This window comes from Gadus chalcogrammus, unplaced genomic scaffold (genome assembly GCF_026213295.1).
Source record: "Gadus chalcogrammus isolate NIFS_2021 unplaced genomic scaffold, NIFS_Gcha_1.0 GACHA073, whole genome shotgun sequence".
NCBI classification, from domain to species: Eukaryota; Metazoa; Chordata; class Actinopteri; order Gadiformes; family Gadidae; genus Gadus; species Gadus chalcogrammus.
The window spans coordinates 15,764-84,397 of NW_026613508.1; the positions used below are offsets into that span (position 1 = coordinate 15,764).

Below are 68,634 nucleotides of genomic sequence, written 5' to 3' on the forward strand. Positions count from 1 at the left end.
GCGTTACCGGACTCAGTAACTGTAATAATATTACCGAAATATAGTTAGTAATGCGTTATATTACTCCATTACTGTCTAAATGTAATATATTACGGTAACGCGTTACTTTTGTAACGCATTACACCCAACACTGACGGGGAATGGGTTAACCTAGCGATGGTTAGTGCTTGGCACTTGGTTCTATGAACATCCTTACTGTACCCACAGAGAAATATTGTTGTTTCTCTTTCTCCTGACTAATGGACTTATTGTAAGTCTCTCTGGATAAAAGCGTTTGATAACCGAGGTGAATGGAGACTCCACTGTTGTGACGAGTTGGAGGAAATGTCTCCAGAGGACTGACTCATGGTCCTCCAGGCCACCATTGAGAGGAACGGACTGAAGACTGGGTCCAGGTCAGGGGGCAGGACCCCTTAGGACCTGGGACTGAAGACTGGGACCAGGTCAGGGGTCAGGACCCCTTAGGACCTGGGACTGAAGACTGGGTCCAGGTCAGGACCCCTCAGAGACCTGGGACTGAAGACTGGGTCCAGGTCAGGACCCCTCAGAGACCTGGGACTGAAGACTGGGACCAGGTCAGGGGTCAGGACCCCTTAGGACCTGGGACTGAAGACTGGGTCCAGGTCAGGGAGCAGGACCCCTCAGAAACCTGGGACTGAAGACTGGGTCCAGTTCAGGGGGCAGGACCCCTTAGAGACCTTGGACTGAAGACTGGGTCCAGGTCAGGACCCCTCAGAGACCTGGGACTGAAGACTGGGTCCAGGTCAGGACCCCTCAGAGACCTGGGACTGAAGACTGGGTCCAGGTCAGGGGTCAGGACCCCTTAGAGACCTGGGACTGAAGACTGGGTCCAGGTCAGGACCCCTCAGAGACCTGGGACTGAAGACTGGGTCCAGGTCAGGGGTCATGACCCCTCAGAGTGCTGCTGGGACCCAAGGGGCTGGAGGGACATTCCAGGTGTGCTGCTAGGACAACCAACAGAAAGATCTGGAGAAACGTCTGGTCAGCTTGAAACTGTCAAACTGAAGAAAGGGGAAGAACCATCGGCTGAACACACGAGAACCATCAGTTGGATCCACTGAGTTGTTTATTGCAATTATTCTTCATTAACAATTATAAAAGAAAAATAGTCCCTTACATGTACACAATAAATGCAAGGACTAAAATCATAGAAGAAGTAGGCATTACAAATGATAAACAGGTGTGAACGTATCTTTAATAACTGAACCTGTTCTGCTGCAGTTTGGTTCCGAAGAGAACACAAGGAACCAAGATTCAGTTTAAAGTCATTTACAACATGCAACAATATCCCATAGACCTCTTGTTCTTTCAATAAGGTTCCTTGTTAGGATTATGACAGAAAGTAGGGTATAATAGACCTGAAGACCTTATGTCTGAAAATATGCAAATATTGTGGCATAAAAAACATGTGATTTACCATCAGTGGTATTTAATATACATTTAAAATAACAAATCTAAATCCTCCTTAGCTAACCCTATGGAAGATCTTAAAATTGTCTTAATTTCATGGTTTATCATGCTAAACAGGAGAGAGGGAGTGAGAGAGAGAGAGAGAGAGAGAGAGAGAGAGAGAGAGAGAGAGAGAGAGAGAGAGAGAGAGAGAGAGAGAGAGAGACAACGAGTGAGACAAAGAGATACTATAACTGTCACAGAGACACTGAGTTATCAGTCCTTTCAAGCCACCTTTCAACAGTATGTTGAGGATTTTGATGATATCCAATATGGCCATGAAGAGTGTTATTTCAAGACCCATGTACTAATAGCCTGTTTTCATGTAGGCTAGGCTTTTCGAACCCTTGGAAACTCTGGAGAATCTGGATGGAATTCCCCTCGACGGAGGGGTGGCGAGCTAGTGAACATACCTCCTTACCCAAAGGAGTGGACCGAGATGTGGCGAGGAAGAGAGCGTTCTTCCTTTACCTTCATCATTTGATGAACTTGGCACCTTAGCATGAATAAATTAAACTAAAAACTTGATATACGGTGAAAGCGCTCTGAACCGCCACAAACGACCCTTGACTTTTTGACTTCTGACTCTGACTTGACATTACTCTTTTTATAAATGCATGCTGAAGTGACCGAGCCAAGGAAACTAAAGGAAACAAAGACTGAACTTAAAGAAAACTAAACATTTCCAAGGAATTTATTTTCTTATTTTTATTCCTTCTTATGGACATTTGTTTGACATTTAATGGTGTTTAAAGAGAGTTGTTTCTTACCTAATGTTATGGTCTAAACTGTGAAAATTGTTGATTATTCTTGATTGCACTGAGAATCTATTTTATTTTTTCTTACAAAGTTGAATACAGTCAAATTAAAAGTAACCTATGGCTGCAGTTAATCATTGTGTTGGCACTTTATTATTACCCTCCATACAAACCTAGTCACTAGTCCATATCTGAGTAAACTACTGCCCTAGAGGGTTACACACACACACACACGCACGCACGCACGCACGCACGCACGCACGCACGCACGCACGCACGCACGCACGCACGCACGCACGCACGCACGCACGCACGCACGCACGCACGCACGCACGCACGCACGCACGCACGCACGCACGCACGCACGCACGCACGCACGCACTCACTCACTCACTCACTCACTCACTCACTCACTCACTCACTGACTCACACACACACACACACACACACACACACACACACACACACACTCTCTCTGAATATAGTGAGTACAAAATAACAATAAGTGCCACATAAGTTCCAGGACGTACAACATACAATAAGTGCATACATTAAGTTCCAGGACGACAACATACAATAAGTGCATACATTAAGTTCCAGGACATACAACGTACAATAAGTGCATACATTAAGTTCCAGGACATACAACGTACAATAAGTGCGTACCACGTACAATAACTGCGTACAACGTACAATAAGTGCGTGGCAGTGTAACAGTATTATATAAGTAGTTTCAGTGTCGATACCGATCAATGAATCTGTTCTTCAATGTACAACATGCTCACAAACGTCCCTCCGAGCCCATCGCCCTCCGTGCGAGTCCACCGCCACCCCGGATGTGGAGATCCACTGGATCCTCCCCGGGCTCCTCGTCAGCCACGCGGCCAACACCTCCAGGGCGTTGGTGTTCTCCCAGGGCTCTCTGGGAGTACCGCAGGGCTGCCGTCGGACTGCGGCGTGGACACGGCGTGGACACGCTCGCCATGGAGGTCAACGTGACCAGACACCCAGGACCGGGACGAGGAGAACGACGCAGAGGAAGTCGGCAAAGTCGCCGCGGTCGGCGTCCGGACTCCGGACGAGGATTAAGGTGCGGACCGAGGAGTCGGTGGACGGATCCGGGGACGATCAAGGCGGGACGTCGACACACAAGTGACCCCGAGGGACTCACGGAGCACACACGTGACCCCGAGCGACTCACGGAGCACACACGTGACCCCGAGCGACACACGGAGCACACACGTGACCCCGAGCGCACCAGTCACACACCAGAGCTGGTGCCGTGCAGCACACGACTCAAAGCCCCCAAGGCTCGGCACAAAGCCCCGAGAGGAGAACCATCCCCCCCCCCCCCCCCGATGACCCCGACTGCAGCAGCAGAGCACCACATCTGGACCACAGAGCCGTCTCACTCGCTGGCAGACGGACACAAAGAGCCAGCAGCCGCCGCGCTGTAACCCACGGCAACGAGACCTGTCACAGACGCAGACGTCGGGATAATCACGACACAAGACGCAGCACACCCGCCGCGAGAGAGGGGGGGAGGGAGGCCCAGAGGGGCGGGGGGAGGGAAGGGGGGAGGGAGGCCCAGAGGGGCGGGGGGAGGGAGGCCCAGAGGGGCGGGGCTAGGGGGGAGGGAGGGGGCGCTGCCGCCACTGAGGTCAACTGGGTCGCCAGGGATACGCCAAGCGGTCGGCCGCTCATCACGGAGACGTCAGTGCTGGTACGAGGGAGAAGGGGAGAGGGAGAGAGGGAGGGGGGGAGAGAGGGAGAGGGGGAGAAAGAGAAAGGAGGGAGAGTGAGAGAGGGGGAGATAGGGAGAGAGGGACGGGAGAGAGGGAGAGAGGGAGGGGGGGGAGAGGGAGCGGGGGAGAGAGGGAGCGGGGGAGAGAGGGAGAGAGGAAGGGGGGAGAGAGGGAGAGGGGGAGAAAGAGAAAGGAGGGAGAGTGAGAGAGGGGGAGATAGGGAGAGAGGGACGGGAGAGAGAGGGAGAGAGGGAGGGGGGGGAGAGAGGGAGAGAGGAAGAGGGGGAGAGAGGGAGCGGGGGAGAGAGGGAGAGAGGGAGCGGGGGAGAGAGGGAGAGAGGGAGCGGGGGAGAGAGGGAGCGGGGGAGAGAGGGAGCGGGGGAGAGAGGGAGCGGGGGAGGGAGAGAGGGAGAGAGGAAGAGGGGGAGAGAGGGAGAGAGGGAGGGGGGGAGCAAAGGAAAGAGAGATGGGGGGAGAGAGGGAGGAGAGGGGGGATGGAGGGAGAGGGAGAGTCTCTTATCCTCACTATCTCTGTAGGATCTGCATTATGAGTATTAGCTGAGCTCATAGACACATTGACATTGTACACATTCAGTATTGATTATGTCATAACGATGTTAACCTCTCAAAGTCCAGTCAGAGAAACTGCAGTGTAAATAATCCAACAAATGTGTGTGCTTCTTTGTGTGTGCGTGCATGCATGTACGTTAGAGCATGTGTTTATTGTGTGTGTGCAAGACATTTAAAGAGAGTGCCTTTTAGTTTCCAGCTCCGTTTAAAGGCCACTTTAACATCCCATAAGGGGGGGTGAATGTATGAAATCAGCTTCTACACACACACACAGCATGTGTGTGTGTGTGTGCGCCCTTACCTGAAGTCGTTTCACGGCCGTTGAAGAAACAGGCCATACAAATACTGCCTGTGAGGTCCGAGGCCGCCCCGATCACGGCCCGGCCCCCAGCGGGCGGCCTTCTGCCCCTGACGGGGGACACTCACCGCAGGGGAGGGCTGCTTCTTACTGGAGACTTCATCTCTGCTGCATGTAACAGTGGTCGAGTAGCGCCCAGGCTGCCTCCATCCCCGGGTCACGCATGTGCAGGATCCCTTTAGGGGGTACGCTTTAGTGTGTGTGTGTGTCAAGAGTAGGGTTTAGAGTGTGTGTGTGTGTGTGTGTGTGTTGACGTGTGTCCCGATAGGACTCACTATATTGGTGCACCTAGCCGTTCCAGAATCACTCCAGAATCATGCTGTGACACCATGCTTTCAACAAGGTCACCATATATTGTGTATCTCATATCTTATGATAAAGAAAATTGGTTTCTTTATAACTTATTGTGTATCTCTTATGATAAAGTAAATTGGTTTCTTTATAACTTCTTGTGTATCTCTTATGATAAGGTAAATTGATTACCTTATAACTTCTTTGATGCTTACATATGTTTTATGATAAGGTAAATTGATTACCTTATAACTTCTTTGATGCTTACATATGTTTTATGATAAGGTAAATTGATTACCTTATAACTTCTTTGATGCTTACATATGTTTATGATAAGGTAAATTGATTACCTTATAACTTCTTTAATGCTTACGTATATTTTATGATAAGGTAAATTGTTTACCTTATAACTTCTTTAATGTTTACATATATTTTAGGATAAAGAAAATTGGTTTCTTTATAACTGCTTGTGTGAAAGTAAATTGCTTACTTTAGATTTTCTTATGTGTTAAGATTATGTGCCTTAAAATGTCTTACCATAGGGCTAACTGGTTACATTATATACACTTTTATGTAGTAAATTGAATGCTTAAACATGTCTCCTTGTGGAGAAACATTGGAGGAATACAAAGAAAATGTGTCCCTTTAGACCCCATGATGTATGAACACAACTTCAAGCTCCTTGTGTTGCCCCTCGGGCAAAATAAGGGAAACTCTGGAACGTTTATCAAAGGATCTTTTGTTATCAGGAGAGTAAAACAGGGAAATCTGCAGAGAAATCCCACTCGTTCTTTTTGGTTCTTCTGCTGCTGGTGGTGCCGTGTGTTCTCGCCCTGCTCTTGCTCTTCTGCTTCCAAAAAACAGCGGCCTTCATAGCAATAGATTTTCATCTTAGGGACTCTGACACCGTAGCGCTCGGTTCAGACTCTATTTTCTTTTTAGTTTAGACTTAGAAACCCAACCTTGGCTCCACCCGAGAGGACGTTGGTAACTCAGTTTTAGAAATCCGACCTTGGGCTCCACCCAAGAGGACGTTGGTACTTCCAACCTCAAGGGCCTCTTGAGAGGAAGTTGTATACTTTTAATAGGAAACTTCTTTAGCACTAGCTTAGTCTCAAGCGTGATTAACTCAACAAAGGCAAACTCTCGGGGTCATGCGGGTACTGAGGCACGAGAGTTGCGTCAACGTTAAAACCTGGGCTCTTAGAAACCCAACCTCGGCTCCACCCGAGAGGACGTTGGTACCTAGACTTAGAAACCCAACCTCGGCTCCACCCGAGAGGACGTTGGTACCTAGACTTAGAAACCCAACCTTGGCTCCACCCAAGAGGACGTTGGTACCTAGACTTAGAAACTCAACTTCAGGCTCGTTGGTATTTTTAATAGGCCATTCTTCATCTATTTTCTTCTTCTTTTTACTGTCTTTTCTTTTCAAATCTATACTCAGTTGTAAAAGTAATTTTGTTTATTGGACCTAAGAATAAATCTACCTGACTACATTTGTAGTAGGTAAACTCAATCGTTCGAGTCCTTTTCCCTGTCGACTCCTCGACACAGGCAAAGCCAAACGACGCGCTCTCCCAGCTGATCCCCTCACGGTGAGTGGCGCATTGTACAGGCAATGGTTGATTGTGACTGACGTGTATAGGGGGTGACAAGGCAAAAAGATACATCATCATTTCGTATTAACTATTATTGTTTCGAGAGACTTTGGTCCCGCTAAACGGACGGGTCTGAATTCGTATTAAAGTAAACTGTTGTGAAGGGACTTAACAGAGTGACCTGGGTCGGGCCGGATTAAGACTGAGCCGAGCCGGACCGAGCGCCTCCGTGAAACCGACTCTTCACGGAAACAAGCGGGCTCGACCTAGGTTGGTCCCGGGGAGCGTACGTGCGACACCCAGACTCACAAAAACACACCCCTGCGGAGCGGTGTGTGTGTGTCGTACGCGATCGTTCCCATAAATCACCGCGCGTGCGGTGTCCAACACTCGACAGTGTGTGTGTGTGTGTGTGTGTGTGTGTGTGTGTGTGTGTGTGTGTGTGTGTGTGTGTGTGTGTCTGTCAAGTAGGCTTTAGAGTGTGTGTGTGTGTGTGTGTGTGTGTCAAGAGTAGGCTTTAGTGTGTGTGTGTGTGTGTGTGTGTGTGTGTGTGTGTGTGTGTGTGTGTGTGTGTGTCAAGTAGGCTTTAGAGTGTGTGTTTGTGTGTGTGTCCAGAGTAGGCTTTAGTGTGTGTCAAGACTAGGCTTTAGAGTGAGTGAGTGAGTGAATGAGTGTGTGTATTTGTGTGTGTATCTGTGTCTGTTCAAGCATTTTTGTGTGTGTGCGCTTACATGTTGTAATGTGTGTGTGTGTGTGTGTGTGTGTGTGTGTGTGTGTGTGTGTGTGTGTGTGTGTGTGTGTGTGCATTCGTGTGCGTGCATTCGTGTGCGTGTGTGTGTGTGTGTGCATTCGTGTGCATGCATGCAAACATGTTGTAATGTGTGTGTTGGCTTGTGTGTGTGCAAACATGTTGCAGTGTGAGTGTGTGCACAGACCTGAGCTGCCCCCCGGGACCCTCTCCAGGTGGTGGGGGTTCCGGGGGATGAGAGGGTTGCGTGAGGGTCTACGGACCCCTCACGTCCTCGCGGACCCTCCTTGCGTCCACAGCAAGGGCCTGACGCGCGCCTACCCGATATGTTAACCCTCCGTCGAGGCGACGCAGCAGCGAGGGCTGTGATTGGTCCGCTCACTAAAAGCCGCCGCAGAACCGAAGCAGGTTCACGACTGCCTGGAAGCGTCTGCGGGTTCATCGTTGCGTCGATGTGGAACCATAATCAGCCCTTTAGCCGGTGGCTAATAAGCAATAGCATTGACCCCTCTCATGTAGGGGGCGGACGCAGAGAGACACTCAAAGCCCCGTACCCTGCAGGGCGAAGCACTCCTGGACGGAGAGGGGCGCCCCCAGGGGGGGGGGTCGGCCAGGACCTCCTCCCCTCCGGTCTCCTCCTCCATCATGTGACCACAGCCACAGCCCGACGAATTACAGTTTGCAATTCGTAAACACAGAGAAAGAGAGAGATTTTTCAAAAATACCTTTTTTTTACAATCAATCGAGAGTACAATACATCAGGAAATGTGCTATTTGTTCAGTCTTTACATTTTTTTGGTTTATCCAACAAAATCTTGTGCAAAGTGCAACTCATCATTTTCAACAAAGCAAATAATATTATTGTAACACCGGCGCTGTTTAAAAGCATCTACATCCCCAAACGCCTTATAAAACGTATACTCCAGCCAGACTCTGGCTCTGACGTTACAGAGGAACACAGGAGGGGCCTCATGCCCTGCTCTGCCCTCCACCTTATTTCTCCGGCTGATGTACACGGCCATTTTCGCATCACCTAAGAGATAATTTACTAGCTGCCACTTCAAATATTACTTTTTTTGAATCCAGCACCAAAGATAAAAACTTTTTCAGAAAAAAACACATTCAACAGACTAAAAACCAAAGTTAAAAGAGAAAAAACAGTGAGTCTCGGGCACTCAGTAAAAATATGGAAAACTGTCTCCCATAGGCCACAGAACGGACATGTGTTTGAAACAGCAGGATTTAAAACGAGATAAAAGTATTTGAGGCGATGGCACCATGTAGTACCCTCCACTGGAGGTGGAGGGTACCCCCCCCCAAAACCACCCCCCCCCCAACCAAAACCCAGGGAGGAGGTCCAAGAATAATCTCGGAAAAACATTTGTTGTTCTATTAATAATTTTTCTTAAGGCACTTATGGAAGCATTATTAACTAATACAACGAGAAATCATCGGCTGAACACACGAGAACATTCAGTTGGATCCAATGAGTTGTTTGTTGCAATTATGCTTCATTAACAAATAAGACAGAAAAATAGTCCCTTACATGTACACAATTAACACGAGGACCTAAACAATAGAGGCAGCAGACTTTACAAATCATCAACAGGTGAGCACGTATCTTTAATAACTGAACATGTTCTGCGACCAGCTTGGTTCCCAACAGAACACAAAAAATCAAGATTCAGTTAAAGTCATTTACAACATGCAACATTATCCCATAGACGTCTTGGTTATTATGAATAAAAAATAACATCTGCTATAAATCAAGTCGCAAATCAGGATTATGACAAAAATGATGATATAAGAGCCCTTAAGACTTAAACTGGTGAAGTCTGAAAATATATAAGGTTGACCATCAATAGGTATTTTATGTACATTTCAAATAATAAATGTGCTTATCTAACTATGGGAGATCTTAAACGTTTTGTGGTTTATCATGCTATAATTTAAAGAGGAGAGAGAGAGAGAGAGAGAGAGAGAGAGAGAGAGAGAGGAGAGAGAGAGAGAGAGAGAGAGAGAGGGAGAGGAGAGGGAGAGGAGAGAGAGGAGAGAGAGAGAGAGAGAGGAGAGAGAGAGAGAGAGAGAGAGAGAGAGAGAGAGGAGAGAGGAGAGGGAGAGGGAGAGAGAGAGAGAGCGAGAGAGAGAGAGAGAGAGAGAGAGAGGAGAGAGGGGAGAGGGAGAGGGAGAGGGAGAGGGGGGGGAGAGAGAGAGAGAGAGAGAGAGAGAGAGAGAGAGAGAGAGAGAGAGAGAGAGAGAGGAGAGGGAGAGGGAGAGAGGAGAGAGAGAGAGAGAGAGAGAGAGAGAGAGAGAGAGAGAGAGAGAGAGAGAGAGGGAGAGGGAAGAGGGAGAGGGAGAGGGGGGGAGAGAGAGGGAGAGGGAGAGGGGGGGAGAGAGAGGGAGAGAGAGAGAGAGAGACTATGTGTGTGTGTGTATGTGTGTGTGTATGTGTTTTTTTTTATGTGTGTGTGAACGTGTAGGTGTGTGTGTGTGTGTGTGTGTGTGTGTGTGTGTGTGCCTGTGCGTGTTCGTTTGTGTGCGCGGCGGGGCGAAGGGGGCTGCACCTTTTTTTTTTACTACACTTAGTCTGCACCCCCCCACAGAGGCCCCACAGAGGCCCCACAGAGTGTGGTTGTTTTTTTTTCTACAACCGACACAGAGACGCTGAGGACCGCACTAGGACCCCCCCCCTCCACCCCCCTACCCCCACCCCCGGGAGGAGGTCCTCCTGGGTGAAGGAGGACCAGAAGGTGTGGAGGTGTGTCAGTGTGTCTGAGGACCCTCCTCCACCTGGGGACACTCTGTAGAAGGACAGAGAGCCAGCAGGCCGGTCCAGATACACTCCTACTCTGGTGGAGCCAGCGGGGCGGAGAGGGAGGACTGTCTCTATACCGTTGTACCAGGCATAGTAACCACCATCATAACAATGAAGACTCCAGGACTTGTTGTTCCCTCCAAGCCTGCTGTCACCACCCCTTCCTCTCCTTGTGATTCCTCTGTATGTCACTCCTATACCAACCAGTCCTTCCCTCTCTACCTCCCAGTAACAGCGGCCAGTCAGAGCCTCTCTACCCAACACCTGGGACCAGGAGTCAAATCTGTCTGGGTGATCCGGATACGACTGGTCCTCTCTAACCCACCTCACCTTCCTGTTGTCCTCAGACAGAGAGAGTCGTCTGCCGGCCGTGTTGGGGTCCAGTGTGAGGTCACAGGCATCTGAGGGAGAACCAGACATGATGAGCTACTGAACCGCTCTTCATCATCATCATCATCATCATCATCATCACTAGTACTGTTCTCCTGCGCTCTGTGTACATGAACATAGATATGAACACATGCATACATATACATATGTACACATACATAGATACACACACCTCAACAATACCGTTATGAAAACAACAACGATATTATGAATGTATTAACAACAACGTTATGAATATAATACAACAATGTTTTGAACACATTGTGGTAACCCGGCCCGACACAGCGGCCCTGAAGCCCAGGGGACCGGTGGTGCAGGGGGTCTATCACCCTTCTCCCCCAGAGGGCGCCGGGGACCGCATTGGCGCATTGGCTCAGAGGAAACACCCGCGAGGGAGGCCGATCAGACGCAGGTGAGCGGTATATAAAGGGAGGCGGAGACGGGCTTATGAGACACGTGTGGGTCCAGTGTAGGACCGAGGACCGGACCGAGGACCGGACCGAGGACCGGACCGAGGACCGGACCGGGATACGCTCACAGGACGGACCGCTGCAGCCGAGTCCCGTTCCCGAGGAGGCCGACGGGCCATATGGATGTGAGTGTGCAAGCATGCTACGTGTTTTTTTGGACTACATTTTTTAGTGTAAGGTTATCTTCTCAACCTTATTTTACACGGTGGCACTCATATCTTAAGGGAAAAACATCTGACATGTTTAATTTAGTTTGAATGTAAAATATTTCTTTATATTTGAAGAATATTTTAATATTGAATGTACATTTGACAGCCCTAAATCAAACCAAACAGACACTTACACTTGTGTGGAACTGATCTCAGGTCAGGCACCTTCTTCACCTCCATGTTCAGTGTCTCCTCCAGCTGATCCAGGGCTCTCCTCAAGGTCCCAACGTATGATGGAGGACGGACCTCCACCGTCGTCCAGTCCCTGGTGGGTGGAGGATCCTTCAGGGATCTGAAGGTCTGGAGGAGGTGGAGGTGGTCTTCAGTTTAGGTGAACTGCTTCACCTCTGAGCTTCTATTGGTCAGATCTTTTATTTCCTGCTCCAGCTCTTTGATGAGGCCTTCAGCTTCTTTCTCTGTGGATTTCAGTTTCTCTTGAACCGTTTTGTTGTGATCATCCAGACACTTTTCAACAGAGCGCCTCAGAGCAGTGAGGACCTGCACACCATCGGCTATCTCTCTGTCTGCGTCTGCTTTGCTGTGGTCCACCGTGTCTATGATGTCTTTAATCTTTCGTTGTCTCTCCTTGATCATCTGCTGAAGTTCAGCCTCTATCTTCCCCGGCTGGGCCGTCTTCACTTCATATTCCTCCTTCAGAGGTACAACAGGATGTGACTTGTGGTCTGTCACTGTGCAGAACTGACACACATACACCTGGTCAGTCTGGCAGAAGAGCTCCAGAAGTCGGTCGTGTTTCTTACACATCCTGTCTTCCAGACGGTCTAAAGGCTCGACCAGCTGATGTTTCTTCAGGCCTGCGACTCTCTGATGTGGCTCCAGGTGGGCTTGGCAGTAAGAGATAAGACACACCAGGCAGGACTTCACTGCCTTCAGCTGGGTCCCAGTACAGACGTCACAAGGAACTTCTCCGGGTTCAACGCAAGGCTGCTCTTTGACTCGTACAGAACTTCTAAACTGATCAACCATCCCTGATATGAGGGTATTAACCCGTAAAACAGGTCTTGTGTGGAACAGCTCGTTGCAGACAGGACATTTGTACTGGACCATGTCATCCCAGAACACTGTAATACAGGTTCTGCAGAAGTTGTGTCCACATGGTGTGGTAACTGGGCTGTTGAACACATCCAGACAGATGGAACAGGAGAAGTCCTCCTGAGACCACGATGTCGCAGAGGCCATTCCTAGAAAACTATTGTTAAATAAAGTTTAATCATTTATAATGTATAACAATGGTAAAATAGAGGTCGTAGCCAATCAGTAGTTTTGATTTGAGTAACAGCAGTGAACAGTGACAGGTGAGAGTACTCAACATATACACTAACGATTTCAACCCATACCTGATGATAGTAAAATAGTACCTTTCCTATTGATATGATCAATAAGTTACAGAAATGTATGATGAATCCCGGATCAGAGTGGAGTAAATTACCTGGGTCTTCTCACTGCTGTAATGAAGTGAGCATCACCAAACCTTCCGACTCGGTAACAAGGAAATTATCAGTTGGACCAGTTGACCCTCCTCTCAGACTAACCTCCTATTGGCTGCTGTTCCATGACATCACTGTACAGGTGTCCTGCTGCTCGAGGCGGAACAATGTCACTTCAATCAGGCATCTTGTTGGGCTGGATTGGATTGGGTTCATCTTGGAACAAACTTTACAGGCAGGTATTTAGAAAGGGCCAAGGTAAACACACACACACACACACACACACACACACACACACACACACACACACACACACACACACACACACACACACACACACACACACACACACACACACACACACACACATTGTTAAAGCGATATAAGAGTTTTTGGTTCATTCACTTCGAGAATGCGACTGCTTCCTTCCTTCACTCGCAGTAACAACTTCTTCCTTTGTTCGTAATCGTCATGCAACTGCATTATTCAGAGGTCTAATAGTGCCATCTATTGGCCCAAACATGTAACTCCATCGTACATAAGTCACAGAATCATGAAAAGGGACTATACAAAATGCAAAAATGGGGGGTATACCACATTCTCCCCTGCTTAACTAAATGTCGTCCCGACATTTCCGGTTTCAGTCCATTCTGTTGTAACAATTTGATTACTTACAGGTTAGAGTCCATTATTCAAGAAATATATCTGATGACAGATTTCACATTACAGATATCTCACGCTAATGTTATGAGTTAAACAGTGGAAGTCATTGTGCACTACGACAACCATCTATTCACTCCGCTGTGTTCACTGGTAGCTTGTCTTGACTGGAATAGGCGTGACCTTTGACCTTATGTATAATCACATATCTCACACTTTCACTTATACTATTCACTCAAATCTCATCACATTTCCTCATTTCGTTGCATTATAAGAGTTTTTCCACAGTCTTTGTCTTTGCAACCTGTAAACACATTATCTTATTATCACCATTTCTTCTTCGGTATCCATGTGCGATTCTAATGTAGGAACTGACTTTCTTGTGGGCCTATATTAACTAAAAGTAGCTTTTCTTAAACCTCTTCTTCCTCAAAACACATTTTCAATCCATTACTTTAACTTAAACATGAACTTACAAATGACATCCATCCTAAACCCGGATGGGTTTAGCTGCTCTTGAGGTGGGGAAGGCAGGCCTTGTTCCTGGACTGGAGCTCGGCCATCCTCATCCAATCATCTGGCCCGTTTTCGGGCTCGTTCTCAGCTCCCACACAGGATGTACTTGTGCCTCGAAACGCGCTCACAAATGAATAAACAAGAGCTATGTACATGGACTTTTACTTTTTTTTTCAACATTTATCCAACACCAAGATCTCCAAGCTCTCTGAATAACTCACTGCGTGTTGGCGCGGTGGTGCTGGCGGCGCTCCGCCTGCACCCCGGCACACTCATCAGCCGGTCACCGCCGGCTGATGGAGACTCCTTTGGAGTCACACACACACACACACACACAGACATACATACACAGACACACGCACACACACACACACGCACGCACGCACGCACGCACACACACACACAAACAGACCTGCAGACACAGACATACATACACAGACACATACATGTGGCGTGTGTGTGTGTGCAAGTGAGTGTACTGCTCTGCAATTAGCATGTTTTGGCTTGTAGTTTTTTGTGTGTGAAATCGGACGAAAGATTTAAAAAAATTAATTTGGCTTCAAGACCCTCTAGTTCTCATTCTCGTTCTCTCTTCTCCGTGGTTCCATTTGTCGCTATTTAGCGCATATGGAAGCAATCAAAAACAAAATGGAGGATGGCCCTTAAAAACAGTACTTAGCATGGTGTAGCATCTTACCCTAGCTCTCTGTGTTGTCTACGGGGAATGGGTTAACCTAGCGATGGTGAGTGCTTGGCACTTCTATGAACATCCTTACTGTACCCACAGAGATATATTGTTGTCTCTCTTTCTCTTCTTTTCACCCCTTAGAGACCTGGGACTGAAGACTGGGTCCAGGTCAGGACCCATCAGAGAGCTGGGACTGGAGACTGGGTCCAGGTCAGGACCCCTCAGAGACCTGGGACAGAAGACTGGGTCCAGGTCAGGGGGCAGGACCCCTCAGAGACCTGGGACTGAAGACTGGGTCCAGGTCAGGGGGCAGGACCCCTTAGAGACCTGGGACTGAAGACTGGGTCCAGGTCAGGGGTCAGGACCCCTCAGAGACCTGGGACTGAAGACTGGGTCCAGGTCTGGGGGCAGGACCCCTCAGAGACCTGGGACTGAAGACTGGGTCCAGGTCAGGGCCCCTTAGAGACCTGGGACTGAAGACTGGGTCCAGGTCAGGGGCAGGACCCCTTAGAGACATGGGACTAAAGACTGGGTCCAGGTCAGGGGGCAGGACCCCTCAGAGAGCTGCTGGGACCCAAGGGGCTGGAGGGACATTCCAGGTGTGCTGCTTGGATAACCAACAGAAAGCTCTGGAGAAACATCTGCTCAGCTTGAAGGAGTTGAACTGAAGAAAGGGGAAGAACCATCGGCTGAACCAACACATTCTCACTCCGAGCACGTCGATTTTTGAATAACGGTCAGTGACCTTGTGCTTCTTTTTCTCGACGCATGGGGTTTTCAACTCGTTACAATGTAATCCCTCCACGGCAATATATGAAGCTATGAGCATTCATCCCATTGGCTAACGGGGGACCCGATGGCTGCACATAGAGACGCTATGAGCATTCATCCCATTGGCTAACGGGGGACCCGATGGCAGCACATAGAGACGCTATGAGCATTCATCCCATTGGCTAACGGGGGACCCGATGGCTTCACATAGAGACGCTATGAGCATTCGTCCCATTGGCTAACGGGGGACCCGATGGCTGCACATAGAGACGCTATGAGCATTCGTCCCATTGGCTAACAGGGGACCCGATGGCTACACATAGAGACGCTATGAGCATTCATCCCATTGGCTAACAGGGGACTCGATGGCTTCACATAGAGCCGCTAGGGTCAGAACATTCTCATTAATAATGAATGCACAGAGTAGGATTCACAAATGTATTTTGTGATTTATATATAAATTACTCTCTTCTCACAATTACATTTCAATGCACACAAATGAATATCGGTATGAATAAATATAATATTTATCAATAAAGAAAAAAAAAATTACAAACACATTTCTGATGCACACACATATGTACCTTGTTTTAAATAAATGTAATATAAATCCATGAATATATGAATTAAAAAGATATTAGCAATTTTCATCAAAATGTATTTGGATGTTGTTACATTTACTGTATATGCAAACTGTTAAACTTGAATTAACAACACGCTTTTCATTTGTGAACTTGTTTGCATTTGTGTGTGAACTGGACTGTATTTATATGCGGATTTTTGAGACTCCTGATGTCGCTGGATTCACAAATGCACATTATTTCGACAAGGAACTCTCTGTAGCCAATCATATGCCTCCCTTGTTTTCAGCAAATCACATGACTGCAGTGACTGTTTTTTTACATTGTCGGTGCCGTTTACTACTTTAACGGCACCGACAAACCCAAAACCCAGTCGAAACTAGATGGAAAAAGTGTGTAGCTAAACGTGAAGCAGCTTTTACTTCTTCGCCACCTAAATTGTTATGTACGATAATTAAAAAAAAACATGTTATTTCCCATAGACATTTGACAGAAGGAAACGGGAGGCTCTGAGGCTGGACTCAGAGGTCGGAACTGCTAAGGCGTTACCATAGCTCAGTTGCTCGGCGCAGTAACCCGTCTAATCTGTGCCATCCACCTACCCTTCCATACACTGACCTTGAGGTGATGGGAGGACTCTGGAACTGCCAATCGGCGGTCAAGAAGGCGGACTCGATTTCAGCCTACGCGTCCCCATAACCCTTCACTTCCTGGCCCTGACAGAGACCTGGATCACTCCAGAGAACTCTGCTACTCCTGCTGCCCTCTCCACCGTCTACTCATTCTCGCACACCCCTAGACCATCCGGGCGAGGAGGGGGGACCGTCTCCTCATCTCGCCCATGTGGTCCTACCAGGTCCTTCCACTAAAACACTTGGCCAGATCTGCGTTTGAACTCCACGCTGTCACGGTCACCATTCCTATCAAGCTCTCCATTGTGGTGATCTACCGTCCTCCAGGTCCCTTCCGTGACTTTTACGACGAGATGGATGCCCTCCTCAGCTGCTTTTCTGAGGATGGCACCCCACGCGTTGTCCTCGGCGACTTCAACATCCTGCCAGAGAAGTTGCACTCACCTGAACTAACCAACTTTTTCGCCACCTTTGACTTGACACTAACCCCTTCTCCTCCCACACACAGGGCCGGGAACCAGCTTGACCTAATATTCACCAGGTCCTGCGGCACCTCTGCTCTCTCCGTTACCCCGCTCCCCGTGTCTGACCATCACTTTGTTGATTTTTCTCTCCCCTTGAAATCCTCTCCCTCCCTCCTCTCTAGTCACCACATTGTCAACACTCGCCGTAACCTCAAATCCCTCTCTCCCTCTACGTTGGCCTCTACTGTTCTGTCTTCACTTCCTTCTATCGAACGATTCTCTCAACTATCTACAGATGAATCATCAGACACTCTGCTATCCTCCCTCTCCTCCTCCTTGGATTCCCTCTGTCCCTTCCACTCCAGACCAGCGCGATCCTCACCGCCCCCGCCTTGGCTGTCCCATCCTCTGCAGACTTGTAGAGCAAAGTTGCGGGCAGCTGAGAGGAAAATGGAAGAGATCAGACTGTACTAATGATCTATCCCACTATCTTTCCTTCTTTCTGATTTCACCTCTAGTGTGTCAACAACCAAATCTGCCTTCTACCGGACAAAAATCAAACCCCAGGAAACCTCCTCAACCCTCCCTCACCCCCACCTCCTTCCTGCCTCACTGCTGATGACTTTGTTACCTACTTTACCCAGAAAGTGAAGGACATCAGCTCCTCTTTTATCCCTGCCTCCATCCTCCCTCCTCCAATCCCCTCCTCCTCTGTCTTTACCCAATTTATCCCTCTCACCTCTGACGTGGTCAACAGAATAATAACATCTAACCATGCCACCACCTGCCTCCTTGACGCTATCCCCTCCTCTCTCCTCCACGATGTCTCAAGCGACATCCTGCCATTTCTCACCTCACTTATCAACTCCTCCCTCACTTCAGGCATTGTTCCAGCGTCTTTCAAGACTGCCAGAATAAAGCCTCTCCTCAGAAAAACAACTCTTAATACCACCGACATCCAGAACTACTGACCGGTATCTCTTCTTTCATTCCTGTCTAAAACACTGGAACGTGCCGTTGCTAACCAACTGTCCTCCTATCTGTCATCTAACGACCTCCTTGACCCTCACCAGTCAGGCTACAAGAAGGCACACTCCACTGAGACGGCTCTCCTCGCGGTGACCGATTCCCTCCGTGTCCACAGCTGGGTGAGTTTCACCACTTGCTCCAAGAACTCCGCCTGGATGACGGCCGGTTTCAGCGGTACTTTCGACTGAGTCGGGCCAAGTTCGATGACCTGCTAGCCCGGGTTGGTGCCAGGATCTCCCGTCAGGACACCAACTACAGGCGCTCCATATCAGCTTCGGAGCGCCTGTCTGTCCGTCTCCGGTAAGTTGCGGTTTCATAGCCTAATTACTCTATCAGCACATTCTGTAGTCAAAAACTATATACACAACGGGGAGAAATTGTTCGGGCGCGTGTTCTGATAGTGCATACATCTATTTCCAATGCTGTCAATGCTCCACCCAGTGTTTCAACAGTGTTTTTATATATTATCTATGGTTTCAACCTAAACGCAAATCTTCATATACATGCATGTCACCTGAGTTTTATATAAACAAAATAAATAAATGCATCATGGCTCCAACATATTCATTCTTGACCTCCTTGTCATGCTTTTGAAAACAAAATAAGCTGATGCAAATCGCTAGTCAAGACATATACCTGTGCAGTGATATCAGTAAGATAATTGGCCTACATATTTGGTATACAACTAAAATTCTCAATAAGGCTACAATAAATGATTCATGTGTTGCCGATTCCTGGCTACTGGCGATTCGTTCCGGACGATAGCCACCAGCTTCCGGGTCGGGGCCTCCACCGTGGCTTCCATCGTGTCCGATGGGGTGACGGCTATATGGGACTGCCTGGTGGAGGAGTCCATGGCTGTGCCCACTACCGAGGACTGGAGGCTGATTGCGCAGCAGTTCGAGGAGCAGTGGAACTTCCCTCTCTGTTGCGGTGCCATCGATGGGAAGCATGTTGTTCTGAAGGCCCCTGCGAACTCCGGTTCGCAGTTCTTCAACTACAAGGGAACATTTTCCATTGTTCTCTTGGCAGTTGTCGACGCAGACAAGTGCTTCCGCATCATCGATGTGGGGGGCTAGGGGAGAACCAGTGATGGAGGAATTCTGGCCAACTCGGTGTTTGGTCAGGCCCTCCGAGCTGGCGATCTCAAGCTCCCTGCTGACAGTACTGTCAGCGGCTGCGCAGAGAGGACCCCTGCCTCATGTGTTTGTAGGGGACGAGGCCTTTCCGCTACGGACCGACCTCATGAGGCCATTCCCCGGACGCATCCTCCCCCGAGAGCGGCGCGTGTTCAACTACCGACTGTCCCGGGCTCGGTTGGTGGTTGAGAACGCCTTAGCGCCGTAGAACCGCCCACAAAGCTACTTGCGCTTTGCGCTTCCCACTTGCGTTTCAGACCGTTAAAATAGGGCCCATAGTATTAATTAGGGCTGTCAAATTAACGCGTTAATTTCGATTAATCAGGGGAGGATCAAGAAGTTACGAGAGAGAGAGAGAAGGGAGGGAAACAAACGGTAGGCTATACAGCTGTTTATAAACAGGCATAAAAGTGTCGTATTGGTATGCGATTAATTTAGATGAATTAATCACAGAGCCTGTAATTAATTTGATCAATTTTTTAAATTGCTTGACGGCACTAGTAGTATTCCATAAACCGTCTTCTTATCAGTTAAAGCTTAAACGGTTAGCCATAAACATAGTTGAACCCCTGAAATTAATGCTATACATCTTTGTCCTGTACATACCGCTCTGTGGTCTTGGGGCAGGGCCAGCCTCAGGGACAGGTACACGGGAAGGGCCAGCGGCAGGGACAGGGACAGGGGCAGGGGCAGGGACAGGGGCAGGAGCAGGAGCAGGAGCAGGAGCAGGAGCAGGAGCAGGAGCAGGAGCAGGGGCAGGGACAGGGACAGGGGCAGGAGCAGGAGCAGGAGCAGGGGCAGGGACAGGGGCAGGGACAGGGGCAGGGGCAGGAGCAGGGGCAGGGACAGGGGCAGGAGCAGGAGCAGGAGCAGGAGCAGGAGCAGGAGCAGGAGCAGGAGCAGGAGCAGGAGCAGGGGCAGGGACAGGGACAGGGGCAGGAGCAGGAGCAGGAGCAGGAGCAGGAGCAGGGGCAGGGACAGGGGCAGGGACAGGGGCAGGAGCAGGGGCAGGGACAGGGACAGGGACAGGGGCAGGGGCAGGAGCAGGAGCAGGAGCAGGAGCAGGAGCAGGAGCAGGAGCAGGAGCAGGAGCAGGAGCAGGAGCAGCATCAGCGTCCTCTATATCAGACTCACTGCTGGGCTGGTCTATGTTATTGAGAAAGAAGACTTGTTTTTTTTTTGCTTGGATGATATATATCTATATTGCACATTAAAGATAGACAGAATCGTGCCGCCCTGTAAACCGTTCCTGTGGCCATAATACAGAAGCTGTACGTGTCTTCAGTTGTCAACAAACCTGCTATGTGCGATGGCCCTGCTGCTGCCTCCTCAAGCTCCTCATCTTCTCCTGCCCCTGACAGTGAAGTCTCTGGAGCCCCGTCCTCCTCTACCTCCTCTGCCCCCAGAGGTAAGTTGCTGCTAGTCTCCCTCGGGGTGACAAAGGGGTCGAGGAAGGACAGGACCCCAGCGAATTTCCATCTCTTCACTGTCCCTGCCGCTGACCCGCTCTTTTTCCCCTCCTTTTCACTCTTTTTGTGTCGTAAGTACCTGTCCCTGAGTGACTTCCACCTCCTGCGACATACGTCCACTGACAAGAACATATATACATATTAAGTTGTGTAACCTGACAAGCGGGACAGTCTGTTGTAGTAGTATCACTTAATATTACTGCTAACTGTTGCTACCGCTAACCGGCGCTAACTTTTTTCATAGTAGAACACAACCGATAGCTGAAGCCAAGCAAAATACACACACACATTATTCACTGATCTTACCAGGACAGCCAGTATCCTCGGCCACGTCGACCCACGCCCTCTCTTTCTTGTTCCTGTCCCTGTACGACACCATTGTGGTATTGTAGAGGAGAGGACGGCTGCACACAGCGATGATTAGGTTTTGGTCCATCATTGCGGCTCTGTCCTCTCCGTCTCTCTGCCAGTGACGTCGGGTCAAGCTCAACGCTGATTGGGCCACTCGGCTAATCGTCATGCGTATGAGCGTAAAAAGTTAAATTTTTTGAACTCCTCGCGTACGCGCGTATATATACGCGCGTATATGTACGCGCGTACATATACGCGCGTATATATACGCGCCTCATACGCCCCTAACATGAGTAAAATGTTGCTTGGTACGCATGATACGCGTGTACGCACCTCATACGCGCGTAAACCAATGGTTCCCTATGGAAAAATTGCCAATTTTATACGCGTCTATACGCGAGGTACGCGCTTGGTGTGTTCGCACCTTTAAATGTAAAATGTAAATGTAAATATGGGAAAGTTGCTTCATTTTGTCTATATGCTACTACAGGCCGAAAGACAAAATTAATATGTAACTTACTTGCTCCTTTTAAGTATAACATTGCTTGGGGAGTCCAATTCCTCCAACAACTCTGCTAGTTAGCGATCTATCTCTTCTCTACGTGTAGTTGTGTTGCGCGAATGCTGCTGAGGGAGGTAGCCTATTTGATTGATTCGCTGAATTGTCCAATCATGTGGTGATAAAAAAAAAGAAAAGCGATACCATTGGCCTGGGGCGCACTGGTGCGACCCGAGGGCGAATTTTCTTGCGCCAATTAAAAGCTGTCTCTGCTTGATAGACAGCAAAAAGTTAGCGAGTTTACATTGACTTCAACGTGGCCGGCGCCCCTGACTTGGAGGAGGGCGTTCAGACGCATTTAAATGGTTGCTGGCAGTGACAAGTATGTCACACAATTAAACGAGGATAAACGCTATGCATAATTGTTGATTTATTTTGTGTTGATAAAAGTTGATTAATAGTTGGCAGATATATTGAAGTGAATATTTCACGGAGGGGCGGCGCCCTAGCGCCCTCTATTGACCCACCGCCACTGGTTGCAACCCTGTCTCGTCAAAATTACGTTCCCATAGAACTATTCGGCATTCTCAATTACGTTTGTCATAAAACGTATTTTGTCCGCGATTACGTTTCATTGAACGTATTGCAAATACGTTCGTCCTCAGCCTATTTTTTGCCATTCATTAACCTCAAATTCATTAACGTTTCATTTAACGTATTTTGTCTGAAAAACGTATCTTGGCTGTGGATACGTGTTATTGAACATATCGCAAATACGTTCGTTGTCAACCTATTTTTTGCCATTCATTTACCTCTAGGATTATGTTTGGTTGAAACGTATTCCAAATATGTTAAATGTCAACGTATAGCACATTATTGTCATTAAGGCATATTTCCCTTTCGGGAAACGTTTCATTTAACGTTATTTTGTCCCTGATTACGTCTTATTGAACATATTGCAAATAGGTTCGTTCTCAACATTTTTGTTGTTATTTAAGCTACCTCTTGGATTACAGGCTACATTTAATTGAAACGTATCCTTAATAGGCTACGTTAAATTTCGATAACACATTATTGTCAGCATGTAGGCATAAGTCTACCTCTCGGGGAAGCATACGTTTGATTGTAATGTTAATAGTCCAACGTTATATCAACATGTCACAAGAGGAGAAATTAGCTGCTGACGGGGTAACTGTAGGAGCGGGGGTTGCTTTGTTGATTTCTTTATCTAGGGCTATAGCTGTGGTCAAAGCGGGAAGTGTGCGTTGTCTGGGCGGCTGCCTGAACTGAGCTGCAGGAAATTATGTTCACACGTTTCTTCATTCATTCATGAAGGCTATACCGGTGAACGGTGACGTCAGACTCACGCCCACCTACAAACCAATCAATGTCCACTATCAGCCTGTCCTCTCGGAAAATACGACCACGTAGGTGGTTTGTTCCGCCACAGATTACGACCCATTGGAATTTATCCAAAACGAGCGAACGAGGCCCTCTACATGTGCGGGGAACCCTTTCTCATCAAAATTACGTTCCCAGAGAACTATTCGGCATTCTCAATTACATTTGTCTAAAAAACGTTTTTTGTCCGTGATTATGTTTTATTGAACATATTGTAATGACCTCGCCGGTGACATAACGATGTCGAGTCATTAGTAATTGAAGGAACTTTTAATGGACCAAAACCAGGTCACTGAAACCCGTAACCAACGGCAGAAATCCCACCCAAAACAAACCCCGGTTACCCCGGCAACCCCCAACACGGTCTCACTCACGTGCAGGCCCCCACCCTCGTGTTCTTCCAAGGCCCTCCCCCAGCTGACCTAATGATTCGCCCTCACACTGATTGACAAGAAGAACATTACAATACATGCACACAGACAACCCAGTCGCCAAGAAAAAACGTCAGTGGTGTACGTTTCCATGAACACTGGATACGTAGCATTTCAACGTAAAAAATAACGTGTTATACCTACAGTATCCACGTGTGCCGCTGTGGAGGCGGGTTTCGGGGTTTGGGTTTCACGGCTTTCGCGGCAAATTGTGGACACGATTGTTTAGGGGGGGGGGGGGGAGACTGTTGTTGACCGGGGAGGGGGGGGGGGGGGGAGACACGTTTGTTGAGGGGGGACGACGACACACGATTGTGGGGGGGGGACGACGACGACGACACGTTAGTTGAAGGGGGGGGGGGGGACACGTTTGTTGAGGGGGGGTGAGACACGTTTGTAGGGGGGGGGGCACGCTCGACAACGAGAGTTGGTTTTTATTGAACGCTCGACAACGAGAGTTGGTTTTTATTGAACGAGACTTCAACACGGAACAGCTGCGCGAAACGATGGTCACGTCACTCTCGGTGACGGTGTCGACAATAATGAACACACGGACAATGTTAATAGAACAACACACAACCACATAACATCCCGAACCCATTAACCCCACTTAATCCTAACAACAAAACAAGTTAACAAAAGCCCCATTTGTCAACTGAGAACCCCAATTCCCAGAATCCCCCGCGGCTCCGGAACACGGCGTAGCTTATATTAATCTTTATTATCTGAATGGGAAATGCAATATTTTAGGACAGATACACCATTAAACGCGTTTCTAATGACATTTCTAGCGAGAAATGTACATTTTCCTTACATAATCTTCAGTCAGTGAATGTGTATGATCTTTATTAATCTTTATTATCTGAATGGGAAATGCAATATTTTAGGACCGATTCACCGTTAAACGTGTTTCTAATAACATTTCTAGCGAGAAATATACTTTTTAATTGCATAATCTTCAGTCAGTGATTGTGTCTGATCTTTAGTTTTATAGTTATTAGGAGTTGATCGGCTCGCTCGCATGTTTCAACGACGTCAGGTTGCTTTCGCTAAACTAGCAGCTCACGTGCTTCCTGCGTTTGTGTTATTAAACTGTTACTTTATGTAACTTTTAATGATATCATCTTGTTAGAAACACGTATATCTGAGAGCCAACCCAGTCGCCAAAAACATACCTACGTTGACAGTGTACGTTTCGTGAACACTGGATTACGTCGCATTTCAACATAAAATAGCGTGTTATACACACACACACACGCACGCACATGCACAGACACACACACACACAAGCACACACAAGCACACACACGTACGCACAGACACACAGACACAGACACAGACACACACACACACACACGCACACACGAACACGGTGCATTTCGCTGCTAAAACAACAACAAAAAAATATTCCCTCAAATATTATTACTTTCAAAACGTTGGCCAAAATGGCCAATGATATCTTTTTTTTTTGGGATGCTTCCAGGACATTTTGGGTGGATTTTGAACGGTATGTGGGGGGCACGTTTTTTGCAGGACCTGGCAACCCTGCGCTGTTGCCCGAGATCTGGATCCACCCCGGCGTGGTGCTGTCTCCTTTTGACCTTTTGACCCCAGACTTCTGGGGGAATAGCTGAATCAATTCATTAGTCAATCAGAAGCATGTAAATATCTTTCCGGTGGGGTAAGAGGACGAACAAGGTGTCCTTCAGCATCTACGCTTCCAGGCGATTGCAACGGTGCCACACATGAGCATATTCGAACATGTTTAATGGTAGTAATTAGCTGTCGAAATTGGAGGCCTTAATCAATACTGAGCAGCTATTGATTTGCTTCCCGATAAAGATTTGTCACAAATGACATGTTATTTAGCATCTACACGTTGAGCTGAGTCCAATGACACCAAGAACGACACTCTAGCTAATGGTAACATGTATTTGACATGGTACACCTAGGTCTAGGACATGATCTCGGTGTAGCAAGAGGCCGAGCTTGATCTCATTGGACTCAGCTTAACGTGTAGATGCTAATTAACATGTAATTTGTCAAAAATCTCCATCGGGAAGCAAATCTATAGCTGGTCATTATTGATAAAGGCCTCCAAAATCGACAGCTAATTACTACCCCGAAACATATTCAAATATGATCATGTGTGGCACTGTTGCAATCGTCTCGAAACGTAGATGTCAAAGGACACCTTGTTTGCTCTGTTGCACCACCGGGAACATATTTTCATACTTCTAATGGATTGATTCATATTTTAAGGTTCTCGGAGTGAGACTTTAAGTGGCTGCAGCAGAAGTGTTGAGACGAAAGATGATATCAAGAGATTTATAGAATATTCCCATTCACATTATGATTCTTCGTCGTAACATCCGACCAAACATCCTTCACATTCACAGAGCGAAGATTATGAAAGTCCAGGCTCAGCAAGTGCTCCATCTCGTTGCACCTGCACCCAGTGGCTCGCTTGCAAGATTTTGGCCTGAAGATATTCCCAGACCAACACCCTAGCCATCCAACATGCATATCTGAGAATCAGGCCTCTCTTTAATAATGACATAGAGTTATGAGAGAAACACACATTAACTTTTTGTTATCTCATAAGCGGCGTGGTGCCGGCTCCTTTTGACCTTTTGACCCCCGACTTCAAAAACGTGGCCACAGGCCAGCTGTGTCTACACACCTTTAGCCACAAATGTACACCTCCATCCCACAAAAAATGGGGACTAGAAACTAACCTCTGTCTTATGTACATTTACTGTACTGTTGGAGGTCACGCCCCTTTGCCGACCTTTTCGAGATAGCTAGGGATGCTAAAATGTTTACACACATTTCCCGGGGCCCCGTGTACGACATATCCGAGATTTGGAGTTCTAGCCCTTAGAGAAAAAAAGTTTTCCCAAATGGAGTGTCATTTGGACAAAGCCCCTCAGAAGTGTAGCCTGCAAGACCTAATGGTTCAGAATGTGGTGGAAAAACAGTTTTTGAGATAGGAAGGTCCTACCGCCCTGAAATTTTAATACCTTATTCTAGGGCCTAACTGGGACCTCCGCACCGAAACTTGGCCCGGTCGGACCCCGAGGGGAGGAAGGGGGGGCCCTTCCTGCCCGAGACTTGGCCCGGTCAGACCCCGAGGGCAGGCCCCCCCTTCCTGCCCTCGGGGTCCTAGGCCCTAGAATATGGTATTCAAATTTCAGGGCGGTAGGACCTTCCTATCTCAAAAACTGTTTTTCCACCACATTCTGAACCATTAGGTCTTGCAGGCTACACTTCTGAGGGGCTTTGTCCAAATGACACTCCATTTGGGAAAACTTTTTTTCTCTAAGGGCTAGAACTCCAAATCTCGGATATGTCGTACACGGGGCCCCGGGAAATGTGTGTAAACATTTTAGCATCCCTAGCTATCTCGAAAAGGTCGGCAAAGGGGCGTGACCTCCAACAGTACAGTAAATGTACATAAGACAGAGGTTAGTTTCTAGTCCCCATTTTTTGTGGGATGGAGGTGTACATTTGTGGCTAAAGGTGTGTAGACACAGCTGGCCTGTGGCCACGTTTTTGAAGTCGGGGGTCAAAAGGTCAAAAGGAGCCGGCACCACGCCGCTTATGAGATAACAAAAAGTTAATGTGTGTTTCTCTCATAACTTTATGTCATTATTAAAGAGAGGCCTGATTCTCAGATATGCATGTTGGATGGCTAGGGTGTTGGTCTGGGAAGATCTTCAGGCCAAAATCTTGCAAGCGAGCCGCTGGGTGCAGGTGCAACGAGATGGAGCACTTGCTGAGCCTGGACTTTCATAATCTTCGCTCTGTGAATGTGAAGGATGTTTGGTCGGATGTTACGACGAAGAATCATAATGTGAATGGGAATATTCTATAAATCTCTTGATATCATCTTTCGTCTCAACACTTCTGCTGCAGCCACTTAAAGTCTCACTCCGAGAACCTTAAAATATGAATCAATCCATTAGAAGTATGAAAATATGTTCCCGGTGGTGCAACAGAGCAAACAAGGTGTCCTTTGACATCTACGTTTCGAGACGATTGCAACAGTGCCACACATGATCATATTTGAATATGTTTCGGGGTAGTAATTAGCTGTCGATTTTGGAGGCCTTTATCAATAATGACCAGCTATAGATTTGCTTCCCTATGGAGATTTTTGACAAATTACATGTTAATTAGCATCTACACGTTAAGCTGAGTCCAATGAGATCAAGCTCGGCCTCTTGCTACACCGAGATCATGTCCTAGACCTAGGTGTACCATGTCAAATACATGTTACCATTAGCTAGAGTGTCGTTCTTGGTGTCATTGGACTCAGCTCAACGTGTAGATGCTAAATAACATGTCATTTGTGACAAATCTTTATCGGGAAGCAAATCAATAGCTGCTCAGTATTGATTAAGGCCTCCAATTTCGACAGCTAATTACTACCATTAAACATGTTCGAATATGCTCATGTGTGGCACCGTTGCAATCGCCTGGAAGCGTAGATGCTGAAGGACACCTTGTTCGTCCTCTTACCCCACCGGAAAGATATTTACATGCTTCTGATTGACTAATGAATTGATTCAGCTATTCCCCCAGAAGTCTGGGGTCAAAAGGTCAAAAGGAGACAGCACCACGCCGGGGTGGATCCAGATCTCGGGCAACAGCGCAGGGTTGCCAGGTCCTGCAAAAAACGTGCCCCCCACATACCGTTCAAAATCCACCCAAAAAGTCCTGGAAGCATCCCAAAAAAAAAAGATATTATTGGCCATTTTGGCCAACGTTTTGAAAGTAATAATATTTGAGGGAATATTTTTTTGTTGTTTTAGCAGCGAAATGCACCGTGTTCGTGTGTGCGTGTGTGTGTGTGTGTGTCTGTGTCTGTGTCTGTGTGTCTGTGCGTGCGTGTGTGTGCTTGTGTGTGCTTGTGTGTGTGTGTGTCTGTGCATGTGCGTGCGTGTGTGTGTGTATAACACGCTATTTTATGTTGAAATGCGACGTAATCCAGTGTTCACGAAACGTACACTGTCAACGTAGGTATGTTTTTGGCGACTGGGTTGGCTCTCAGATATACGTGTTTCTAACAAGATGATATCATTAAAAGTTACATAAAGTAACAGTTTAATAACACAAACGCAGGAAGCACGTGAGCTGCTAGTTTAGCGAAAGCAACCTGACGTCGTTGAAACATGCGAGCGAGCCGATCAACTCCTAATAACTATAAAACTAAAGATCAGACACAATCACTGACTGAAGATTATGCAATTAAAAAGTATATTTCTCGCTAGAAATGTTATTAGAAACACGTTTAACGGTGAATCGGTCCTAAAATATTGCATTTCCCATTCAGATAATAAAGATTAATATAAGCTACGCCGTGTTCCGGAGCCGCGGGGGATTCTGGGAATTGGGGTTCTCAGTTGACAAATGGGGCTTTTGTTAACTTGTTTTGTTGTTAGGATTAAGTGGGGTTAATGGGTTCGGGATGTTATGTGGTTGTGTGTTGTTCTATTAACATTGTCCGTGTGTTCATTATTGTCGACACCGTCACCGAGAGTGACGTGACCATCGTTTCGCGCAGCTGTTCCGTGTTGAAGTCTCGTTCAATAAAAACCAACTCTCGTTGTCGAGCGTTCAATAAAAACCAACTCTCGTTGTCGAGCGTGCCCCCCCCCCTACAAACGTGTCTCACCCCCCCTCAACAAACGTGTCCCCCCCCCCCCCTTCAACTAACGTGTCGTCGTCGTCGTCGTCCCCCACAATCGTGTGTCGTCGTCCCCCCTCAACAAACGTGTCTCCCCCCCCCCCCCCCCCTCCCCGGTCAACAACAGTCTCCCCCCCCCCCCCTAAACAATCGTGTCCACAATTTGCCGCGAAAGCCGTGAAACCCAAACCCCGAAACCCGCCTCCACAGCGGCACACGTGGATACTGTAGGTATAACACGTTATTTTTTACGTTGAAATGCTACGTATCCAGTGTTCATGGAAACGTACACCACTGACGTTTTTTCTTGGCGACTGGGTTGTCTGTGTGCATGTATTGTAATGTTCTTCTTGTCAATCAGTGTGAGGGCGAATCATTAGGTCAGCTGGGGGAGGGCCTTGGAAGAACACGAGGGTGGGGGCCTGCACGTGAGTGAGACCGTGTTGGGGGTTGCCGGGGTAACCGGGGTTTGTTTTGGGTGGGATTTCTGCCGTTGGTTACGGGTTTCAGTGACCTGGTTTTGGTCCATTAAAAGTTCCTTCAATTACTAATGACTCGACATCGTTATGTCACCGGCGAGGTCATTACAATATGTTCAATATAACATAATCACGGACAAAAAACGTTTTTTAGACAAATGTAATTGAGAATGCCGAATAGTTCTCTGGGAACGTAATTTTGATGAGAAAGGGTTCCCCGCACATGTAGAGGGCCTCGTTCGCTCGTTTTGGATAAATTCCAATGGGTCGTAATCTGTGGCGGAACAAACCACCTACGTGGTCGTATTTTCCGAGAGGACAGGCTGATAGTGGACATTGATTGGTTTGTAGGTGGGCGTGAGTCTGACGTCACCGTTCACCGGTATAGCCTTCATGAATGAATGAAGAAACGTGTGAACATAATTTCCTGCAGCTCAGTTCAGGCAGCCGCCCAGACAACGCACACTTCCCGCTTTGACCACAGCTATAGCCCTAGATAAAGAAATCAACAAAGCAACCCCCGCTCCTACAGTTACCCCGTCAGCAGCTAATTTCTCCTCTTGTGACATGTTGATATAACGTTGGACTATTAACATTACAATCAAACGTACGCTTCCCCGAGAGGTAGACTTATGCCTACATGCTGACAATAATGTGTTATCGAAATTTAACGTAGCCTATTAAGGATACGTTTCAATTAAATGTAGCCTGTAATCCAAGAGGTAGCTTAAATAACAACAAAAATGTTGAGAACGAACCTATTTGCAATATGTTCAATAAGACGTAATCAGTTACAAAATAACGTTAAATGAAACGTTTCCCGAAAGGGAAATATGCCTTAATGACAATAATGTGCTATACGTTGACATTTAACATATTTGGAATACGTTTCAACCAAACATAATCCTAGAGGTAAATGAATGGCAAAAAATAGGTTGACAACGAACGTATTTGCGATATGTTCAATAACACGTATCCACAGCCAAGATACGTTTTTCAGACAAAATACGTTAAATGAAACGTTCCCTTAAAGGAAGATATGCCTTAATGACAATAATGTGCTATACGTTGACATTTAACCTATCTGGGATACGTTTCAACCAAACATAATCCTAGAGGTTAATGAATGGCAAAAAATAGGCTGAGGACGAACGTATTTGCAATAACCCGTTCAATGAAACGTAATCGCGGACAAAATACGTTTTATGACAAACGTAATTGAGAATGCCGAATAGTTCTATGGGAACGTAATTTTGACGAGACAGGGTTGCTGGTTGATATATCCATCATTTGTTCACTGTATCAGCCTACCAAATCACAGGCCTCTTCAACGGTTTAAATCAGACATCCTTTTTTTCTCACTTCCATTGAAGGACGGTGAATAGTAATTATTATTGCAAGATTGAAACATAATTATCAATAATGAATTCAAAATGTCACTGAATCCGGGGAAGGGGAACATCTTCGTGGAGCTGTGGTTCCCTCTGGTGGTCAGTAACGAGACCTCAGCTCATCCGTTGCATCCTACGTTATGCATAACAGCATATCAAATATAATTCACCAACATGTTGGACTGCTTCTATTCTATCCAGACACAACCAGACATCTCAACACTGCATATCTGATTTTATTTGAATTTCTACAGGATATATAAATAAATAAATACCGGTACATACAAATGTAATAAATATAACAATGAAGTCAAATCTACGATACCTTACTAACAACATTATCTCTCTCAAACTATTTTTTTTCTGAATTTTTTTTGGGTAAAAACCTTCACTCATACAGACATGAATATAAATAAATACATAAAGTTGATAAGATAAACAATTAACCGTTCATGTGCCCTTTTAACATATAACAGCAAGAACCATGTTTGATTAGATTTTGAACAGATGTCTGGGAACCATTTAGTTTCTTCACATGTTTGTTTGGGTGGAGACTCCTCTGTGAAGTTGTTGGTGTCTCTTGAGATGACCAGATCTACTAAACGTTTTCCCACACTTCTGACAGTGGTATGGTTTCTCTCCTGTGTGGATGCGCTGGTGTCTCTTGAGTTTACCAGATTGACTAAATGTTTTCCCACACTGTTTACAGTGGTATGGTTTCTCTCCTGTGTGGATGCGCTGGTGTCTCTTGAGTTTACCAGATTGACTAAATGTTTTCCCACACTGTTTACAGTGGTATGGTTTCTCTCCTGTATGGATGCGCTGGTGTACAGTCAGATGACCAGACTGACTAAATGTTTTCCAACACTGTTTACAGTGGTATGGTTTCTCTCCTGTGTGAATGATCTGGTGTCTCTTGAGTTCGTGAGATCTACTAAATGTTTCCCCACACTGTTGACAGTGGTATGGTTTCTCTCCCGTGTGGATGCGCTGGTGTCCCTTCAGACTATGAGAGCGACTAAAGGTTTTACTGCACTTCTCACAACTGTGGCGTCCGGCTCCTTCTGCTGGAATCTGGCTCGTGCTTTGGACGGTTCCCGGGGAGGCTCCGATTGGTTCTTGATAGGAGGCTGCGACGTATGGGAGGAGACTAGGCTCCACCTTGATTTCTCCACTCCTCAGCAGTCGGCCGTACAGGTCGCCATGGCTCCTCTTCATTTGTTTGTGGAGGAAGATCTGAGACGTGTAGGAGTACGGACACTCGGGACAGGGGAAAGCCTGTGCTGGTGTCAGCTGGGATTTCCCTCCTAGGAGAAAGAGAGAGTCATATGTATTTTATTTTTGAGAGTGCTGCTGATGGCTGGTTTAAGCAGCCTCATCTGGCCAGAGTCAGGTGCTTTAGGCTTTGGGGCTTGATAAGGCTGCACAACCTAATCAGCCTAATCAAGCATACCTGAATTTGTATAATTGGATTGTTTTTTTGAAACCTCCATGGTACTGTATATTTTTCATTTAGACATTTTTCCAAGTAAGAATATATTTCCTATTATGTTGTCATCTTTTGTTTATTATATTTGAATTTATGTTAAAACTTTACAATTTCCTGCATAATTTCTTAACTGCTTTGTTAATGTAGATGTTTATTGTCCAAGCTCTTTTGAATTAAAATGAGAGATGTGGTCATGAAGTGCCGCATAGAAACCAAACCCTGACAGAAAGACAGACTTGAAGGCAGACCTTTAGTAGAGCTCTTGTTGTTCCACAGTCGATCAAATCCGATTCCCAGATGTCTGGCGTATTCGTCCCCATACCAGACCAAGAGCTCTGCTCCTGAAGTCACGAGGCCACAGGTGCGATACAGAATCCCTCCTTTGTGCTGAAACGCTATTAGGTTCTGTTCCTCTTCATTACGAGCACAATTGACGTACCTAACACACAGACAGGTACGTCAACACACCTTTACAGTGTATCTTCTGCATATGTCATAGCAACACAGAAAATATTGTGGATCTAATCAGATAACAGACATGGAGAAATATAAATGTTATCAATCAAGTAATGTAAGTAAGAAAATTGTGAACATTATTAATGCAGTAGATGGTTTAAAAGTGAATAGGGTCCTACCTCATCCAGTTAGAAAGTGTCTCTCTCTTTGCATCAATGTAATCATTGTGTCTGCTATTGTAGATCTGGAGAAATGTGTTAATCAGACTCTATGCCATCCAATAAACTCACACAAGCACACACACAAGACTAGATCAAAATAAATGAATACAAACACACTGACCTCCCAGGAGTATCCACTCTCCAGGGCTCCCTCTTCATCTGTCCTGTGTCCTTCGTAGGGTCCAAAGTGTGTTCCAATGGGAAGGCCACCGTCTCCACAGTAAAACACCCCTAGACCGGCCCCAGGGATCCCAGAATCTCTGATCTACCCCACATGAGACAGAGACGGAGAGAGGAGGAGAGTCGTAGAGTGAGAGGAATACATAGAGGGAGGGAGAGGTGGAGGAGGGAGGAGAGATAGAATACACACATGGAGAGGGGAGATGTAGAGAGAATGAGGCAGGGAGAGACAAAGAGAGGTGAGAGGAATGGAGAGAGGAAGAGAGGTGGTGAGATGGAGGGGGGGAGAGGAAGATAAGATATGATAAGAAATGAATGGAGATGTGTAGTTGGGAAACAAGTGAGAAAGAGAGAGATTTAGACAGGAAGAGGGAGGGAGGAAAGGAAAGAGGGGGGTGGGACAGGGGGGGGGAGTTCAGAGAGGGAGTCACAAAGAGAGCCAGATAGAGGGACATGGGGGGAGAGAGGGAGAGATAGACGGAAAGCACGATTCAGGAAGAAGAACCATTGTGGGAGAGATATATCCATCTGCTTTGGCAATATAACTGTTCACATTACTGTTTTTATATACATTAGCTGGGAAATGTATTAAACAATGAATGTTATACTGTCTCACTGGACGGGGAGAACTTTGTTGTGTTAAAGTACGACATCTACCTCAAACCCAGCGGGCAGCGTCTTCTTGGCTCGGTCTTTCTCTCCGACAGCAACGGGGCGATCAGCCATGAAGACGATAGGACCGTGGACCTCGCACTCTTCGAGGAAGAAAGTCCTACACTCATCACAGACTGGAGAGTTCATTTATTTATTATGTCCAAAAGAGCTTCAGCTACAAATCTATATTAAATAGACAGAAACAGGAAGATTAAAAATTGGTTTGTGAATGAAAAAGAGGTGGGGAGAGAGAGACAGAGACAGAGATAGACAGAGACAGAGACAGAGACAGAGACAGAGACAGAGACAGAGACAGAGACAGAGTGAGTGAGCCCTCTTACAGAAGTAGTCATCATCCTTAGGTACTTCCGGTTCTTGGTAGTTAACTCTGAGAACATTTCTCAGGTTCGTCTCTCTTGAATAAACACTTGAGCCCTGCAAATGTTCATGGAGAACTGATTCACACACACACACACACACACACACACACACACACACACACACACACACACACACACACACACACACACACACACACACACACACACACACACACACACACACACACACGCACACACACAGTTACAGACATACGTGCACAAAAAGGTGTTATTGCAGGGAAGCAGTGGTGGGATCAGAGCTAACCCAAGGAGACCTCCTCCTGGACTGCAGAGCCCCTCTCTACTCCTCCTCCGGGGGGGTCGATCTCTGGATGAGAAGGAGTGGTCCCTCCAGAGACCTCCTGGTCACTCCGGCCCCGCCCTGAGAGACTCTGACAGACAAAACGTCTAGTTAGGAGTACTCCTTGTTTTATTAATGTGGGTAGGTGCTAGGGCTGTACGGTATGGACTAAAATGTACATCACGGTAGGGCTGGGCGATAACTTGATTACAATTATTAATCGCGATAAATCTCACGTCGATTACGACAATAAGCATTAGACATAAATGCTCGATATGGAAAAAAAATATATATATATACCGTAATTTTCGGACCATAAGCCGCGCCTTTTTCCCCATTTTTCGAGTCTGCGGCTTATATAACGGTGTGGCTAATCTATGGATTTTACAGGTTACAGACGAGTCCACCGACTTTAACTCTATCGGTGCGGCCACGCCAAACGCGTTACTCGCGTTGGATAACGCGAGTACGCGCCTAACCTGACGTGGTTGTGTGGTGGTTCAACGCTTCCAACGCGTCAATGCGCCAACGCAGCTAGATGAGTCCATGTCCATGCAAGTGAACAGAGCGTTCCCTCTTCGTCATAACTATCAAACCAAACATCCTTCACATTCACAGAGCGAACATTATGAAAGTAAAATGCACATTTCTCGCTAAAAATGTTTCCATAAACGCATTTAATGGCGTAACTATGTTACTATTTCCACCCAGAATAAAGATAGTTGTCGGCCGTGGCTGCGCTGGAGTCCGAGGTAGGAACCCCAAACGCCGCCGTGTTTGGGTGATAGAGTTTAGATCGGGTTAGATTAAATAATCTCTGATATAAATAACAATAATCGGGTTAAATAACTTCACATGGTGTGTCTGGTGTGTTTCCAGCATTCGTAGTGTTGATCAGCAGAGAAATAGTCCGCCAAGACGTTGAGGTTGCTTAGCATCCAGACTAGGGCCCGACCGATATGGTTTTTTCAGGGCCGATACCGATACCGATATTTATGAAAATGGGAGGCCGATAACCGATATGTGCAACCGATAAATAGAAGAAAAAAATTCTCGAATAAATTAAAAATGGCACACACTGACTCGAACTTCCATTAAGTGTTTTTAATAGTAAACATTTTAAGTACAGGGAGCTGCCAACAGCATTTGTAAAATAAAGCCGAACTTAACTTAGAATAACTTAACATAGAATAAAACTGGGAAAAAATAAATAAATCAATGAATAAATAATCATCAATAAAAAATAAAATCACTCCCTGCTATGAGAACTGAGTAAAACCTGCTATGAGAAATGAGTAAAACATCACTGTACTTTGCAATGAACAATAGGCTGGTTTAATGCCCAAGCCTAATATTGCCAATTAAGTAAAAGAACATTATAGTGCAGGAAGCACAGCTGCTCGGCATGTTGCCCAGTGAGGCTTCTCCTGTTCTTCGAGTAGATCAGAGAGATCTCACTGAAGACTCTCTCACTGGGAACCGATGAGGGCGGTGCGCACAGAAACTTCCTGGCTTGTTTAGCCAGAAGCTTAAATCGTTGTTCATTCTGCTTCCACCACTGGAGTGGATCCCCCTTTCGGCGGTCAATGATTGGCTCCATGAGATACAACCTCACCTCCTCATCAAGCCCAGCATCTGAGGCCGATGCCTCTCCCGCATGTGGTCCTAGCAAAGAGCTGAAGATGGCATCTATCCGGCTGCCAGATGGTGCCTCATTTCTCCTCTGTTTTTTTCGGGCCTGTTGTTCTGCAGTGTATTCTTCTGCTTCGGCCTCTTGCGCCACATCAACCTCCTGTGCTGTTTCTTCATCATGTGCCTCCGCCGAGGCACTCTCTACTTCATCCTTGAGCCACTGCTTCGCCTTCTCTATTGTGTTGTCAGAGGAAAAGGCATTATCCTTGTAACGTGGATCTAGCAGACAGGCCAGAACAACATGCTTGGTTTCTTCAAGCTTTGCAAACCTCTTGATGAGGCTTTCCTTCATACCTTGCCGAAGAGTTTTGATCCCGGTTGTTCTGGGTCCTTCATCCTCCAGCAGCATCTTCAACACACCGACACATGGAATGATTGAGGACGCAGAGGAACTGCTGCTGCTCACCTCCAGCGTGACCTCCTCAATGGGAATCAGGGTCTCCACAAGATTAGCTACCAGGTCCCACTGGTGAGCACTTGGAGCAGCAAACCCCCCATACTCCCCAGAGTAGAGAGTTAATGCTCTTTTCTGCTCCAGTGCTCTCTGCAGCATGTGCAGTGTTGAGTTCCACCTGGTTGGAACTGCTTGTATGAACTGGTGGACTGGAAGGCCAAGTTCTTGCTGAATTGTTTTCAAACGGTCCTTGGCCAGGACAGAATGATGAAAATGTGTGACACAATGCTTCACTGAAGCAATTGTGTCAATCACTGCTCTCTGACAGGACAGGCCATCATTTACAACAAGCTGCAACTGGTGAGCAGTGCAGCTGAGGTCTGGTACTTCAGCAAGCCTCATGCCTTTCATCATATTGGCACCACTGTCACGAAGGACAAGGGCTATGCGCTCTTTGTCAATGTGCCATTCCTCAATCATTTGAAGGAATTTATCCTTGATGTACTGCCCTGTATGGGATCCTTCCATGACCGTCGTGTTCAAAACAACTTGCTTCCTCTCCCACTCATTGGTAATGAAGTGGCATGTCAGGCTCATTAGGGACTCTGTTGTTCCAGACCAGCAGTCTGTGGTAAACGCCAATGGGAACCCAGCATTCTCTGGTTGGATAAGGGTTTTTATCTTTTGCACAACCTTTGCATGGATTGCCGGTATCTTTTCAGTGCGGTAAAACTTCTCGCTTTTAAGTGCATATCTTGGATTAAGAGCAGCCACAAGGCGCTGAAAACCAACATCAGAGACAACGGAAAATGGCTGGTTGTCAGTAATTATCATTTCTGCAATAACTTTATCTATTTGCTTAGACTTCTCATCTGAATTGGCCCACTGTTTTTGTCGCTGAAACAGGTCTGCCACTGTAGGCTGGTGTGATGGTGCTTTCTGAGATTCCATTTCGCGCTGCTCCTTCTTTGCCGCTTCATATAATTCTTTATGGTGACTTCTGAGATGGGACCATAGATTAGATGTGTTGGCCGTTTTAGCCACTGTAGCGCCAGTGCTGACCGAGACTTTGCATGCATTGCAAACGGCTTTGCCTACACCACCTGACTGGCTGTAGTAGTCCCACACTGCACTTTTGGCTCGTGTCTTTCCTGTTGGCACATCCATCTGCATTGGGGGAAAATAATGTGACACAAGTTAAATTGGGTAGTATAAGCAGTTGCAATCTAATACAGACATATTTAGAAAATAAATATTTGATACAAACTAAATCTATTTTCAGACATTGTAAAAAAAAATAATAATAATAATTGTACATATAAATTGTAAATAATTTATAGTATGTCTCTATATAAAAATAGTCAAAATCATATAGATAAGCCTGTATATTTCTGTAAATATACGGCACTAGTAGTTTACTTAAAGTAAAAAAAAAAAAATGCAAACTACAGCATGTATAACCACCTCCTGATTCAAGAGTTTATTTTACGTCTAGTGGCTGTGCTGGGCTGCTTGTCTGCCTCTGGGTGGCGAGGTGAAACGAAAGCATTTAGGTATAATGTTTTCACGTCACAAATAAAGGCGAATTACAAAGAAGTATTTGGATCATTGTACCTAGCGCACATCAAATGCCAGCACTTTGAGATCACACCAGGCGTGATTAAATGGTCAAAGGGCCTGGGAACGCACAATAAAGAAACTAATAGACTGAACGTACAATGTGCCTTTAGGGCCTGAGTCGCGTAGCGTAGTGTTCATGAAGTTGTTTACCTAACACCAAGTTAGTTAGCGCAAGCCTACCAGAGATGCTGTCGTATCTCTGTAGCTACTTGCTGCTAGCTACTGCTAGCCTGTCTGTCTACCCGTAACAAGATGTTACACCAGTTTGAAACGCAGCGACTGGCCAAAACTTAATTCTATTTAACTTAATTTGAGGGACATTGCGACCAATCACCGTTGGTTCTACCGTGCTGGGTAACTTGTTAGGGAACAAGGCTCTCACCAGAGTCGTAGATGAGAATGTATATAAGGCTCTGGCTGCAGATATACTCGACCCTCTATGCTGGCTCTTACTCAGGCAGGCTATTAAGTGGCTAACAGGCTATCAAGTAGCTAGCAGGCTCTAAATGGTTCGTCTCGGGAACAAACACAAACACGTTTTATTTGGTCTTCATTGACCATGGCTTTCAGTCCACCTTTCGTGTAGAACTACAGACACGTTCACGTTTCCATGTGGGGTTTTAACAATAACTGTAGTAGGACTATACACCATGTTGAGACTGCTCTATGGACAACCTTTTCAGTGAGGAGTATTCGCTGTCATTCTGGTTGTCCTTGCGTGAGCTAAGGTTTGTGTCGTTATTACACAGATCAAATGGATCGGTTTCACAAATTAATAAACACCTTGTGGTGCCGTGCTTCTGCAACGTTGGTGTGTTTGTGACATATTGCAGGGGATATTGCTTCGTATATGCTTACCTCGAAGGAAATGTGATTTCTCTGCTTTAAGTTGTATCCGCACGCAGCACCGTCCTTAGCCCCACGTGGCCGTCTAGAAACCGCTCACGAGTCACAGGGAGCGTGAAGGCACCCCGCCCCGCTTGCAGCCTTGCGTGTTGATTGGTTGTATTCCGTGTGCCAAACCAATCAGATGCTGTGACGGGCGGGGCAACTTGGCAAGGCTCATGAATTCCAAGTGGCAAGAGCGGAAGGCGCGTTCAGAACGAAACGGCTGCAAAATTGGTTGTGAAAATTATATGAACTTATCGGTGGGAATTTATGGAAAGTATGGCCGATACCGATATCCCTAAAATGTTAAATATCGGCCCGATATATCGGTGCGGCCGATAATCGGTCGGGCCCTAATCCAGACACTCAGTCCATGCAAGTGAACGGAGCGTTCCCTCTTCGTCATAACTATCACACCAAACATCCTTCACATTCACCGAGTGAACATTATGAAAGTAAAATGCACATTTCTCGCTAAAAATGTTTCCATAAACGCATTTAATGGCGTAACTATGTTACTATTTCCACCCAGAATAAAGATAGTTGTCGGCCGTGGCTGCGCTGGAGTCCGAGGTAGGAACCCCAAACGCCGCCGTGTTTGGGTGATAGAGTTTAGATCGGGTTAGATTAAATAATCTCTGATATAAATAACAATAATCGGGTTAAATAACTTCACATGGTGTGTCTGGTGTGTTTCCACCATTCGTAGTGTTGATCAGCAGAGAAATAGTCCGCCAAGACGTTGAGGTTGCTTAGCATCCAGACACTCAGTCCATGCAAGTGAACGGAGCGTTCCCTCTTCGTCATAACTATCAAACCAAACATCCTTCACATTCACCGAGCGAACATTATGAAAGTAAAATTCACATTTCTCGCTAAAAATGTTTCCATAAACGCATTTAATGGCGTAACTATGTTACTATTTCCACCCAGAATAAAGATAGTTGTCGGCCATGGCTGCGCTGGAGTCCGAGGTAGGAAACCCAAACGCCGCCGCGTTTGGGTGAAGAGTTTAGAATAGAATAGAATAGAATAGACTTTATTTGTCATTGTGCATTGGATACACAACGAAATTTGTTTGTGCAACCACTAACAAAAGTGCAGTTGTGCTGGGTGGAGGGTAGGAGTGTAGTGTGATTATTAAGTTCTGTGATGGCCCTGGGGATGAAACTGTTCTGCAGTCTGGAGGTGCGGGCTGTGGTGGCCCGGTAGCGCCTGCCAGAGGGTAGCAGGGTGAAGATCGGGTTAGATTAAATAATCTCTGATATAAATAACAATAATCGGGTTAAATAACTTCACATGGTGTGTCTGGTGTGTTTCCAGCATTCGTAGTGTTGATCAGCAGAGAAATAGTCCGCCAAGACATTGAGGTTGCTTAGCATCCAGAGACTCTGTCCATGCAAGTGAACGGAGCGTTCCCTCTTCGTCATAACTATCAAACCAAACATCCTTCACATTCACAGAGCGAACATTATGAAAGTAAAATGCACATTTCTCGCTAAAAATGTTTCCATAAACGCATTTAATAGCGTAACTATGTTACTATTTCCACCCAGAATAAAGAAAGATGACGCGACGCTTCAACGCATGTGACGCATCTACGCGCCTATACCAATGGTTCCCTATGCAAAAATGCCGAGTTTGGACGCCCCTAACGCGAGTAACGCGGTTGGTGTGGCCGTACCGTATGGGTTCTATGACCGGTCCGCGCCCCGCCACCAGTGGCGGGGCACGGACCGGAGGAGTGCAGAGGTAGTGGGGACAGAAAATGCAGCTGCAATAGTTTGCTGACCTGCAATAGGTTTCATCTTTTTCTTTGGTGGCATTTTTGCGTTCTCTCTTCTCTGCCTGTTTCTCGAGAAAAACGGGATCTCGTTGGAAGCGCGATGTATGCGCAGGCGCCGTTTGGGCATAACAATATGGCGGCTGCCGTTCAATGTAGTTTTCATCACCACCACCGGATTATGTTTCATTTATTTCATTACAGCACGTCCCCTAAAACGTTACAACATAATCGACACGAATGAGCACAGCATCGAGCAGTGGAAACGTGGGTTTATTTACTATGAAGTTCGTATTTTTAATTGTTGAAATGAAATCAGCGGTGACGAGCTAGTTGTTTTGGTAGCGGCTAAATTAGCATGTCGCGATACTTTGTACAGGGGATCACGTCTGCGCCGAGTAGATGCGCAGAGGGTTGAAACAGCGCTTGTCCGGTCTGCTCACAAGAAGGTTTCTTTGGCCAGTTACTGTGATTAAACACGAGTTGTTTAATGTTCACAATGTATCGTTTTTCATGGGGAAAATGACATGCGTCCCCGGGACGCATGGATAGTGAGTTTAGTGCGTCCTTTCAGATTTAATGCGTCAGGGACGCAGGACGCGTACCTAGCAACATCACTGCACCCGTGGCTTATAGTCCAGTGCGGCTTATCTATGTACACATCATTCAATTTAGCTGCTGCGGCTTATACTCAGGTGCGCCTTATAGTGCGGAAAATACGATATATATATATATTTTTTTAATTAAAAAAAAAAAACATTTCTGATATGGATTTACCTGACAGCCAATTCGGCAGAAATAAACAAAATAGTCAGATCGCAGTTTTGCGGTTAATGCCTAAGTACACGCCCATTCCCTGGTGCATGTTTGAGCTTCCGTTACACACACACACACACACACACACACACACACACACACACACACACACACACACACACACACACACACACACACACACACACACACACACACACACACACACACACACACACACACACACACACAATCAACAACAATGAAAATAAGAGAAAAGAAAATATATATATATTTTTTTTAATATTATATATCGTGATTAATATCGAGATCGAAAAAATAATCGTGATAACATTTTTTGCTATATCGCCCAGCCCTATATCATGGTAAGATTTGAGGAATAGACGGTAACGGTATTATATCACGGTATGTTAATTTTATCTTAAATTTCGATATAAATGCCTCTGAAGGGGGAAAAATACTGAAAAAAAAACAAAAACACTAATGTTTAATAGTATGGATTTGTTTCTCCACTTGCTTGCGGACCTTGCCGTATAGTTTTGGCATCTCAATTTGGCTGAAGTGTGTGCGGGCATGTAACGCGTACCTGGGATCGAGTGTTTTGACCATCTCTTTAAAGCCCTTTCTATCGACAGTTTGAAAGGGAACCATGTCCTTAGACAGGTAAACAGTGACAACGTTTGTCATCTCGTTCCACCACTGGCATTTTGTTGTAAGGACTGGCTTTCAAAATGCCTGCGGAAGCAATGTCTGATTGCAGAGACGGCTTCACGCTACCAGCGTCTGTCTCGTACATTGTGGAATGAGAGCTCGTGAAGGGACTATTGCGCAACGCAGGAGGGCTTGCTGCGCGCCTGCGTGCTCGCGCAATAGCATACGGCCTGAGAAGGCAGTATCGCTGTCAATCTGTCCCTGGGAAAAGTAACGTGGTGCCGAATTGAAAAAGGAACTATGTTTCGTTACCATATTTTCAGTAGTTGCTCGTAACTTTACTTTTTACATGAAAAAGTAGTTAGGGAACTGTATTAACGCATTACTTACTTTGTTACGCGTTACACACAACATTGTCTACCGGTCACACCGGTCTCACGGTAACGTCAAAATCCATACCGTAGCGCAAATTCACACCGGTATACGTTCAGCACCGTTTATACCGTACACCCCTAGTAGGTACCTTACCTCCTAGCAACAATATGTCTAAGGTTATACATCGTGCTGGTGTCATTAATACCCTTTATCCATGAGTCTGCTGTCACACAGACATGAAGCAGGTCTCGTACCATAGAGGACAGGACATGGTAAGGCTGCTGAAGGTGATGTGTGCTGTTTTATACCTGTACAGAAACTGCATCTGACGTACTGGGCTGTTGTAGAGACCCCTGTCTGACTGTTGGTGGCTTCCACACTCGAGCACCTGCTGACATAACTGGCTTTAGGTTAGGATGTAACCTGCTAACTATTACCAACTGACTATATGAGTTAGGATGTGACCTAACCAGGGACGTGCACAGGAATTTTGAGGGGCAGTTGCTCTGACCTGAAAAAAGGGCACCCCCCCCCCCATGCAGCTCTTTAACCCTGTACTTTCTAGCATGGTCCTCTCATATATGGTGATCAGCACTTAGGCCTACCTGCCTATGTGCCTCCTCCTGGTCCACATTTTCTGAGTGTCTGGAGGCTTGTGGCTGCTCCTCATCTTAAATGTAATGTAATTATGAAAAATTCCCATTAGTAGGCTAAAATATGAGTCTGATTAATTGATCAATTAGCCTACACAGTAGGCCTATAATTTTCACTAATTTTCACTATGCAAAGTCTCTGTCCCACCTGCTGTTTGGCTTTTTCGTAGCCAACCCTGTAGTGATGTGCTCCTCTTTGCTGCCTCCTTTAGTTGTCTCTCTCTCTCTCCTGAATCCTCCTCTTTTCACTGGGCATTTCGGCTTCACTTAACAATAACAAACAATACCCAAAATAGTGATAAGATTTAGGCATGAACCATTTTGAATGAAAGAATTCATGTGATGCATTACTTCCATCATTTATTCTTCTTGTTAAAACGAAATGTTAGAAACTAACTATCAGCAGACATGTAGCTTAGTTTGCCTACCAAAAGAAATGTGTAGACTATAGTGATAACGGGCTGCTTGTCTGCAAGCTAGCTAGCTGTCTGATTATTTACACAGCAAAAACCACAGTGTACATTGTACTCTATGGGTGTACATTTAACACTCACTTCGGGGTATATATAGGTCCAAGAGTTCAGTGTTCGCTGAACACTGTTAGAAGAGCAAAATATGTACTCCAAATTTAGAGTTACATTTGAACACTTTGAGAGTGCAAATGTACTCTATTAGTGGTTCTTTTGGGCACTCATTCAGTGCTTCCTTACACCTGCAGTGTAAACCTAGAACCCCAGAGAGAGAAAATATGTACTCCAAGTCAGTGCTTTGTAGCACTTCGCAGAGCTGATTATTTAATACTTCTAGAGTGAGAATGTACTCTGACTGGTGTACAACCAACACCTTTGAGGTGAATTATCAACACTTCATGAATGAATAGTCTACACATTAGATTCTTGCTGCTGTTGTTACAGTACATACATATATAATATAGTTAACATTATAGTTAAACTTTAATTATTTTTTATCAAGAACCATATTTAGTTTTACATTTATATGATGTAACAAACAACTTGAAAATAAATAAATAAATGTGTCCCCGTCAACCAATTAAAGGGGAATTCCAGTGTAAAACGGATTTGGGATATGTTTTGTATGATAATGAGTTGAAACGTTCGTTTTGGAGCACAAAAAAACCCATATAGACGCTTAATAAAACGAGGCATTGAGAACTTTGTAAGTGTACAGATTGTTTATTAAAAAGTACATTTTATACACACAATACCATCAGTAGATCACCCGTCGACACCATTTTGTTTTCAAGATTCGATAAGTAGATTGGCCAACACAGAGATTGTGACATCCATCAGCAACACACAAGCTCTGGCGGCATGCCATGGGACCTTTAAAAATAAAATAAAAATTATCAGGATACAATTACCCTGTGAAACTTCACTACACGATCCACAGCTTCCCGGATACTGATTTTGACAGCTCCCTTCTTTCCACTTGGAGGTGGTGGCAGGAGGTAGACCAGCAGGAGAAGTGAGGCCATGTCACTATCCCAACCTGAAAAGGGAGAGCACATACTTTGAGCATGAAATACACCTGATGAAAGCACATGACACAACATAAAAGGTTCAAAAAGTTCTTAGTCAGCATCTAAAAAGGTGGCCAAATACAAACAGGTTATTATCATAGGACCCTTTTTAAAAAAAAAAAAGGGTCCTATGTTCCCCAGTCTCATACAAAGAGGGGAACATAGGACCCGGGGAACATAGGACCCGGGGAACATAGGACCCGGGGAACATAGACACGCTCCCACTAAATTAAAGCCACGTGCCTCGTTAGCATTAGCTAAAAATGTTAACGAGGCGTTAGCTAAATTGAAGACATGTGCCTCATTAGCATTGGCCATTAAGTTTGACGTTAGCTAAAATCGTTAGCATTTATAAGTTGGTTATCAGATCTAAAAGACGAAGAAATGCTGAATATTCTGCATTCAGGGTTTCTGCAGGTTTGAACAAGTTAAATTTAAGCCTCTAATACCTTCTTAAGACCCATTATGAATACAATTTCTGACCTATGTGAAGGACATACGCACAACTAACTATGAAACATAGAAACCCTGTGCATTATTCACTTGGTACTTTTCTTACCTGTTTACATTCCCATGAAGTTCAAAAATGTCTTCGCTCACTCGGAGCAATTCCTTGGCGATATTGATTCGATCCTCTCTAGTCAACCGTCTCTGCCGAAACAGTTTTCCGCGTAGTGTGGAAGAGGACAAACGGTCACATGTCTCTAGATTCAACCAATGAGAAGGCGCAGCGAGCCAATGACGAATCGAAACCTAAACCGACGTGCCGCCGGGATAGTTGGACACTCAACCGTTGTACACTCAGGGAGTCCATCATCCTAAAATAAACACTTAAATTACTCTACACCAGCATTATACTTAGAGACAACACCCAAGAGTGTTTCTGGTACACCCCAAAAAATGTACTTAGTGCCTATTCAACACCAAAGTGTATAAAATCTACTCTGGTCATGAATACTCTGGGATTTTAACACTTTGCGATTTGCTGTGTAGGCTAAACGTTACGTGGCAAACTGAGCCTGGATTTATGAAGATTGTAATTCATTTCATAAAATGTGATGATGATTGTTTGTTTGTTATACATCTCAAATTCACCTTTTCCGACAACATCAAGGCAGTCGTCTCACAGGTGCCGGTGTTCCGGTCGCGTGCAGCGCTGCAGCTAAGTAAAGCAGCTTTCACACGCCGCGCGGCAACTCGCCGCCTCCATTCATTTCAATGAGGGAAGGGCGGCAGAGGGGAGGCGGCAAAAGCGGCTGTTGCCGCGCGGCAGAGTTTGCCCTCCCCCTACTGACTTTCACTCTCAGTGCCCGAACGGAATTGAATGAGGCTACGCTTACTTTATGAAATGTTTCGAGTGGCGATTTTTTTTATCTAGGCCTACATGAAATTCTGCATCCATTAAATGATTAACATTTTTTTTTTTTTTTTTTCTCGGAAGGGCAATGTGAGTCGAGGAGGGCATATGGGCAGTTGCCCAAGCAACCTGAGCAACCCCCCTGTGCACGTCCCTGGACCTAACTACAACAATCAGACCATATGTAAGGATGTACTAGATTAACTATGACTAACTGACTAAAAGGTAGCTTAGAAGCTATTAACAACCGAGGCAGTATAAAACCTATTACTATTAACTTACTATAAGGTAGTATTTAACTTTCTGACTTACGATAAATTAATATTTAACCAAATAACTACTGATTGACTCTAAGTAAGGAAGTATCCTACTCACTACTAACTGACCAAAAAAGGTAGTATAAGCTACTATCAACCAATGAAGTATAAAACCTAACTTACATACTATATCTGACTAACTATAAGTAAGGATGTATGCTACTAACTCCTACTAACTGACTATAAAGTAGCATATAAACGACTCACTTCAACTAACTGACTAAAATGGGTAATATAACCTGATAATTTACTATGAGGTACAACCTATTATTAAATACGTTTATCACAGGTTTTCCTTTTTTCAGATGCAATAAAATCCCTTTAAATCAATAAAACCCCTTTTTGTTTCTATATCTTTGGTCAAATGATTAAGCAGTATATGCAGGCTAATGTATCTTCAGGGCTTTGAAAGGGATAATGTTCACTGCACATTACTCCTTGCAGAAATGTCTTATAAATGTCTTTGTACCGGTCAATCCAGAGGTCCAGAGCTGCTCCTCCTCAGAGTCTGTCTCTTCAGGTGAGCAGACTCTCACCTGGCCGGGCTTCTCTCTCCTCATGAAGGCTGGAGCCACAAAGGACAGGCCTGACACACACACACACACACACACACACACACACACACACACACACACACACACACACACACACACACACACACACACACACACACACACACACACACACACACACACACAAAAACACACACACACACACACACACACACACACACACACACACACACACACACACACAGACACAAACATACAAACACACACGCACACACAAACACAAACACACACAGACACACACAGACACAAACACACACACACACACACACACACACACACACACACACACACACACACACACACACACACACACACGCGCACACAGACACAAACATACACACACACACACAGACACACTCACACACACACAGACACGCACACACACATACAGACACAAAAGAAGCAGTGATGTGTACAGCAGCACCACCTGTGTCTATATTTATAGCAATGTACTCAGTAAAATAGTATTTAAGTATGAGTGGTTTACCAAGAGACGCCAGAACCAAAGAGAAGGGTCCAGCTGCAGGCTTGGGCGTTCCCGTCATGACACAAAAACGCCCATAGGGCGTTTCCGTCATGACACAAAAACGCCCATCAGGCGTTCCTGTAGCGTTTCATCCTATGGTTTAATCGATCAATCAAGAAGATTGTGAGTGAGTTTCGCAAGGCATGCTGGGTATGCTACCCTTCCTTTTTTGGCGGTTTTACCTCGTAGTAACTTTCCAGAAAAACGAAAGGGTTATGATGAGAGATTATGTCAGTAAGTATGATATTGTTTATTTGACAACATTGGCTGTGAAGTATTCTCATTTAAATCACAGATAAGCTGTGGTATCGTTGTATCCGAATTCGAATCCGATGTAAATACTCGTGACAAGCATGGTTCGGTAGCAGCGAATGCTATGCTATCTCGTCCATAAACGTAGCATATAATAGCCAGAAATCAGCAACGTTTAAGACGGTTTGTAGGTAGAGGGTAAAGTTTGCAGCGAAGGCTTTGCCGATTATTTTACTGTGAGGTAAACATTACCAAAGTACATTGTTAAGTTGGATGTTAAGGTGTCAGCTGGCACGGTAAGAGGCATGAAATCGCGGCCACTCTGCTTCGTTGTGGTGACACACGCATCGGATTAAACTGTGCATGTAAACGTACTAGTACGTCTAAACTAACTAGTATGTTTACATGCATGGCAGATCAGAGAATTCTGTCAGTTCGGTCGCGGCGCAACGAATGAATAAAGATCGTTAGCACTCTGAAAAACAGATGACAGATGTGCCCTTAGTCACTACTTTATTACCTCGTTGATGACCAACGTTTAGGAAAACATGTACTTTTAATTCACCCTTGGGTGAAATCGAAGCTTAGTGTGTACTGAATGCGTGTTGATGATGATGCATATGAATTGCAACTTACACGTCTTCCAAACCTTTTCAGTACCCTGGCACATGCTTTGTCCAATGGACCATGGAAGGGACTTTACTTGGCTGACGAGGTAAAACGTGTGGCCGGCGCACGATTCATTGCATCTCGTAGAGTAGCATTCACTGGTAGACAGGCAGGCCTCTAGATTGTTTATTATGATTTAATGAAGTGTTCCTATGTGACGCTGATGGGCCCTGGTTGCTGCTAAATGCTTGTTCAAAGTGCATTGTGCACTTTTTGTATGTAGCTACAAAATGAGGGTGGATATCACTTTATAGTTTATAGGCATTATATACTAATAAGAATCATTGACAAATCACATTCCCCTTTTACCACCACAGGACGCACCTCACCAGTATCAGAGCAACAGCTGTGGGGTGTTTATGCTGATGGTGAGATGCATTATTTTCAGAAATGATGACTGATGACTAGTTTGCAAAACAACTAACTCATTTGTATGTTAATTTCAGTACGCAATGTATTCTACCCTCAAAAGCAATATGATTTCAGTCATCTCAATCAGATGTGTAGCATGAAATATAAGGCTTTTAATAATCTAGTCATCCTTACTGGAGGCTACAATTAACATGCATCATAGGTCATACACATTCTTTGTCTTCAGGTACTGCACTTACGGGAGGAGATGGCTACATCTTCACAATAATTTACACTGCTAAACAGTACTGTAACATGGATTTGTATTAGGCTATGAAGTCATTTAAAGCATAACTTTACTTTTCAAGGGGACATGCTCTATCAGGAGGTGGGGGTTGGACAGCTGTTGGAGACCTTTATGCTTGAAAGGTTTATATACTGTGTCCATGTTGCTATTTACTTATTTTTGGTGCTCACGAAGATCGTAGCCAATACACTTGTCTCTCTGTCTCTAGCCCTGCAGAACTAGCTGGCTCCTTCTCACCCTCTCCATCTCCCCATCTCAGTTACACCTTCCAATCACTAAGCAGTGAAAGGTATTGCATACTATGTCAATACTTTTCTATTTACGTATATTCTCTCTTGCTCTTTCTCAGACTTTTGATCGATCAGTGATTGCCTTTTTGTTTAATGGTGTGGGTTGTGTTGGTCTGGGCTTGTGTGATTGAATTGAAGGTTGATTATAATCCCTGTTTCTCTCCCTCTCTCTCGCTCTCCTTCACTCTTTTTCGGCTCTCTCGCTCTCTCTAGCCCTGCAGGACTAGCTGGCACACCAAGCTCACCCTCTCCATCTCCCCATCTCAGCCACACGCTCCAATCTGGCACAACAGAGGACAGGCCATTCTTACCAACCTAAGTCCTTCAGTAAATTGTACAAGAGACGCTGAGACTGTACATGGCGATGCTTGGCGTGTTCAACAGGGTTTCAAACACATTCCGAGAACTAATCAAGCCTCTCCATCATTCCATATATATAAATGACAGTTTGGCAGGGGACATTAAGCTTAATAAAGACAATCTCATCTACATAACGGTTAGAAAGATTTACAACAATGCAGGCTGTCAGTGGCCTTGCGCTACGCCTCAAAGGCTTCTCAAAAAAGAAGAATTGGCCAAGCGCACCCCTGGTACTGAGGCACGTTGCATATGGCAGGTTTGTCATAAAAGATGTCTGCCTAGCATAATGTTCTTTTATTACTCCTTTTTCGTTTTATTTGGGACGTCATTTTTGCAATCCCTTTCATTTGTAAATGTACATACTACTGTAGTAAATGTATCTGCCCAGAAATGCTGGTATTTTATTACTCCTTTCTTTTTTGTTTTTGTGACAAATGCTATACGATGTATATAACATACATTTGTGCCTACGATGTATGTTGTAAGGTTAATTGTTACAGAGCAATTACTTGATTTTGTCTTTATTGAAAACATTCAGTGGGAAAAGTAAGTGAACACTTGGAGTCAAATGGCCTACTGTTTGAGCCTTCATAGTGTCTGTTAACTGGATTTGAACTGCATAACGTCCCAAGTGTTATTTTAATCTATTAATTATTTAATTTGGGCATATTCTTAAACAACTATATCAAACATCTCACTTATACCTAATACCCTACCTATACTAACCCAGAAGATAATGAACATGAGATCATGGAGCCTCCCTGTAATGATCGTGTTGCATCAAGTTTGATGCAAAGTTTGGGCCGAGATCCGACACATAAATGTAAGCCAACATTCTGTAGGCCCAGCTGGCTAACGTACCCGTATTACGAGATCGAAGAAGAAGGGGGCGCTAACGTCAGTTCTATGCTGCCAATGCTACTAGATCGACGAAGAAGAACGGGGCGTTCCAGCCTGCGTAGACGAAAACGCCCATCACACGAGAACGCCGGGGGGGCGTTTTAGTCTGCGTGAACGAGAACGGCCACGACACGGGAACGCCCATTTGTGTCTGCAGTCGGATGATATTGGAGAGTCTTGGCCCCATAACGCGGAAGCAAATCGCTCTTGTATGCTACCCTGCGCCACTGAGCAGTTTGTATACGAATGAATGGGCGGCCAGTCCGTGGTCCATCCTTTATTATGTCCATGCTCTGGCAGCATCTTTAGACGGATGAGGAAGCCGGAACCATTACGTCATAGGCCACGCCCACTGGATACAAACCCAGCGCGGGAGTCAGATGAGGTCAGGAACATATGGCCGTCCCGTTGCTAGAACACGGCAGCGCCAAACATTTAACTGACGACTGCTTCCTCAACTTGGGCCAATACAGAGCTGGACTTGCTCAACGTCTGAAATCAAGTCTGGATCAGTACCAACTCTCCTCGGCTCAGCTACAAACCTCGACAAAGTAAGTTAACTAACGCCATATCATTGTGTTGCTGTACTGTATATGGTTACCTTGTTAGCATTATAATGTTGCTTTAGCATTAGCGCTACAGCTAACAGCCAAGTTATTGTCGCTAATGTTAAGGTAGATAGCATCAGTTATGTGTGTAAATACCATGGACCTATTAAAGAAAGCACTGTGGACTAACATGCCGCCCATTCATTCCTATAAATACACGCACTGTAAGTCGAGTGTGCATCTCAGCAAGCAAGGGGCATCACACGAGAATGGGCACCATTCAACAAAGGGGCTACAGGCAATGATCTCTACTGCTTGGATACCAAGGGAATGCAATGTCTGCTCACCATACAACAAACAAATACAACTGTATTTTACTGGCCACTGGACCGCAGTAGTTCTAGCGTTTTACTGATGAGGAGATTGACCTGTTAAACTCATCCTAAATACATATGGTGCGTTCGAGGCAACCCTTGTTCTCGCCCCCTTCTACCCTCTTGTACTCCCAGTTATAACGTTGTTTACGGGCTAAAAGTGTACCTGAAACGCATTATTATAGGCATGGTTTCCCCTTCTTAACACCTGATTCAAATCAAAGGGTTATTAGCAGATTTCTGAAGAGCTTGATGTCATGGTATTGAGTTGATGAGATTAACTATAAAATATGTAAACAAATCAAGGATGTAATATCATTTCATTGAACTAATTTTAAGTATTAGGCTAATGTAATTCACTAAACATGTTTATCTTATATCTTTTTGCATCTTGCACATGGACTATATACAATGTTACAAATTGAGTACCTATTTTACTTTGTTGTCTCTACGCAGCCCAGCTCATCAAGTGCTTCCATTCAGCAGCTTCTCTCAAGGGATGTTGCCTGCCAGACAGAACACCTGGAAACGCATACTTGTAGGCACACAGAAGAATATGTTGGCATTTTTGCACTTAAATAGTTAATCGCGTTTTAGCCTACATTCAGATGTGAACTCATTCTTGCATGCGAGGGTCTTGAATCCAAAAAAATAAATACGCAGGCAAGACATTGAAATTGTAGGGCGTGCCAAGCCGCGAACGAACCAGCTTGGCAGTGTAAAAACGCCTAATCTGTCAGTAGTGTTGATTGACAACTATTCTGTGAAAATGAAAGAATATGTCTTGTGTTTGTTTCCTTCTTTATGTGGAAAGCAGCAGACCCCCGACACCATTTCAATCAAGGTTGAAGAGGATATTGGTGGAGGCTTGCCCGCCGTAGGTTAGTAATACACATTGCATCTATGCAAGAAAACAACCTTGATCAACTGAGAATGTACTTGATTCTACCTGCGCTAAAAAGCCTGGTCCTCTTTGGAAAAGCATCATGACCAGCGCCCTGCTAAAACACGAGTCAAACTTGGGAGTTGCATTTCAAAGATGGAATCAGTCAAGAGCCCAGAAGGGTTTCAAGACGGATGCCACATGAGCTGGTTTATCATTCTCAAACATCACTGAATTCATAATGCATGAATGTCAGCTGATCAGCTTAGAGGGAAGGACACGTTGTTGCTTTTTAGTGTCAAAATATAATTATTGTGCTTGCCTCGCTTGTCATGTGGTGCTCAGATCACTTTGCGCTGGTGTTCGTTGAGTGTCCTTAACCTGGCCAACCACTTGAGCTTTGAGTCTAGGGAGGAGGGTGCTGGAGGTGACGGCCCTCTCCAAAACTGTGAATCTGTGTCTGCAGTACACATTTTAAACCCTCTGTGTCAATGTTGCATACATTTAAAGAGTTTCTTTCACGTGTACAAATACACAATGCCTCCCTTTATGCAAATAATGTATCAAAACAATAGATTTTTTCTTTTTTTCTCCCTCTGCAGAAGACTGCGATGCCTTCAGAGACCGTAGCACTCAGCGCGGCGCCACCTCAGAGAGTCTGGGTGTGGTCGCCCCTGGCTCCTCCCACATGTCCAGCCACAGTGAGGAACTGAAGATTCTGAGCGTCTACGGAAAAGGGGAGGGCCCACTGGCGGAGGACGGCCATGGCACCCTCTTCACCGCGTCAGAAGTGGAGGCCCTGAACTCGCTGTCTGCGGACCACAGCGCGGCCAAGAGCCTGGAGCGCGCCGAGCGGTTGGTCTGCCGTGAGGAGCTGAGTGTGCAGGTTGGAAATAATCTTCTCATTCACCATCCAAAAGAGATGCTTCCTCTGTTACAACTCTAAAACAAACCCATAGAAAGCACACACCTTTATGATTCAGTAGATGTTTTTACACTGCCAATTATGTCCGTCTTATGCCCAACTAATCTGTCGGTAGGGGGGATCGACATCTATTCTGTGAAAATGAAAGAATATGTCTTGTGTGTGTTTCCTTCTTTATGTGGAAAGCAGCAGACCCCCGACACCATTTCAATCAAGGTGAAGAGGATATTGGTGGAGGCATGCCCGCCGTAGGTTAGTACACACATTGCATCTATGCAAGAAAACAACCTTGATCAACTGAGAATGTACTCGAATCTGCCTTCTCAGCAGGAGCCTTTAACCCTTGACCATCCAAAGGGCGACATGGAAAATGCATAATCGACAAATAGAAGTTAGAAAGAATGTCCAAATATAATTCTTCCAATACACAAGTGTGTACAAAGTACATACTGTATACCTTTTGTGAAAATGATTAATTAAAAGCATCACTTTCTCTCTTTCTCTGTTTTCCTCTCTGAAGAAGACAATGTCATCAGAGACTGCAGCACGCAGCGCGGCGTCACCTCAGAGAGTCTGCGTGTGGACGCCCCTGGCTCCTCCCACATGTCGGGTCACAGCGGGGAGCTGCGCATCCTGAGCGTCTACGGACAAGGGGAGGGCCCTCTGGCGGTGGACGGTCATGACACCCTCTTTGCCGCGTCAGAACTGGAGGTCTTGAGCTCGCTGTCTGCTGACCACAGCGTGGCCAAGAGCCTGAACTGCAGCGTACGGCTCGTCCGCCTTGAGGAGCTGACTGGGCATCAGGGCGGCCGCAAGGGCCGGCCCGGTGTCTTGTGTGGAAAGGTTGTTCCCAACAATGCCAATATGATTGTCCACATGAGGACTCACTCTGGGGAGAAGCCCTACAAGTGTGACCAATGCACGAAGCGGTTCAGTCTGAAAGGCACCCTGAATAGACACATGATGAATCACTCTGGAAAAATCACCAGGAAATCTGCAGCTGCACATAGACACTATCTACTCTGTCCAGTTTGTTTGAGGACCCAAGAGTCTCTATCCTGTCACCTGCGCAGAGTCTGCATGAAGGATAAGACACCACCACAGATCCTAGAGGTGGTTGAAAAGGCCAAGAAAGATGTGTGTGACCTCCTGAAGAATGGACGGGCTTTTAGTTATGCAGTCCTGAAGCAAATCGTCTCATCACCAAATCCACTCGAAGGATTGATTGAGGAGCTGAAATACCATCACTTGTTTGTGACAGGAGTCCCTCCTCCTCTGCCCATTGGTAATCCAAGGTTGGTCACCGAAACCCTTTCTGAATGCCCTGGGGAGGCACCCGGAGAGACAGAGCCATCTGTTGTGGAATCTTGCGGCAGCGATGAGCTTTTTCAATGTAGACAAGAGAAAACGTATACCAAAGACAAAATGGTGAAAGCGAAGGATTTAGGCATTTTGAAAAAGCATTCAGCAGATCATCCATTGCTCAAGCGCTTTGCCGACTACCTAAAGAATGATTACGAAAATGCAAAGTACCAACAGGAGGTTGACACTGTTTCCCGGTACCTGTATTTTGCTGATCCTACGGAACCATCTTTGAAGTTTGTCAATGACAGAGAGAAGCTCAGAGACTTCCTGGGTCAACAGGCTAAGGCAGGGTATAAGGCACAAACATCAGGAAATTACATCAAGTGCTTGAAAAGGTTCTTGGAGTTCCACTTGACAAGGACCGGCTTGAGACAGGATGACAGGGAGCTCTATAGGCAGTGCACATTATATTTGAGTTTTTTAACTTCTTCACAGAGTGTCCTCTCTAAGCAAGCGAGCAAAGAAATTGTGCAAAAGAGGCATGCCTTGTTGTTTGACAAAAGTCAACCCACACCTCGTGAATGCTTGGCTGTTCTTGATAAAGGTGAAGGTGACTTAGTGAAAATCATGAATCAACTTGATGACAGTTCTTCTTCCTCCCTGAGTAGGACTGAGTGCATATTTGTGCTATACTATCTTGAGGCAATTGTCATACTAAGACACTGCCAACGGCCATGTGTGGTGCAGAGCATGAAGGTGAGTGTTACTGCTCTATTGTGCTCTTATGTGCTCTATTGATACATTTACCCTGACATTTTAGCATTACATTTCCTAATCAATGGCATATCCTCTTTTTGTTACAGGTCAAGGAATGGCTTGAACGGAAACACGCAGATGATGATTCAATCGTTTTTGTAAAGGACCACAAGACGGCTGCACATTTTGTGGTCTCAATTGTCCTGTCCAAGAAGGAGGAGGCGTGGTTTGAGAAATATTACACCAAAGTGCGGCCACAGCTACTTGCTGGCGAAAGGAAACGTAAGCGAGATGAGCAGGATGAGAAGGATGGAGATGATTTTTTCTTTGTGTCCTCCCGCGGTAAGCCAATTTACAATGCAGCTGGTGATCTGATAAAGCTCCAGCAAAAGTGCAACGTCCCCCAGGTGAGCAGCCAGGTTGTACGGAGGGTATTTGAGACAGCAGCTAACCGCCTGGATGACCCTCAGAAGAAAGCAGTTTCTGACTACCTGGCCCATTCTGGCACAACAGCTGACAGACATTACAGGATGAAATCTCTTGAATCCATTGTGATGGCTGCTGGTCTGCTGAAGAAATTACAGAAGCAGAAGAAGTCAAGGTAAGCATTTCATATTTGTCAACATAATGCCAACGTAGTCAAGCACACCACATTCTATCTGTAGACACACACATGGTTTTCTTATAATCTCATTGTGTTTTATTTTTATATAGTGCTGGGCCTTCCGGAGAAGGGACCCGTCAAGAGGCTCTTGGAGAAGGGACCAGCCCTCAGTCAGTGGAGTCTTCCAGCCATGGTGACCATTGTGCTCTCCCTCAGCCTTCCTTGAGACAGCTAGTGATCGATTTAGAGAGGATTCCTGAGGGAAATGACAAAGTCAAATTCCACGAGGCATTCAAGTCCCTCTTGGAAAACCACCCTGTGACACTGAGTGGTCAAATCCCAAAAGTGAGAATCCGCAGGGACACCTCGGAGGCCAATCAGCGGAAGCTTTACACACACTGGGCGCAAAAGCAATTAGAAATGCGTGTAAAACACACCCGTGGTAAGTATTTGACTTCACATATTTAACATTACTTTCAAGAAAAACTGATTGCATGAAATGACATTTTAAATTATTGTGTTCATAGCTAACAACACTTTTGTTACTTATTTTGACAGAACAATTCAATCGGAGGAGGCCAACGAAAGAGCGTGTCGACACATGGGTCAAAAAGCAGGGATGGAAGTGCAAGGCTGCCAACATCAGCACTGAGGTTGTGGAGAACTGGGCACCATCTGGATCTGAGGACCGCATCATGGACAACAAACGGATCCAGTCATTGGTGAAAACACAAGACTGGAAAGGACTGCACATCACACAGTTTGAAGAGAAGGGCGATGGGATCATTACAACCCGCACTTTTAAGAAAGGCCAGGTTGTATGTGATTATCATGGGCCTGTTGTTAGTGGAAAGGAGGGCGAGAACGTACACAAAAACACAACTGGAAAGGAGACTGGATATATCTTCTTTTTCCGGAACAGTAAAGGACAGCCAATGTGCATTGATGCCCACTCAGACAGGTGTCATTGCCACCCTGACAAGAGAACATTTGGCAGGCTGGTGAATCATTCCAAAAAGAACTCGAACATCAAGCCCCTGCACTGTGTGGTGGACAAGCATGGAGAAATGAAGGATGTGATCCTTTTCATTGCAACCAAGGACTTGCCAGTGGGTGAGGAAGTTCTGTTTGACTATTGAGTCAACAAAAAATCTTTTAACAATGAGGGGTCGGACCTTGACTGGCTCTAGCAGGGCATCAGCCTTCAGAGACACATATGACATGTCCCTGGTTGGTGAAATGTTTCATCTGTGTGTTTGTTTGTGCTGATGGCTCTTTAAAGGATATGGATGAGGACTCCAAAATCGTACCATGACCCGTTTGGTGAGATGTTTCATATGTTTTTTAGTGGATCAATTCTTGGCATGTATGGATAAACTTTCTGAATATGATGCGTGGCCTTTGACCTTTGGGGGGGTGGTGGGGCGGCGGGTGACTCCTAAAGCTTAGAGGGCATCAGCCTTCAGAGACACATATGACATGTCCCTGTTTGGTGAAATGTTTCATCTGTGTGTTTGTTTGTGCTGATGGCTCTTTAAAGGATAGGGATGAGGACTCCAAAAGCGGGAAATTACCCATTTTGGTGAAATGTTTCATATGTGTTTTTTAGTGCTGATTTTTGTTTTTGTTGTGTAGCTGTTTTGCAACTTGTTCTAGCTTGTGTAACTTAAATTGAGGTTCTGTGGTGATATCCTGTTTCTTATCTTTAGAGATATATCAATAAGAAATCTTATTCATTCTAGAGGACTGCTGAGGTTTCTCTCATTTTGGTAAACTTCAACACACTTGCAGACTTTTTCCCTTTTTTTCCAAAGACAGAGATACACTTTCAAGATATTTTATTAACATTTGCACTTCACATTTTGATTCATCATTTCAATCACACATTCCCCAAGGTCTGGAAAAGATAATAATTGTGTCTGTACATAAATGGATGCATTTCATTCACACACAGAGCAACTGTAGGACTGCAATGCAGTTTTGCATAATTTCTTCGAGTGAAACCAGCCCTGCCCTTCTTCAATGCAGCATGTAGTGAATGGACTGAGGATACCATTGAAGTTATTGCTAGACATTTTGAAGTTGTATTGGCAGATTTCAAATTCAGTGGCGATACCAAAAACTGGGAGGAGGCTTGGACTATGGCAGTGAAGTGGGTGAGTCAAGAGTTGGTTGAACTGCATTGATGCGGCAGACAGAGCTAAAGTGATGATTCAGGAGAAATTTGAGAAATTGTATAGAGATAAAGCCTTGTTTACAAGACATGAGCATTTCAATGACAAATTTGGAAATTGGAAGCTAAGCATCCAGAGACCAGTATTGATCATTGGAGATTCAAATATGTCAAAGCTATCAAAATGTAATGATGAGAGAGTACAGATAGATTCTTATCCAGGTGCCAAATTTAGCCATGCCTTGCACATGTTGAAGAAAACAGAGAAAACAGATACTGGCCTGAAAGTAATTCTTTCATTTGGAATTAATCATGCAGACGGCTACAAATTAGAGCAGGTAAAGAAAGATTTGGAAAACATTTTTAAAGTTGCACAAGAAAGATTTCCAAAGGCTGTCGTAGTTATGCCGTTGATCTCTTTCTCAAAACATCTTCCCAGCCATAAGAAACGAGTGCTCTCTTGTATTAACTCATGGATTGAGCAGTATCCACATCTTTCTAACATACCTGAGTAAATGTTTAAAACTAGCGTGAATGATCATATACATTGGTCTCCACAAACAGCAAAACACATCCTCTCTGACTGGAGAACACAGTTTAACTTTTAATTATCAGTGCTAGAATATATACTGGTCCAGGCCAAGGATCAATTCTTGGCATGTATGGATAAACTGTCTGAATATGATGCTGACTAATTGTATTCTGCAAATAAAATTCTTGTGTTGTACTACCTTGAAGCTATTGTGATTCTAGGACACGTTCAAAGGCCGAGCGTGGTGCAGACATGACTGTGAGGACAGCAGATGTGATTGCCACACCAAACAGCCGCCGGGCAAGTTGATCAAGTACTCCAAAAATAACTCAAACGTAAAGCCCCAACATTGCAGTTTGGTATTGAATGGAGAAATAGGCATGTGACTCTTTTTCTTGCAACCAGGACTATATCTCCAGATGAAGAGGTGTTGCTCCCTCTTAGTGTCAAATTAACTCTTTGAAGGACTCCTAAAGCTTACAGGGCATCTGCCTTCAGAGACACATATGACATGTCCCTGTTTGGTGAAATGTTTCATCTGTGTCTTTGTTTGTGCTGATGGCTCTTTAAAGTATAGGGATGAGGACTCCAAAAGCGTGAAATGACCCATTTTGGTGAAATGTTTCATATGTGTTTTTTAGTGCTGATTTTTGTTTTTGTTGTGTAGCTGTTTTGCAACTTTGTCTAGCTTGTGTAACTTAAATTGAGGTTCTGTGGTGATTTACATGGTTTTAAATTGTACAATTGTGATAAATGTGTTTTCTTCAAATAAAAGCAGATTTGATGGTGTATTTTCACCAAGTGTGTGTTTGAGTGGTAATCTGGGGACAAAACCATGTTAAAAGAGACAGCTGACCAATATTGGGTCGTCACATGAAGGGAAATCTGAGTGTAACTACTTTTTAAGTAGAGAGATATATGAAATAATTATTTAATCTACTTGTATTTCAAATTCGAGAGAGAGAGATTACATTTTTAAAGTCGCACAAGCAAGATTTCTTTTGCAGAGTGTTTGCTATTCTTAAAATGACCAATTCCAACAGCATATGCTGGTTGAAATGTTTAAGGGAACACTTGATTAGGTTTAACTGGAGTCTTGGGGGGGGGGAGGGGTAATTGTCATGTATTGAGATGTTGGTTGGTTAGAAAATAATTCAGAGAAATACAGAGATAAACAGATTCAGAGAAAAATGAAACTACGAAACCACAAAGATTTTTTTATTATTTAAACGAAACCACACAACTATATACAAAAACAAACATAAAAAAAAAATTCAATCATCCCCCTCATCATCTCCCAAATATCCCTCCTCGTCCCCCTCCTCAGCCGGGGGTAGTTGAGGGGGAGCAGGCTGAGGAGGGGGCTGCGGAGCCAGCTGGGGACGCAGCAGGGGAGCCAGCTGGGGACGCAGCTGGGGAGCCAGCTGGGGACGCAGCTGGGGAGCCAGCTGGGGACGCAGCTGGGGAGCCAGCTGGGGACGCAGCTGGGGACGCAGCTGGGGAGCCAGCTGGGGACGCAGCTGGGGAGCCAGCTGGGGACGCAGCTGGGGAGCGGGGGCCTCCTCCTCCCCAGATAAAGAAAATAAATCCTCCTCCTTTAAAAAAAACATTGTATGCATTGTATTGTACATATGTATATAATGTATTTAGAAATAAGTTTACATTGAGACTTGTAACATAAAATGTGGCAATAGGGTGTAACTTACAGTTCTGGACAGGATGATGGTGGAGTCCTCCGACATCCCCCCCGTCGTGTAGCCACTTGTTTCGGTCATCTGAAAAAAATAGTGGTTAAGTTTAGTATAATTAGTCATGAATGACCGAGTTAATAAAAAGGAAAAGGCCACACACACACACACACCCTGGAGAGCTCCCGGTCAGTCCGATTTTGATGCCCTTTTCCCGGATTACCCCGAGGCTCCTCACACACCCTCTGGAGGTATTAAAATCACTTTTGGGCACCGTGGAGACCCTGCAAAGCGCTGCTTTGGTAAAGTGCTATCACTTCGCTGCTATCACTGATATGCTGCTATCACTTCTGTGTATTATATTATTATTATTAATGTCTACTTTATCTTTTTCTATATGTTAAATGTGTATGTCTATGAGTATGTCAGAAAACCTGGCGGTGGTGACAAAAAACTACCCACATGATCTGCATGAGTTGTTCAAATTAGCTAACTTCTTTCCACTTTGTTGCTAGCTACTTCAGACCTCTAATTAGAAAGCAAACATTTATGGTATAATCTAATATTCTAATATTTGTATACAAAAGTGACAGTGTTGACATGTTATGGTAGTGACAGCGGCAGTGTCTAAAAATATGAAGTGGAGAAAAAAGCGAACTTACATGAGCTTGAGCAATTTGAAATAATGTAAATAGAGCAGAAGGTTTGAAAAGAGGGTCCTCAGGAATATAGTTGACTTTGTAGGTGTACAATTGTAATGCTTATGGTAAATATCTGTCCTTGCCCAGATAGCAAAACTTGATTGAATCAACGTTGAGATATGGTCAGGCTGAAGGTTGTGATCAACATTGATGTCAGACATTGAAATATACATTGAAAGTGCTCGCTATGATCAACATTGAAATAACGTTGAATTTCCAATCAATTCTGACAATGAATCAACCTTGATTCAATTATGATATGATCAACATTGAAACAATGTAGAATTGAACAACATTGATTCAACTATATATATGCATTGCATTATACATTGAAACAATGTTATTATTAAAGGGCCATTTCAACACTTTTCAACCTTGCTTTGTATGTTTACAATATGCCTCATTATAAACCCCATTAGATTGGCTATTTCCATTCTTTTTAAGAAACCAAGGTTGAGAACAGCTGCTTTATTGAATGCTCTATGAACAAAAAAACTACAACAACAAAACAGACCATTATTCAAAAAGTTATTTAATAAATATTCAAAAGCAATTATAAACAAACATCTTAAGGAATTATGAACATTAACCCTATAATTAACCCTGTAATTAGAACATTACAGTAACATTTGTCCTTAATAGTCCTTAATCTTTGCCTTTTCTTGGTACCCCGCCACTCCTCTCCGGTGCGTAACGCAGCCACTTCTGCAGGGCACCCCTGTACTGCAATTCTGTCAACTTGCGGTCAAATTGAAACAAAAAGAAAAAAAGAATATTCATATAGTAAAACAATGGCACAGTTTATGTCTACTCTGTGTCTCAGAGAAGGGCACTGAAATGCTTGAAATTATGTCACTGGTAGGCCGGAAACGCAGAGCGAGTAGACAGAAGTGGTATATTTAGGTATTGAGTGATTTATTTATTTTTAATTATGGCAGAGTTGGCCCTCCATATTTATCAGGCTCCCTCCATGGTGAGAAAAATGCATCCATTCTTATTTACTTCAGAAGAAGTTTAAAATACTTATGAATTAAATAAATATTAAATATTAAATAAATTTAACATCCATCATCAAAAATGCCAAAATCCGTAGTATTTTGATTTGCAGACTCACCAAACATGCAGTCCTGCATTAACGTGTCCTTGAAGGCCCTCTTCGGTCCCTTTCCCGCCCAGTTGAAGATGCATGCTACACGGTTTGCCATGGTAGCGGATAGCATTCGCCAGATCATATTTTCGGCATTGGTCCCTCCGACTAATGCCAAGCGGGTAATCTTAACAGATAAGAGAGAAAATGGTTAGTTTGCTAAAGTGTACAATGTGCCATGTCAAATGGACAGCGAGAGAAGCGTCGTAGCGGTCTCCTTTTGCCTCCTTCAGCTGATGAAAAGGTACGCGCAGTAATATGAAGGGAGGGAAAATAGTGCCGGATGAGGTCAGACTTTTCACGGCCAACAATTCGTGATGCAAATGTATTACTCTTTTGAAGGCATATTATTTTTTGAAGCAAAACTACTTTCTGCAGCGCAAAAACCGGGCCAGAACTCCGCTCACGGGACGCAGTGGGGGAAAAGGCACTGCTGATGCCCGACACCGCTGATGAGGATGTAATACGACCTCTTGTCCAAAAATCCAAACTATCCCTTTAATGCCTCCAAACCTACAATTCCTGACAAAATGTAAGAAAATACTTGTATGAAAAAATGGTTCACCATATTTCGAAGGACTAATTCCTCCTTCAGTGCAGCTTCAGCCTCATCAAACTGCTCCTCATTGGCGAGTGGCAGAACAATGGGGAAGGGCTCCTCTCTCTGTGATCCCGCTCCAGGAATACTCATGGAGGATTTGGCAATTTCAGTCTTTATGAACTGAATGTCCCGTGACATTTGCTTCACCTCCATGAGTAGCTCCGTTAGCATCTTGGTGTTTTGGTTGGCAGCAATGTCTTAGAAGAAAAGCAATTGGTTTTACATTACATTTCAAGGATAGATTGACCATTTTCAATTGTTTAGAATGACACTCAGCAACTCACTGATGTTTGCACCCCTAACTGATAGTAACCATTAATTCCTTGCTTGCTCTGATGGCACAGTGTGGTAGGGGCTCGAGTTATACATTTGCATTCACATACAGACAGCAATAAGAAAATAAGGTAAATAAGCACTATCAAAGTTGTTATGAATGAGCACCATATAGCAACTAAGGATGCCGATTGATTGGCCTTCGAATGGCAGCATTTGAGATTGGTTGGCATGTCTGGTGTTAAAAAATATATATATAAAAAAAATGTTAGTTAACTCACCTGTATAGCCCTGGGGGTGTTGATGGTGATTGCCAGGAAAGTCTAAAAGAGGACAATCAAATTATATCCTTGCAAGATAGGGAGACACTGAATAAACAGACTCTAGACACAATAAGAGTGGCTGAGGGCATCACATAGCCATGGAGCCTATTTGTCTACTTACCATCATTACAGAAATCTGTTGACTCTAGCTCTGCCAAGAAGTTTCCACAAAAGTCTAAAATGAGAGAACACAAAACATAAACTATGATTGCTATAACTCAGACAAAGCACATTTAAAATCTGTCCGACCTGATAGTTTTTTAGTTATGTGAAGTGGTTCACTTACCATTATTAGGCTGGTCAAATGACTGAACATCCTCAGAATAGTTTCCTCCAGAGGCTAAAAGAAGGGAACACAAGAAAGGAATAGAGCTGTAACTTTTCAACACATATCACATGACTGATATGTTTGCATGTATTGCCAGAGGAACTAAATTAAAGCTCATATGCCATTGTAATAAGCAATGACATACCACTGCTTGCATCTGGGGTTGGTAGAGAGGGGTACTGGTTGGATACTGGCTGCACTGTATTAACAAATAAGTTGAATTATACATGGCAAAAGTAGTTGTAGTATCATAACTGACAGTGTCACCACTGTACCTGGAAAGTGAATAGCAGGTGGCTTGGCAAATTTTCTCTTAACACTGCTGGTTTCTGGCTCCTCATCTGACTCCGCATACACAGTATTTGTTCTTGAAAAATATAAATCAAACATACCCAGCAATTGAAAGAATTTTAAATATAATTACATTAAATGAGCAAGCCTTGAGAAAGACTGTTCTCGGGTCAGGAGCCCATCGCCTGTTTCTGTGAAATTAGGCGGATTGACATACAAGTACACATAGACATAACACAGGACAGATATCCAATCCAACACTCAAAGCTGAGTGCCAAGCAGTTTCAAGTCTTTGTTATGACTCGTCCGGAGATCGAACCCTGACCTTATAATCTCTGGGTTGACACTCACCACAAGGCAGCGGCGTCTAGGTGTAGGCTAATTTACCCAGCACATTTGGTTGAGGAATTCAACTGTACCTTGTTCTTCTTTTCCGACGTACATCTGCTTCCACCTCTGATTCCAAATCTGTGGTCGGACATCCAGTAGTGACATACTTTTCTTCATGTTGCTTGGCCTTTTCAAACGAGGCTGTAAAAGAACAGGCAGAAAATACAGTGCTATTTTTAAGAAGTATGATAAACAACGTAATATAAACAGGGTTTTGCAAATGGCAATTCGATTTTAATTCAAATACATATCTGTTTAGTTTCCATCTGCCAAATGAGGTAACTAACTACCAATATATGTTATACTATACCCAAACACCCACGAGTAATGGTTCTCCTTAGATACCAGAAAGGAGAACAAAATAACATCAAGGTGGCCACTTCAATTAACCTGATTGACTAGTCCCATTTGTGACCGATATAAAAGTAATGCCATTCATTCTGTCACAAATGGGATTGACAGGCAACTCTCTAACCTTATATGTACCTATGCAGGAGGACTCACAGGGATAAGTGTAATATGATTCTTGGTGTCTGAACTTTCTGTATATCACATAGACCTCATCTTCTTCTTGGACTATATTCTGCACTACTGCAATTGTATCTCCCACCTCAATACAATTATCCCCCTGCTTTGTAGACAAGGTAAAGCGATTACTGGAGACCTTTCTGTACTGTAGAGCAACATTGAAATGTCGAGGAAGTGGTCCATCAGTATGGATGTTCTGTAAGACTGGTTCATCTGTTGCTAATGGACGCTCAACATGTGGCATTTCTGACAACCTTTTGACAACCTGCTGTAGAGGTTTATGTGGCTTGCGTAAAAGATGCTTAATTTGGCCTAGATAATTCTCAAAAGGGAATCCCGAAACATTATCTAAAGGTCCAAATTGTTTGTATTCATCAACTAAATGTATAAGCTGATGAACAGTGAACACAATCTCATCCCTACCATACAGCTGTCCAAAGTGTTTCACAAAGGAAATCATCAATCTATGTGCAAATTCAACCATTTGGTCAGAAAGTCCCGGTGACAAATACAAATACATGGCCACAGAAAATAACATAAAATTGTCATAAAACTCACTGGGAAGGCAACCCTTCAGAACTACAGGACCCCAGTATAACATAAAGGATCGGAGATCAGTAGCTTTCCATCGATCAAGCTCATTCAAACCTCTTGGCTTACGATTGAATTCAACAGGGGTGTGGGAATGTAACACCAGCAGTTTGCTTGATATACTGTTAACAGTTTGTGAAGGAAGCCTAGTGGCTAGCTTGCCCTTTGACCACATATTCAACAGTTTTCTCATCAATCCAAGACAACAGAGATGCATATAATCTATTGGGAATGAAGAAACCATCTTTACAATCCCTGTTAAAGGACTGAGTGTCTGTTTCAAGTGATGTTCCTCATCAATCATATCATAATAACTCGAGTCAGTCCTCAGCCTGACATCTGTTTCAGGATACGTCATTTTGTTCTTCCACACACCCTCTTGATCACACTTGTCGCATCCTGAATACCTATTATGTGACTTAACATTCTTAACATAGGCTCTGGCGGGAGCATCACACACAAATGAGGAAACCTCTACATTCAATAGCTTACCCTTATGAATAATGCCATTAGCCAGTACATTTTTAAGGTCCCTAACAAATTGCTTCAGATACTCAACAACACACTTTGGCTTGCTTAAACCACAAAATATGCCGGCAATAAATGGGGACTTAGTGTAATCACATTTCAGGATTGCAAGTATAGGCCAGAATTGAAGACTTGAACTCTTAAAGAGGGGGAGACCATCTATGTTGAACTGTAAAGTAAGAGTTGTGAGGTTCACTGGTATACTCAGACATTTCAATCGTGAAAGTATTCCTTGCACCAATCCAAAATGAAAGTAATCGCCACCTTGCATTTGAGTGGTTGCAACCTGAGATTGTGTTCCAAGCAGAGTTCTTCCATTTTTAGGAAGCCTAGGGTGAAATAGCTTTAAGATGGACAGCAGAGCAGACAAAGCAACCAGACTGATGGAGTAGGATGTTGCCCAATATCTCAGGCTCCTTATAAGCAGATCCTGACTAGGTTGATGCTCATCACTGTCAGAGTGAGAATCAGATTCATCTCCATCACTTCCAGCTACACTACCATCTGTATGATCATTTTCCATTTGTACATAATCTGATTCAACTTCATCATTGCCATCTACACTACCATCTATATGCTCATTTTCCATAGGTACATGGGAAGCTAGTGTTGTATCGAGTTGGCAAACTTGAGAGATTGTGAAGGGTGGTTCCCTCACACAGGGTGCACTTTCATTATGCAGAGTTTCCTCGTATTCCTTAAGGATATCTTTCTCTATGTCCCTTACAGTTCTGATGACCCTACGTCTCTTGGCCCAATAAGAAGCCATCTTAGCTAGAGAGAGAGGTGGTGGTGCTATATTAAATTACTTGTATATTGCTTGCAGTGAATCCTCCAAGTCCAAGTGGGGACCTCTTGTAAGTTACTGCAACCCAGAAAAAGATGGAAACAAAGAAAAATAAATAACAATGCATAAACTAACAATACAAATATATATAAGACAAATAATTGTGTTATTCAGGCTATTAAAAAATATTTCAAAATATCTGAGAGCCGGAAGCATAAGGAGATAGTCATGATGTTGTCGCCATATATATAAATATTAAATAGATGCCTCGTCCACGCTGCTGGCCAATGGAGTCGAACGTCACCACTGGCGGCCATCTTCCCAGCGTAAGCTGCTCACCCATAACATTGTGTTGGTAGTGGTAGGCCTACATGTACTTTTTAAATAACAACTTGCTCAATTTTCCACCGATTTTCAACCGGTTTGGTTCATTATAAACATCAGAGATGTAGTTATGACACTGCATACTTTTGATAGAATAATGAAAAACAGAATAATGTTCTAAAATATGTACAATATCATAACCACGTTAATAACGTTTGTAATAAACCAAACCGTTTGTAAATCAGTTGAAAATTGAGCAAGTTATTGTTATTTAAAAAGTAAATGTACCACTACCAACACAATGCTATGAGTGAGCAGCTGACTGTGGTAAGATGACCGGCTATGGTAACGTTCTAGACGCCACAGTATTAGGCATCTAGTTAATATATATATCTATGGTTGTCGCCGTCGGAAAACGAGAAACGGCGATTTATTAAAAAAAGGTGGCGAAGAAGATAGAGGAAGCCGGTGTCGTGTCAATATAAGAAGTGTGTCATCATCACGATGCATTCAGTACACACTACGCTCTCGTATGTGTGTGCGTGAGAATGGCAGCGTGTGTTGACTTCAGCGAGTGAGCGGACAAGCAAGGAGAGCGAGCGATTGCGCATGTCAGTTTAGTGAACGAACGAGTCCGGTTGTGTGTACTGTTAAGTCACTGGAACTACGAATAAAGTACCCAGCCCGTCAATAATCGTGTCCGATTCATTCCGACCTATAAGCAGACCCGCTGCCTGTCAAAGTTAAGGGTGTTACCCCGAGAGAACATCGGCCCTGGAGGGAACGTCTCTCCTGTGCCCCTGACTATTCAGCTATTAAAAACGCCAGTAATACTTTTATATACACAGATAAATAAAATAAGTTTTGATTGCGAAGCTTGCTAGCATGCCACACAGACTCATATGATGGTATCTGAACGGATAATATATTACATTAGGACTTACCAGTTAACTATTATTAGCGAGCATGCTAGCGATTGATAATGCTATCAAGCTACAACCTCCGGACTTCGGTTT

At 44.8% G+C, this 68,634-nt stretch overlaps 3 protein-coding genes and 1 long non-coding RNA gene across 11 annotated transcripts; 2 read left to right on the forward strand and 2 right to left on the reverse strand.

The window, feature by feature from the left end:
- Positions 1-10,261: 10,261 nt before the first annotated feature.
- On the reverse strand, positions 10,262-12,990 carry LOC130378360 (E3 ubiquitin/ISG15 ligase TRIM25-like). Of its 3 annotated transcripts, XM_056585142.1 has the most exons (3): positions 12,805-12,989; positions 11,560-12,627; positions 10,262-10,757 (listed from the first exon to the last, which is right to left on the reverse strand). In XM_056585142.1, the coding sequence occupies exon 2, from the start codon at positions 12,623-12,625 to the stop codon at positions 11,753-11,755; it is 873 nt and encodes a 290-aa protein (XP_056441117.1). In that variant the 5' UTR covers positions 12,626-12,627; positions 12,805-12,989; the 3' UTR covers positions 10,262-10,757; positions 11,560-11,752. The 3 variants fall into 3 exon arrangements, with proteins under 3 accessions (XP_056441117.1, XP_056441116.1, XP_056441118.1); XM_056585141.1 differs by having other exon boundaries at positions 11,560-12,990; XM_056585143.1 differs by lacking the exon at positions 10,262-10,757 and adding an exon at positions 10,870-11,434 and having other exon boundaries at positions 11,560-12,990.
- An 18,037-nt stretch (positions 12,991-31,027) lies between these two features.
- Positions 31,028-43,380, reverse strand: LOC130378369 (histone-lysine N-methyltransferase PRDM9-like). 3 transcript variants are annotated; one of them, XM_056585147.1, is made up of 8 exons: positions 43,233-43,380; positions 34,712-34,838; positions 34,408-34,521; positions 34,070-34,200; positions 33,354-33,497; positions 33,191-33,255; positions 32,804-32,994; positions 31,028-32,373 (listed from the first exon to the last, which is right to left on the reverse strand). In XM_056585147.1, the coding sequence occupies exons 1-8, from the start codon at positions 43,320-43,322 to the stop codon at positions 31,598-31,600; spliced, it is 1,638 nt and encodes a 545-aa protein (XP_056441122.1). In that variant the 5' UTR covers positions 43,323-43,380; the 3' UTR covers positions 31,028-31,597. The 3 variants fall into 3 exon arrangements, with proteins under 3 accessions (XP_056441122.1, XP_056441124.1, XP_056441123.1); XM_056585149.1 differs by lacking the exons at positions 34,408-34,521; positions 34,712-34,838 and having other exon boundaries at positions 43,233-43,252; XM_056585148.1 differs by lacking the exons at positions 34,712-34,838; positions 43,233-43,380 and having other exon boundaries at positions 34,070-34,478.
- Positions 43,381-47,942: 4,562 nt separating this feature from the next.
- Positions 47,943-51,413, forward strand: LOC130378368 (uncharacterized). 4 transcript variants are annotated; one of them, XR_008894670.1, is made up of 6 exons: positions 47,981-48,123; positions 48,799-48,856; positions 49,128-49,178; positions 49,530-49,590; positions 49,677-49,757; positions 49,972-51,413. It is a non-coding gene; the product is annotated as an uncharacterized LOC130378368 (long non-coding RNA). The 4 variants fall into 4 exon arrangements; XR_008894672.1 differs by having other exon boundaries at positions 47,943-48,123; positions 49,257-49,757; XR_008894669.1 differs by having other exon boundaries at positions 47,969-48,123; positions 49,128-49,590.
- A 108-nt stretch (positions 51,414-51,521) lies between these two features.
- On the forward strand, positions 51,522-60,130 carry LOC130378367 (uncharacterized). The gene is made up of 7 exons (XM_056585146.1): positions 51,522-51,569; positions 52,397-52,478; positions 52,755-52,821; positions 54,269-55,809; positions 55,917-56,410; positions 56,524-56,855; positions 56,972-60,130. The coding sequence occupies exons 2-7, from the start codon at positions 52,440-52,442 to the stop codon at positions 57,550-57,552; spliced, it is 3,054 nt and encodes a 1,017-aa protein (XP_056441121.1). The 5' UTR covers positions 51,522-51,569; positions 52,397-52,439; the 3' UTR covers positions 57,553-60,130.
- The last annotated feature ends 8,504 nt before the right edge of the window (positions 60,131-68,634 follow it).

Bases quoted from the DNA above. Each gene is read 5' to 3' on its own strand.
- LOC130378360 (XM_056585141.1), bottom strand. From the start codon at position 12,625: ATGGCCTCTGCGACATCGTGGTCTCAGGAGGACTTCTCCTGTTCCATC.
- LOC130378369 (XM_056585147.1), bottom strand. From the start codon at position 43,322: ATGTCAGCAGGTGCTCGAGTGTGGAAGCCACCAACAGTCAGACAGGGG. The intron at 33,498-34,069 runs GTAGATGTCGTA...CATGTGGGGTAG, and splicing joins CGCTGCCCGCTGGGTTTGAG to ATCAGAGATTCTGGGATCCC. The intron at 32,374-32,803 runs GTCTGCCTTCAA...TCTTTCTCCTAG, and splicing joins CAACAAGAGCTCTACTAAAG to GAGGGAAATCCCAGCTGACA.
- LOC130378367 (XM_056585146.1), top strand. From the start codon at position 52,440: ATGTTGCCTGCCAGACAGAACACCTGGAAACGCATACTT. The intron at 55,810-55,916 runs GTGAGTGTTACT...TTTTTGTTACAG, and splicing joins GTGTGGTGCAGAGCATGAAG to GTCAAGGAATGGCTTGAACG. The intron at 56,856-56,971 runs GTAAGTATTTGA...TTATTTTGACAG, and splicing joins GCGTGTAAAACACACCCGTG to AACAATTCAATCGGAGGAGG.